Source organism: Pinus tabuliformis, chromosome 9 (assembly GCF_031772625.1).
Source record: "Pinus tabuliformis cultivar Carrire ecotype Pingquan chromosome 9, CPIR1, whole genome shotgun sequence".
Classification (NCBI taxonomy): domain Eukaryota; kingdom Viridiplantae; phylum Streptophyta; class Pinopsida; order Pinales; family Pinaceae; genus Pinus; species Pinus tabuliformis.
The window spans coordinates 279,818,376-279,890,464 of record NC_142307.1 but is presented as its reverse complement, the minus strand read 5'-3'; the positions used below and the strand labels follow the sequence as shown (position 1 = coordinate 279,890,464).

Below are 72,089 nucleotides of genomic sequence, written 5' to 3'. Positions count from 1 at the left end.
TGGTTTTCAACTGACAGATTGCTTGCCATGAGTGTTGCTCTGTCTCCAAGTATCACAAGTGGTCGTCCATCTCTCAGCAGTACAGGTACAATGGCTACCAAGAGAGCAGGGTCAAACAACACCGTTGAGAGTGCAAAGGACACCATTCATAGACAAGGAGATCAAGATGAAATGGTAGGACATCACTGACATTTTTTCAGGCACATTTGAGGAGAATATGGAGGACCGCAGGGTCTATGTCAACATACACAAGTATGGCTTCTATTGGATTGCATGCAGTTATCCCACGTTTTCATGCGCGGACATGATCCACTAGATTGTCTCGCATACTGATCCAGACACAATGGTATTGAGCAGTGTCAGTGGGGAAGAACATTCTACCTTCAAGGCAAAAGACTTTCAGGCAATGTATCACTTGTCACAGTCGGTGATCACGAGGGATACACCCTTCACCAGACCCAGCAGCAGTGCAAACTCAAGAGACATCTTGAAGAGTTGGGTCAAAGATTCGTCTAAGTTCTAGACAACACCCAACCAAGTGTACAAGACAAGGATATTGCAAAAGGATTATCACCTCTTGGTCATCTTCGCATGCCCCTTATACGGCTAGGAGAGTACAGAGACCTTCCCACAGAGTTGGGTGATTGTGTTGGCTCAGTTAGAGAACGAAGGAAGACCTTTCAACTGGTCCAACATGTTGGCTCTCCGATTGAAGGAACAAGTAACAGAAGCCCGGTATCCGCCCAAGGGTCATCAAGAAAAGATCTTCATTTCCTCTAACATACTTGATAAAGTTTATGCCCATTAGCAGTTCCTAGGCTTGGGTTGGGCATGGACACATTCAGAAACCTCTGTGCACCCTTATTACAGGTTGTTCTACGAATGCAGCTTCTGTGGAGTTATCATATAGCTAGCAGACCACTTGGTCACCCTAGTATACAAGATGATATTTGAGCAGGATCCACCTTGCATGTCATAGGAAGCAAGGAGGCATTGATTGACATAGAAGATTGGTATGCCTCAACCCTTGGAACCTTCATCCAGATGTATAGCAAAGAGAAGGCTCTGCATGTTTTGCCAAAGTTTTCCATGGATATGTTGGCCATGCAAGAAGTTTCATATCACATCTCGACAAGGTTGTCAATGAGACTACACGGGAAGAAGAAGGCACCTTGGGCTGCTCTTCCTTTGTGAATCGGGTTGTATGAGATCCAAAATCTCAAGAATGTTGAGGCCGAGATGGAGGAATTTAAGAGGTTCACCTTCGACACCAGAATCTTCAATCCATATGACCTACATTGCTTAGTAAAGGACCATTGAGAGTGTATCATCCTTGGATCCACAGAGCTTATCATTGGCCTGAGGAAGACCCATGGAGATATTGCTACAACTTCTACAGGCTCAACGAACTGGTCAGAATGGTTGTAAAATGGTTAGAAGTGCAGAAATCAGCAGCATCTCAAAGAGAAGCATCATCAGCAGCAGCAGAGGGAAGCAGATCTGCGCTTGACAAAGGCAAGAGGAAGGTTGTTGACAGCATAGAGGTGGAGCAAAGCTGTAAGTTAAAATCATATCCACTTGTGTTAAAAGCAGCTTTGGAGATTGAGGTGAAGAGGCGACAGCCCGAGAGAAGGATCGCGCAAAGGCAAAGAGAGAAGAAGAAACTGGAGGAAGCAGAAAAGGAGTTGCAATAGTTGAAGCAGAAACTCAAGGAAAAACAAGAGCTGCACAGAAGAGATAAGGAAGCGCAGTGGGAACAGGAACAACCAGAGGCGCAACATGCACACATTGATGAAACTTCACCCATGCAAGCTATTGATTCATCCGAACAGCTGGCACATACCAGACAAAGTGAGCAGTGGAAGGATCAAGACTTTGCTCAGGAGATTAAACAGATGTTGGAATAGATGGACACAGATATGGTTCAGCTCGGGTTAGATCACGACATTGACCTCATACCTCATAGCAAAGAGGTCACCCCACCGGCTTCACCAAATCTGGAAGCTGAGCAAGTCCCAAGCGATCAAGGAGACACTGAAATCCTTGAGGACAATCCCGAAGCGGATGTGCACAACATATTTTTTGACGCGTCACAACACAGAGTTGTGTAGTCGCGCAGAGTGCCCACTCTGGATGTCCATGTATCTCCTATGCAGTTTGAAGAGCAAGTGATCGTGTCTAATGTGCACAGACATCCAGTTGCATTGGCTAATGCTACAAGGGCCTATGTCGAAGCCACCAACTCGAGTGTTAGATTATTGATAGCTGAGAACGAGCGAATGGCTAAGTATCTACAAGCGGCCAAACAGAGAGAAGAGTAAGTTACAGAATCCGCCAAAGTAGAGTTAAGGAGATTGATACTTGTTGAAGTATCATCTCTCGAGAAATTCATGCAGGAGTTGTACTCCAGGTCCTTCACTGTGCATAATTCAGTTGTCCATCTCAACGGTTGGCAGCATTTTTGTGTTAGGAGAGCACGCATCTTGTCAGACCTACACACAGTTTTCGATCACATGTAAATATGGACAATGAGGTACAAAGGAACCCCATTGCACTTACCAAAGATGATGAATACAAAGTGAGTGGAGTTGAAGGTGTTAGCGCTCGAATTTGCCTCAGGCTGAGGAAGGCAAAATCCAAGGCAACATCAAACCACTTAGCCTCGTAGCTAGCCCTACGAGGATAGGAGAGGGCTCTCTCCGGTCTATCTCAGCAAAAAGTTTTCTAAAAGGGGCTGAGATGACTTTAAAAGAAACTGATTTTAGGCTAGTAAATTGATAAAAAAGGGGTTTTTAATAAAATGATGGGGTTTTTCTGGGCTACATGGGGCAAAGAAACAGCTTGAACAGAGAAATATAATCAAAAACACAGATTATCTCCTGAGGCAAGGTAGACAAGAAAGTTTACATCAAATTGAGATTAAATGGAATGGCAAGACTGCTGAGGAGTTGACAAGGGCATAGAGGATGAATCCTTGTCAAACAGAAGAAAACATTAAATATGAACAAACTTAAAGGCAGAGCATATAAATTATGAATTCTACCTTAACACTTCATTTGCTCAAATGGAAACGATCATGAAATGACATGAACACATAACAGGCTACATATGAAACAAAAGAGGACACAAATGTTAAATTTCATACCACAGGAATTTCAGGGGTCAGAGCTGCATTTTTTAATTAAAATCTCTGTCAAAATCTGTACAATGAAAGCTCTGTTCTCTCTTACACGCACACCTCTCCGAATTCTCTCCCACTCTTTACAAATGAATTTTTAATATAATAAATACATGCTGCTAAGGAAAAACAAATCGACCCCAAAACAGGGGTGTTGTTTCACCTGCAGTTACAAAAAAAGAAAAGAGCGTTTCCATCTATTCTAAAATAGAATAGCGTTCCTCTAAAAATCCTCTGATGGCCAATTAAGAGATAAATGCTGGAGCGCAGATCCCTTTGAATCGTTAACTGAAGTCTTGAAATAGGAATCGAATCCTATGTCTTTTTCTGTGATGTATATCTTCGTTCCAATCTAAAGTATTTTGGCTCCGTTTGAATAGCGCTCTTGGGCCATATTCATGAGCCAGCTGTTGCTACCCAAATCACTGCCGCTGCACACGGACTGTTCTACTAGAAATTGCTCTTTGGCCAGTTCGTCTGAACCTCTTGCTGTTATTCTGTAGTGGAGTGTGCTCGAGGCACCACGTAAGCAGTTCTTCACCACATATGTCTCCTCCAGAAAGATTAACTGAGCCATCTTTGCCAGTGCTTTCCAAGTTTCCTCGCACAATAAAGATCATTTTATCTATAGGATAGCCTATCCTTAGAATTTCACTTCCACCTATGTAAAGGCGCTGCCTTAACCGTTCACAAATAGCATCCAGTACTTGATCATCCATAACAGTAAAAATGTGCACCTTCTTGACAAGATCTAAACAAAGATGGCTTCGAATTTCCCTTTGTAAGTCCTCAGGTAAATCCTCCAGCAACTGTTCTTCATTAACGCCCCGATTTGCTGCCCACTTGAACCGTTCAGATTGCCTCACTCGCCTTCGCACAGATACTGGCAATCGACGACGATCCATCCACAGTTCCACATCACGCTGTCTCAACTGCATTTCTAATCTCCTGCGGCCAAGAGATTGGAGAAAATTTTGCATATTTCCAATAAGCAGAGCAAAGAGCAATAGGCCCAGTCCAATAATTCCCATTGAAAACAACACTTCCCACACAAAAAGACTTGGGACTTGATTGCCAGCCAGAGTGCTGATTTGCTGAAAACCCCAGAACAATGAATAAATGTACTTGGTGATGACACTATTTGTTATTATCAGCGGAACTGCTGTTGAGTATATGCCATATGTAAACACCGTTGAAAGAGCACCTTGTAGACAATCTGTGCTATTTGAATTATTTAACCATAGTTGCCAATTTTTATCATCTTCAAAAGTTTTAGTCCCATCTAGAGACTTAGAACATCATGACCACGCACTCAAGTAGTCCCATCGTCAAATCCCAAGTCTCAACACTGGATATGCAGTGGAAAGTTGAAGCTCCCAGCCTTGAGTAAAGTAGAGAAAGAAGGAATTTCCAGTGACTCCCACCCAGCAACTATAGAAATTTGCCGACATCTAGATAATGTCATGTTATCAAATAAGTCAACAAATTCACAGTTCTGCTCTAAAATGGAGTCATATTGTCCACAAATTGAGAGTGTTACTTGGAGTTACTAACATAAGAATCTTGAGGCTATATTGGAATTACAGTTAGAATAATCACAACAGGTTAAATGTCCCTTGCATATGTCCATCCACAATATGAAACTGCAAGATAGATGAAATTCTTGAAAGGTCTCTTAGTCCCATTCTCAGGCCTTTAGTTGGCCAACATTTTTTAGCTCGGACCTCCTATAAGTGTAGACTCTGTCAACGCTTCCCCTATATAAAGTGCTTCTTGACCAGTAACTGATTAATCAATAGTGCTGCCTTCGAAGCCAATGACTACTCTTACTCTACCAAACTGATTACATCCTGTTCACCAATGAATCATCAAGGAAAGAAGGATTTAAAGAGGCCTTGCTTGTTGATTATTCCCCATTGGCAGGTACATGGCATGTTTCTAGCTGTTTCAGACCATGGCAATGGTACAAAATTGTTGTAATGCAAATGTCTTGGTCTCTTGCTATATTGCCTGCAAGTGCAAGCTGCGTAGCATGCTTGTGGTTGGTTCATGTAAATCTTTCCTTGTGCCCACAGTTTTAAGTACCCACATGTATACATGCCACTGTCATGCATCTGTAAGCCCTTTATGTAAATGCCAATTTTTTGTTTCGTTTGAATGCAGAGATAGGAGCTGATGAAACTGCTGCCATTTGAAGAACTGTAGAGCTTTGGAACATTTTGACAAATTACATATTCTAAAAAAAAAACACATTTAATGATTTCTTCTTCAAAACAGGGTTTTGAAGAAGAATCAATCTCACATTTGACTTGACAAGACGGAGTCTAACATCGGCTCCACTAGGGATGGCAGTTGCCGCTTTTTGGAGGTGCCAAGAACCGCAGAACTTTGGGAGAGCAGACAGTGCCTCTATCCATTGGGAAATGGAGTCTATTATTTCAACAAATCGACACAACTGTAGACTCAACTTATTAACTGGAAACTGACTGAATTGATTGAAAGACTGACTCGGCAAACTTCAAACTAAACTGTAAATGAAACTCAGAATGAAATGCTGCCTTTCGGCTGCTTATTTATTCACAAAATCTACCCTACTTTGCTGTAAAAACACTAGATCAGGTAATACTGAAGTGCCAGATCAACCATTCAAGTAAATCTGAGAATGATGCCGGTTGAGAATGCTTCCACCAGGACACAGATGTAATTGCTGGCAGCCCTTCATGCACGTAATGAATCTGGCTATGTATAAGACAGCTTGATCTATCAGTCAAACTGAAAAATGTGTCCATGTATGTTGCCATTGGATCGCAGGAGCCGGACTCTGTTGGCTGCCCCAACTCTGCAATGCATACTTCCAGCTGCGCACTGTCAATGTAAACATCTGTAGGCAATTCTATGATTTCTTGTTTCAATGGAGGAAGGATTTCCAAGAACTTTTTAGGGTCTTGGAAATCATATGACTGAATCTGCTCATCTAAATATTGAATCTCCTTCTCAACTCTTTCAACAACTAACTCACAAAATCTAGTTTTAGTTTCAAAAGGGAACTTTGGAGATTTCAACCAATGAAGCACGGCACTGCAAAAATCTTCATCAAATTCAGAATCTGCTAACTCATTTCTAACCTCTTTTATAGCTTCACAATGTGTAGGGTTTGCCACATACCCTACCATTGCATGAACGGATCAGCATGCACTGGACTGTCTGGATCGAATTGGAGTCGTCAGGTGAATGGTTCAGCCTGCATATATGTCTGACTGTTGTCCACCATCAGCGTCAGATCTGCAATTTGATTTCATGTACTGGGACAAGACAATCAACAATTTGTTCTCCCCAGTATGGTTGCCAATATGTTAGCGCTCGAATTTGCCTCAGGCTGAGGAAGGCAAAATCCAAGGCAACATCAAACCACTTAGCCGACAGGAGAGGGCTCTCTCCAGTCTATCTCAGCAAAAAGTTTTCTAAAAGGGGCTGAGATGACTTTAAAAGAAACTGATTTTAGGCTAGTAAATTAATAAAAAAAGGGGTTTTAATAAAATGATGGGGTTTTTCTGGGTTTCATGGGGCAAAGAAACAGCTTGAACAAAGAAATATAATCAAAAACACAGATTATGTCCTGAGGCAAGGTATGCAAGAAAGTTTAACATCAAATTGAGATTAAATGGAATGGCAAGACTGTTGAGGAGCTGACAAGGGCATAGAGGATGAATCCTTGTCAAATAGAAGAAAACATTAAATATGAACAAACTTAAAGGCAGAGCATATAAATTATGAATTCTACCTTAACACTTCATTTGCTCAAATGGAAACGATCATGAAATGACATGAACACATAACAGGCTACATATGAAACAAAAGAGGACACAAATGTTAAATTTCATACCACAGGAATCTCAGGGGTCAGAGCTGCATTTTTTAATTAAAATCTTTGTCAAAATCTGTACAATGAAAGCTCTGTTCTCTCTTACACGCACACCTCTCCGAATTCTCTCCCACTCTTACAAATGAATTTTTGATATAATAAATACATGCTGCTAAGGAAAAACAAATTGACCCCAAAACAGGGGCGTTGTTTCACCTGCAGTTACAAAAAAAGAAAAGAGTGTTTCCATCTATTCTAAAATAGAACAACGTTCCTCTAAAAATCCTTTGATGGCCAATTAAGAGATAAATGCTGGAGCGCAGATCCCTTTGAATCGTTAACTGAAGTCTTGAAATAGGAATCGAATCCTATGTCTTTTGTTGTGATGTATATCTTCGTTCCAATCTAAAGTATTTTGGCTCCGTTTGAATAGCGCTCTTGGGCCATATTCATGAGCCAGCTGTTGCTACCGAAATCACTGCCGCTGCACACGGACTGTTCTACTAGAAATTTCTCTTTGGCCAGTTCATCTGAACCTCTTGCTGTTATTCTGTAGTGGAGTGTGCTCGAGGCACCACGTAAGCAGTTCTTCACCACATATGTCTCCTCCAGAAATATTAACTGAGCCATCTTTGCCAGTGCTTTCCAAGTTTCCTCGCACAATAAAGATCATTTTATCTATAGGATAGCCTATCCTTAGAATTTCACTTCCACCTCTGTAAAGGCACTACCTTAACCGTTCACAAATAGCATCTAGTACTTGATCATCCATAACAGTGAAAATGCGCACCTTCTTGACAAGATCTAAACAAAGATGGTTTTCGAATTTCCCTTTGTAAGTCCTCAGGTAAATTCTCCAGCAACTGTTCTTCATTAATGCCCCGATTTGCTGCCCACTTGAACCATTCAGATTGCCTCACTCGCCTTCGCACAGATACTGGCAATCGACGATGATCCATCCACAGTTCCACATCACGCTGTCTCAACTGCATTTCTAATCTCCTGCGGCCAAGAGATTGGAGAAAATTTTTCATATTTCCAATAAGCAGAGCAAAGACCAATAGGCCCAGTCCAATAATTCCTATTGAAAACAACACTTCCCACACAAAAAGACTTGGGACTTGAATGCCAGCCAAAGTGCTGATTTGCTGAAAACCCCAGAACAATGAATAAATGTACTTGGTGATGACGCTATTTTTTATTATCAGCGGAACTGTTGTTGAGTATATGCCATATGTAAACACCGTTGAAAGAGCACCTTGTAGACAATCTGTGCTATTTGAATTATTTAACCATAGTTGCCAATTTTTATCATCTTCAAAAGTTTTAGTCCCATCTAGAGACCTAGAACATCATGACCACGCACTCAAGTAGTCCCATCGTCAAATCCCAAGTCTCAACACTGGATATGCAGTGGAAAGTTGAAGCTCCCAGCCTTGAGTAAAGTAGAGAAAGAAGGAATTCCAGTGACTCCCACCGAGCAACTATAGAAATTTGCCGACATCTAGATAATGTCATGTTATCAAATAAGTCAACAAATTCACAGTTCTTCTCTAAAATGGAGTCATATTGTCCACAAATTGAGAGTGTTACTTGGAGTTACTGACATAAGAATCTTGAGGCTATATTGGAATTACAGTTAGAATAATCACAACGGGTTAAATGTCCCTTGCATATGTCCATCCACAATATGAAACTGCAAGATACATGAAATTCTTGAAAGGTCTCTTAGTCCCATTCTCAGGCCTTTAGTTGGCCAGCATTTTGTAGCTCGGACCTCCTATAAGTGTAGACTCTGTCAACGCTTCCCCTGTATAAAGTGCTTCTTGACCAGTAACTGATTAATCAATAGTGTTGCCTTCGAATCCAATGACTGCTCTTACTCTACCAAACTGATTACATCCAGTTCACCAATGAATCATCAAGGAAAGAAGGATTTAAAGAGGCCTTGCTTGTTGATTATTCCCCATTGGCAGGTACATGGCATGTTTCTAGTTGTTTTAGACCATGGCAATGGTACAAAATTGTTGTAACGCAAATGTCTTGGTCTCTTGCTGTATTGCCTGCAAGTGCAAGCTGCGTAGCATGCTTGTGGTTGGTTCATGTAAATCTTTCCTTGTGCCCACAGTTTTAAGTACCCACATGTATGCATGCCACTATCATGCATCTGTAAGCCCTTTATGTAAATGCCAATTTTTTGTTTCGTTTGAATGCAGAGATAGGAGTTGATGAAACTGCTGCCATTTGAAGAACTGTAGAGCTTTGGAACATTTTGACAAATTACATATTCTAAAAAAAAAAAACACATTTAATGATTTCTTCTTCAAAACAGGGTTTTGAAGAAGAATCAATCTCACATTTGACTTGACAAGACGAAGTCTAACAGAAGGCATGCATCCGAAGTCATATACAGAACTATGAGGAACTCCCGCAACTCATCACCAGTTTATAAGCTTCATTCGCACAAGTTTTCAGGAGCATGGATGTCATTGTGTGCATGCATGCGGTCCCATCCATTGGCACACTCACCGAGGCAAAGACAAATAACCAAGTCTGACTGGAGCTAGACATGCACTTTGATCCGTTGATGTGCATAGCCACCAGCACAGACTTGTTGATGAGCACAGACACTATGCACAAGTATGTTGTTGGTTCGTGTGCACTCAAAACTATAATGCGCATGTTATCCGACGAGTTGGAAAGAGGTTCCAAATTAGTGTACCCAGATGCAACGAAGGCAAGAGTTTGCTTTCAGAAGGATGTCACCACAGAGCACGCGGACACCATAACAGACTACCAAGCTCAGCATCAGTTAGCCGCCGTCGATCATCGAGAGGATGTCGAAGAGTTAGTCTTCCCATAGTTGTCTGAGTATTAGTTATGCCTTGCATGGCTTACTCAAGCCCATTTTTGTCTCACATTGGTACATGTGCAGATTCTAATGTAAACATGTTGTAAAATTGAAAGCCCATGTGTCAATAGTAGAATGTAACGGTCATGTGTAAGTTGAAGAGTCATGAGGGTAGTTGAAGAGTTACGAAGGGGAATGTCAAGGGTCACCCCACCCTTTTCTATTTATAGAACCTCATAACTCATTGTATAGTCTTTTGGGAGCCAAGCTTCCTATAGGATAACTTTGAGAAAGCTTGGAGTGTATTGAAACAAGCCTTGGCTTCTCCATAATGTAGAGCTAGTACATCTCTTTGGAGGAGCAGGCGGCAGTGACTGTAATGTTCCGCTATCGGGGCTAATGGTTGTCATGGTTTTATGTATGATTGAATCTTTCACTCCTTTAACATAACAAAGCCAACACGTTTCATGCATATATTGTTATTGTAGTTCGGCTATCCTGGCTACTTTAATGATGTATGTAGCTGCAATTTGTGCATGTATGTATTGACTATTCCGTATATGTTTGTATGAATCTTATTGAAGCATGTTGTTGGTATAATTCGTCACTTTGGATCGTCGGCTATCATGCTTTCCATCTCATGGTGTCTTTATGCTCGTGTGTTCCCTTTCAAGCTGTGTGCTATCATAGGTTTCTAAGGGGTGAACTCTATCCCCTTTCCGTGTGTTAGAGCCTTTCATGCACCTTCCTTGACTTGTTGCAAGGTCACACCCTTGCTTCCAATAAGGACATCTTACTTACCTCTGTGCACCACCGAAGTCAAAGTGATCCCATACTACCCACTGCCAAGACTCCTACTCCAAACAGTCTGAGGTCTAGTTGGGACTTCTTACCAGGGAGATCCCCTGACATGTTGGCAGGTCCAGCACCGTCAACATTTCTTGCACTAGAAGGAGGGTCAGATGACAAGTTGAGTCCTCACATCCTGATTTGAATCTTCGTACATCTATCATGGATATTGTTGTAGTGAACCCGCTGCAATGTTTGTCCAATGCATATTCCTTCGAAGTCACGAAGGAGTTCTTATATCACTTGTCGGAACTCACATATGATGGTAAAGGCGAAGTGGCCTAGCCTAAGAACTTACATGACTTCCTTTCATTCTTGGATGATGCTAAAGATTTTGATGAAGTAAAGGTCAGAGTGTTGCTTGCATACACACTTCGCGAATCCCCAGAGCAATGGTGCTGCAACCTGACTACCAATTGTGTGCACTCATTTAAGTAGTTCAGTGATTTAATCAAATTTGTTTTCCATCATTTTGATCTTGAAGTTCTTGACCAAAAAATGTTAAAATAGCAGCAGGCCCCCCATGAATCACCTATGAATTTTTGGAAGCACTTCTGTCTGCTCATGTTTGAAGCTCCGAAACTTCAGATGAAATTCCAATATCTCATGGACAAATTTGAATATTGTTGTCACAAATCAATCAGTCCCCAAGTGAAGAAAAATTTCAAACCCCGCTCAGCATACTTTGGTGATGGAGTTGCACAATCACAAGCAGACACAGTCACTGGCACAAGTGATTGTCTGTTAAGTTTAGGTATGTTCTATGCTAGAGAAATTTCTTTAATTTCTTTTTCCATATTAGCAATCACATCAGCATAAAGTAAACTGCAGATAGAACATGAACATAAATCGCAAAAGACAAGCCAAGACAAGAGGACACAAGATGTGGCGCTAGCCAGGGACAATCCCCACAATGTGTGGGGAAACCCTTGATCAATTATTCTTTTATGTTCTTTAAAGTTCAATAGAGAAAGAGAGAGAGAGAGAGAGAGAGAGATAGTACATTTACAATAGACGTCAACAGCATAGATCTTTTCGTATAACGATGAGATCAGTTGAAGACATTCTGCTTCAACTGATTCTCCAAGGTGACGGCTCCACCTATCATAGTACTGCATCTAGTTCCACTTGCTGCATCACTGCATATGACGCCATGTTGCAATAGTTGTGATTATCATCATGCTGCCCATGTCCATGATCTTATCATGTTGTTGCCCTTCATGTTCATGATCTTATAATGCTACCTATGCATCATCATCATGCTGTCCTATGCTTACATCATTATGTTGTCTGATGCTCATATCAGCATGATACCTTTACTATCCTTCTCTATGTCAGCCTTAGCTGCTTGCTATGGCTTGCAGCCTAGCAAAGCATGCAGTCCCATTATTTTCTTATCACTATTTATATGACCAGCGTTCTTCATAACCATGTTGTACTGCAGTTATGACTGAAGCAGATTATATATATTATATGACTGCTCTCATAATATATATGACGTTCCATACATCATGAAGCGTATATACATATGACTGTGTCTAGGTGACTGTGTTCCATATCGCGTATGATCCCATGACTGTGTATCACTGCGTGGTATATCCAGCGTATATATTCAGCGCATATATTTTCAACGTATATACACAATGCCCAACATATATATCCAACATATATACTTCCAGTGTATATACATATGACTATGTCTAGGTGACTGTGTTCCATACCGCGTATGATCCCATGACTATGTATGACTGTGTGGTATATCCAACGTATATATTCAGTGTATATATCCAATGTATATACTTCCAGCATATATACATAATGTCCAGCGTATATATCCATCATTTATATTTCCAGCGTATATACATAATGCCCAGCATATATACATAATGCGTTGTATGGTCTGCGTGGTAGTGTTGTGCATTGTATGGACTGCGTATAGCGTGGTTCCATATTGCGTATATATATGTGGTTTCATATAACGTGATTCCATATTCATATGACTGTGTATAAATGAACATGAACCGCTTATAACATGAACAGCGTTTGATATATAACATGAACAACGTTTAATATATGAATAGCGTTTGATATATAACATGAACACCTTTGGATATAAAACATGAACATCGTTTAATATATGAACAGCGTTTGCATACATATGATTCCATGCACAGCATATAGGCCTCACCATGAACAGGCCTACGCTATCTGCGACATTTTCATCACGTTGACTACTGCTTCAATTTAGACATTGCCAGGACTATGTTTCACCATAATGCCACAACGTTCACCATAACTGCATTTCACCATAATGCCATGGATGCCCATATTACACACTGCTAGATCTGTAAGGCAACGTAGGTTTCTTCTTGGACTGCGTTATGAGATCTTGAGCCTTCCTGTTGCTGCGTATTTAGAGAGAGATTCTAAGGTTTCTTCCATAGTAGTGTTTAGATCTAGATCATTATGCTATTGTGGCTTGGGCATCATAGCAAATACTCTTAGCGTTTTCTCCTTCTCCAAAAACCCAACCGTGGAGAAGAGATCACATGAGGAGTGTCCAAATGACTTCAAATCCTCTTCTATTTATACCAAAACGTATAGGTTGAATAGACATGATGTTTGGGCTTCTTAAGCCTACATAAGTTGCTGGTCGGCTAGATAATAAATCCATAATCAAAATTAAATTCATATCTCCATAAATACTTATGGAAATCAGATGATCTTTAGATCAATCCTACACCTCTCAACGAGAGGGATCCAATAAAAATATCAGCTTCCATAAATAAGCTAACCCACATGAAGTTTGGCCCTAGTTTCCAATTTAACACTCCCTCTCAACTAGGGAGAACTCCATCTGTTGATCCAAAAGTCCAATTGTACTATCTCTACCATCAGTGCTCTGCCCAGCTCTGTTGGCTCTGCTAGCTCTGCTCTACTCTGCTCTGGTCTGCTCAGCTCTGTTGACTCTACTCTGATCTATTGGATCTGCTCAGCTCTGTTGGCTCTGCTCTGCTCTGCTGAACTATGAAGAAGAAGAATTGATCGAGAATGTCTCATACCATTCTCCACTGACCCGAAGTCAGTCTCAAAGTGCGTACCACTGGTCCTAGACCAGTCTCAACAGACCCAAAGTCAGCGTCATAGTGGGTACCACTCCTACCACTCGTCCTAGACCAGTATCGCAGGCTTACAGAGGGTATCACTAGTCCCAGACCAGTCTCAACCGACTCGAAGTCAGTGTCATAGTATGTACCACTCTCACTGGTCCCAGACCAGTCCTGCACTGACACGAAGTCAGTCTCAGAGTATGTACCACCAGTCCCAGACCAGTCTCAACCGACCCGAAGTCAGCGTCATAATACGTACAACTCCTACCACTGGTCCCAGATCAATGGAGGTCATCCTAGCGTAGGGAGTACGGTAGATACAACGATGCGTCCATCGGTACTACTATGGTCCCTAACTTCATTTCCCTGCTCATTGATCAAATGAGAGGTACTTCCCATGAGTCCCAGACTGCATGGGTAGGATGCCTCGATAGGAGAACTCAATTAATCCTGTCCTCACAAGAGAAGACATCAATCCTACTACAATCGCCATGGAGAACACATTAATCCAGGCCTCACAGGAGAACACATCAATCCTACTACAATCACCATGGAGAACACATCAATCCAGGCCTCACAAGAGAACTCATCAATCCTACTACAATCGCCATGGAGAACACATCAATCCAAGCCTCACAGGAGAACACATCAATCCAGGCCTCACAGGAGAACTAATCATCCGGCTACACAGGAGAGAGAATCATCCTGTTCCACAAGAGAGCGAATCATCTTGTCCCACAAGAGAGCGAATTATCTTGTTCCAGTGTGCACCACCAGGGGAGGGTGAGTCACCCTGTGGTCATATGTTGCTCCAGTAAGAACCGCAAGCTCCCAGAGCTCAATGTATGCAACATGCAGGACCCTTGTACAAGGGTTTCTTGATGACTCCAAGTCGTTTGGGAAAATCACAGATTAGATCTTTCCCCGGGGCTTTGACAAGGTGTATCGACCTTTACATCATCTTAATGCGATGGAGCCTCCTTGCTCATCGACTTACCATATCCCAGATAAGGTAGTATATGATGTCTATCTGCTGGAGCAATTGATGAATATGGGATTCCTCAATAATCAAATCCCACCTCTGGTTGTTACAAAGAATCACAGTGGTATGTGTACAAACAACTCACTGAATAGCTTCCCCAACCAAGCAACTTCATACGAGATCATACTCGTAGATATCTATCTGGTCTCGGCGGTGCTTCTGACAACCGACTTCTGCTTCCTGCTCATCCATGATATCGAAGCAGAATCCAAAGAGAAACAACACTAAGAAGTGCTCCACTGATCCTCCACATTGCCTGCCCAATCAGCATTCGAATAATCATGTAGTTTCATATTTCCGACAGTGTATCTCAATCCATGAGAGATTATGTCGTGAAGACATCTCAGAAGATTATTGGCACCAATATAGTGAGGCTCAACCAAATATGAGCTCTCCGTCCTAACTGTAGTGCACATTCTTGGACGAAGGTTCTCTAAGAACATCAATGCGAATGAGTTTATGAAACTTAGAGGCATTTCCCAAATTTGGTCTGGCATTACTACCATATAATCTTCTTGAAAGTTAAGATCCTCGAGGTAGTCACAAGCTTGCAGTTTATCTTTCCACATTCGGAATCCAACTCCCTCTGTCTTCTACAAATGAGAGGGTCTGCACCTGTCAGACATAAGTGCCGGTATGAGAGGTCTATCATCCACAACCTTCGGATGGTTTGGTTCGATTTCACTCCTAATGAATCTCAGCTTCATCAGACAGTTGTTGATCCTCTCATGCTATGCCCAGGGTGTCTTGCTTCAAGCCATAGAGGGCTTTCTTCTACCTGTATACATGAGATTCCCGTTCAAGAATCTCAAACTCCACGGGTTGTTTCAAATCTGTGAACCTACTACATGAGGGGAATGGTCCCCTTGTAAGATTTTCCTTCGGTACATCTCAGACATGTACTTTCATGCTCTTTTTGAATTCAGGCTTCCTTGTCACCATCTGACTCACAGACCTCCAGTGCTATGTGTCAACGGACATGGTCCCTAGTGGACTTATTGTAACTTAATACAACCCTGAACTTAAAAACATATTTGAAAATTCTATTTCAAACACGTACCTTTCCATCGTTGAGTGCCACCCTAAAACCTTTGTCTTCCATTTCTGAAATGGATACCAGGTTCTTCTTGCGATCAGGTACATAAAAGTGATTCTGGGGTTCCTTGCTTTCTTTGAAGAGACGGTCGTATCCTTGATGACCTGCAACTCTGTCATTCGGACACTCCTTTGCATAAGGGCTGAACTTATCATCAAGGCATCTACCTTTCCTTCCACCCTTAGATCCGAACTTCCCAGATCTTTAGGTAGGCCATCAGAAACTTCCGCTGCGTCATTCTGATAACATTCTCTGCTTCGAATTCACTCTAGGTGAATTATGAGGAACCCATTGATCCTTCTATCTTGTCCCAACTGTCTTCGTGATTGCTCTTTCACTCTTGCTTGGACATTGTCTTCACCTCAGCTCTGATACCATGTTAAGTTTAGGTATGTTCTATGCTAGAGCAATTTATTTAATTTCTTTTTCCATATTAGCAATCACATCAACATAAAGTAAACTGCAGATAGAACATGAACATAAATCACAAAAGACAAGCCAAGAGAAGAGGACACAAGATGTGGCGCTAGCCAGGGACAAACCCCACAATGTGTGGGGAAACCCTTGATCAATTCTTCTTTTATGTTCTTCAAAGTTCAGCAGAGAAAGAGAGAGAGAGATAGTACATTTACAATAGACGTCAACACTTTGACTTATCTAGATCTAGCATAGATCATTTCGTATAACGATGAGATCAGTTGAAGACATTCTGCTTCAACTGATTCTCCAAGGTGACGGCTTCACCTATCATAGTACTGCATCTAGGTCCACTAGCTGCATCACTGCATATGACGCCATGCTGCAATAGTTGTGATTATCATCATGCTGCCCATGTCCATGATCTTATCATGTTGCTACCCTTCATGTTCATGATCTTATAATGCTGCCTATGCATCATCATCATGATGTCCTATGCTTACATCATTCTGTTGTCCGATGCTCATATCATCATGCTGCCTTTACTATCCTTCTGTATATCAGCCTTAGCTGCTTGCTATGGCTTGCAGCCTAGCAAAGCATGCAGTCCCATTATTTGCTTATCACTGTTTATATGACCAGCGTTCTTCATAATCATGTTGGACTGCAGTTATGACTGAAGTAGATTATATATATTATATGACTGCTCTCATAATATATATGACCGTTCCATACATCATGAAGCGTATATACATATGACTGTGTCTAGGTGACTGTGTTCCATACCGCGTATGATCCCATGACTGTGTATCATTGCGTGGTATATCCAGCGTATATACATAATTCCCAGCATATATATCCAACGTATATACTTCCAGCGTATATACATATGACTGTGTCTAGGTGATTGTGTTCCATACTGCGTATGATCCCATGACTGTGTATGACTACATGGTATATCCAACGTATATATTCAGTATATATACATAATGCCCAGCGTATATATCCAACGTATATATTCAGCGTATATACATAATGCCCAGCGTATATATCCAACGTATATACTTCCAGCATATATACATAATGTCCAGCGTTTATATTTCCAACGTATCTACATAATGCCCAGCGTATATACATAATGCGTTCTATGGTCTGCGTGGTAGTGTTGTGTGTTGTATGGACTGCGTATAGCATGGTTCCATATTGCGTATATATATGTGGTTTCATATAACATGGTTCCATATTCATATGAATATGTATAAATGAACGTGAACCGCTTATAACATGAACAACGTTTAATATATGAACAGCGTTTGATATATAACATGAAAAACTTTGGATATAAAACATGAACAACATTTAATATATGAACAGCGTTTGCATACATGTGATTCCGTGCATAGCGTATAGGTCTCACCATGAACAGGCCTACGCTATCTGCGGCATTTTCATCACGTTGACTACTACTTCAATTTAGACATTGCCAAGACTGTGTTTCACCATAATGCCACAGCGTTCACCATAACTACATTCCACCATAATGCCATGGCTGGCCAGATTACACACTGCTAGATCTGTAAAGCAACATAGGTTTCTTCTTGGACTGCGTTATGAGATCTTGAGCCTTCCTGTTGCTGCGTGTTTAGAGACATCTTCTAGGGTTTCTTCCATAGTAGTGTTTAGATCTATATCATTATGCTACTGCGGCTTGGGCATCATAGCAAATACTCTTAGCGTTTTCTCCTTCTCCAAAAACCCAACCGTGGAGAAGAGATCACATGAAGAGTGTCCAAATGACTTCAAATCCTCTTCTATTTATACCAAAACGTATAGGTTGAATAGACATGACGTTTGGGCTTCTCGAGCCTACGTGCTGGTCGGCAAGATAATAAATCCATAATCAAAAATAAATTCATATCTCCATAAATACTTATCGAAATCAGATGATCTTTAGATCAATCCTACACCTCTCGACGAGAGGGATCCAATAAAAATATCAGCTGCCATAAATAAGTTGACCCACATGGAGTTTGGCCCTAGTTGCCAATATAACATTGCCTGCCTTCCCCTCATCAAATAGCTCCAACCCCGCAGAGTGATGTGGGAAAGCGTGCACACACGACTATTCAACTGGTACATGCTTCCACCATCACCACTCTTAATTGTTTGCGGAGTTGGTTGGGAAGCCCATGGGTTGTCATATGCATTTGTTACCTCAACCTCTGTCTCCGCATTCTACTAATCCTCTGGATTGTACTGTCTTGTGTTCTTTCGTTCTAGACTCTACACCTTTTGTGAACGAGGATCAAGCCATCGACAAATTTGATGTTGCACAGCCAACCTACATTATCATTTACGATGAGTATGATTGGGAATCTAAACATCAACCCGCAGTGAAGGATGAGCTCCTTATTTCAGTGCCTCCTCTGCATTTTCTTGACATCTTTGGTGATTATATTATCTCTGATTTTCCTTGTGTAAATTCATCCATGGATGCATCTACTTCTGATCATACACAGAACACACCTGATATCAGTCCATCATCTGACAGTGGAGAGGACAAATTCTTCACTGAAAATCCACTTGATTTTTCATCTACTTTTTCCAGAAACGCAAAGGGTGAACATTCTTGCTTCTCATCTACCCCTTTGTTTGATTCATCAGATCATGAGGATGCCAATGAACTCATTGATTTTTATGATCGTAGTTGTTGTGATCTATTTACTATTTATTCGATCACGATGTTGGTGCAATCGTTGTTGATCTTTCAAAGCCACATGTTTATGATGATCTACCTATCGATGAAGTCAAAACCCTGCAGGTTGTCGAGGCACTTCAGCCCGAACTGATGGTTATGTCAGGCACTCGTTGTCCTGAGGTTGGTTTCACTTTCGATCAAGAAATTATTGAACTACCCAAGGCTCCTCATCACTCATCTGTATGCATTGAATATCAATCCAACACACAGATTTCGCTTCCTCCACTTGAACAACATGATCCCATCACTCATGCATTGGAGGAATTATACACAACAAGCACACTTGCAAGAAGTAAGTTATCTCTTTTTCTAATGTTTGCTTGCCTGTCACAGTTAAGAGAGTGCATATTATTAACATCTGCATGCAGTGTATCACAACACCATGGTAGTCCACTAAGTGCTTGTCCTGTGCTTTCACTCTTTTCTTTTCTGTGGACGCATTTAAACTCAGAGTGTGTGTCTTCATTGTTATATATTTCATGTTTATTGGTTCGCTTGAATGTGCTTTTCACGAACCATGCCTTCACCAACATGGGTTAGCCAATGCATCGGTGGCTGCATTGGAAATATCACTTCACATGATCAGAACCATGCACCATTAGTGTAAGAGTAGGAGTAGTGTTTGCTTTATGCATGTTTGCTTTCTTGCTTTGTTTATTTGTTTGCTTGCTTGCCTGCTTTGTTTACTTGCTTTTCTTTCGCATTTACATATGCTCTTTGCTTTGTTTTGTTTTGTTTGCTTGTTTACGTCTGTAGGTTAGTTTCGCATGAAACCGTGTTTGACTCTTAAGACAAGCAGGGTAAATTACAAGAGGACTTGTGAAGCTATCAATGCTTGGTTATCTGACGTCCTCTCTCTTTATGTAGAACTTGTTGTCTTCAGTCAATGATACACCAATGGAAAATATGTTATGTTCGAAGTGAATCTTGGTGAAAACACAACGCTTGCGCGCTAACTAGTACCACCTACTCTAGTCGATTGTTTTAGGTTAATCCTTGTCAGCTCAGTCAAGTAGAGTAAGGTGAGGGGAAAACCTTAACAAGTATGTTAGAGGTATACATAAAATAATTCTCTCAAGGAACAACCTCTTATGCTCTCAATAAGTCGGGATCCCTCTTCCACCTATGAAATAAATAAGTGCCTATGCACAGTTCTTCAAAAAATGAAAGATGAAAAAATGAAAATGTGAAAACTTTGAAAATGAATAAGGCAAAAGAAGAGAAAGGCTTCCTGCGCAGAGAGGTGATGCAAGTAACTCTGCCGGGGTACTGAGCAGGCTCGCTGGTAGCGAAGCGATGCTTGTGTTCCTACGTGACTCCGTCGGGCTAATGTCCAGTCCAGCTGGCAGCGGAGCAACACCAGAGATGAAACTTAAACTCTGACAGTGATATTACTTGTGCACCAATATACCCCTCATCCCCATTCGAAACAACTGAGTTGACTTGGCTTGGAATTTGTATTGAACGATCAAGAGCATGGAAGGTGCTACATCTTTCAATCAAGGTAGTGTGGAAACCATGATGATCTAAGAATCGAACAATACTTCCGGAGGAGTTAGACTTGCTTTTCACGAAACAAGGTCCATTAAGAGAGTTGGAGTTCTACCAGTGTGTCGCCAAGTGTTGTAGCGACTACAACCACCCTTTAAAAATTTTCCTTAGCTTCGTTTTGGAGTCTCGCTACCAACCATCCTTAGCAGCATGTCTTGCACTGATTGGTACTTATGCTTTAGTTGAGTTTTTTTGTCTTATCAGCTTGTGTTTGTTAGCATGTTTGCCTTCCACCCACAAACTAACATCATGTCACTTGGTCATGATCTCGTTGTTGTGCTCACTTGGAAAATTACGTAGAACTGGAGGGGAACCATCCTTCCTCTCTAGAATTGTGCAGAACATCAAGGCAGCTTGTTGCTCTCCAGAAATGCACAGAACAAGCAGGAAACCTTCCCTCTAAAAATTGCACAGAGCAGCCCATCATTTTGCTTGCTCTCAAAATTTGCACAGATATGGCTAATAGCCTTTCCTTCAATCCAAAAATTACACATAGCTTGAGGGACAGCCAGAGCCACTCAGCCCAGAAACTGTGCATAATTCACACAGAGGCTTGCAGTCCGTTGCATGTGCTCCCAAGTTTACCGATTCCCTCCAGGACTGAACAATCTTGCTTTGCATGCATGGGTTTCTCTTTCCCGAAAAGGAAAAAAGCATCCCTAGATTTTAGGGATCCATTTTTAGCAGTTTAGGGTTACATGAAAAAGTCGTTTTAGAAACCTCTCGCCAAATGTCGCTTTTTCCTAGATTTGTGGCATGTGCGTGTTGTGGGGAAAAATGCCTATGCAGGACGATCCTATCCACCTAAGGTGTGACAATGCCTTAGCAACAAACAGAAACAGTTATTCTAGTATTCTTCCTTTATGAATTAAGAATGAAGAGAGATGGATGGACTAACCGGTGTCTTCCGTTTGTCCCTCGATCCAGTTTCTCTTCTCTTTGAGAGCTCCCAACTACTTGCCTTCTCGCACGCCCAGCTTCACCAAGTTCCTGCAAGATCACAAGAAGGGAACACTACACAAAGACATAGATTCATATTCATAACTAGTTCAGGATTAGAAATAAACTAAACATACTAATGCAATCATACATCAAAGACACATCAGCATGTAGGAGAAACCAAAATAGCTTTATTGATGAAATAACAAGGTTCAGGAGGAGATACAACCAAGAGAGTTCCAATCCAGCATCTACCTCCCAGCGAATGAAATCCTTTCTTCACCTCCCTTCAAAGCATAAAGCACCCAATGATTCCAATCTCAAACCAACAGCAATTCTTTGCAATATCCAAATTCCAGCCTCTAGATCTCATGGAGGAGAGATCCATATATAGATGTTTGGAGAGAGGATGAGTCAGCTTGAGATCTGACTAGTGTCCTCTCTCTCTGTCAGTTCTTGCTTCCACTTGGAGACTAAGAGCCTCTTACTCATCACTTAGTCGAACTCAGCAAGGCAAGTGTCATGGAGGAAGATTCTAGAAGCTTCCACAGTCTTTACACCTCGCACAAAGGACCCTGCCATTTGTCATTTCCCGCTCAATGCACCCTGGTAGTGCATTTGGGTGCGTTGCAACGCACCTAGATAGTGTACTGGGGTGCTTTGCAACGCAGGTGGCCAGTGGATGGCCAGTGGAGCCACTGAAATTATCCTGATTTGACTTGTTTTTGAGCAGTTTCTGATGGAGAACTTTTGTGAATTGCTGTGGTTTGTTGGCCTTGTTCCTCTAGGGGTAGGAACAACATGTTTAGGGACTTTGGATCCCTTGGATTATGGACATTTCATGCTTAGAGCTGTAAGGCACAAAAATGTCTATAACAGTTGCCCCCTAAAGTATGAGGCCGTTTATCGGGTGAAATGCATTATCTAGGAGGATCCGAAGTTCTTTCAATGCTGGGAGGAGACCCGTAATACAATACAATACAATACATTATTTTCATACTGTTTTCATGATCTGGCTGAGGCGGGCATTCTCATGCTCAGCTTTATAAATTCATTTTCATGTACATAGGACAGACAATCGTCTGATGATAGACTGATGATTCTGATAGAGCCATCATCCTTTGGGTAGGATGATTATCTGTGCTGCAAAGCTGTACATTTCCATGTCTTTATTTTCTGAATATATATCGCAGCCCGGATGGATGAAACTAGATCCGGGGTCTTCAATCTCGTCCGATCTTCACTCTAAGTACAAGTCGATCCATGTGAGAATTGCTCTGAAGTCAAACATGGAAAGACATCGCTTGATTACCAGTCAATGATGTAAACTGTTAACAAGCGCGAGAGGAATCACCGATAATGATGATGACCCACAAGGTACTGCAGTACAATTCACGTGGTGTGAATAGAGGACTTGGCGTCGAACACCACGCAAAATATTTCGGTCGAAGGTCATTGACATATACCTGTCGCCGGAAGTGAGAAACTTGCCATTGAGGCATGCAAGCTTCAAAGTACTGAAGGGGGTGTTCCTAGATCAACTTCTTGGATAATGAGCTGATGTCGACAAGAAGCGATCCGTCAAAGGAGGGCCTTAATGAATCCCACATCAATGACACGAAACGGAGCAAATGACTTTGATGGAGGTGAAAACAATCTGATGATATATGATTCAGGGTGGCGGTCATGAAAGAGTATAATGTATGGTAGTGGATGGGACACCGGTGACTTCTATGAATGACTTCTCTTGAACATATGGCGACACTTATGCGATGGATCGGTAGAATTTACCCCAAATATGGATGGTATGGCGAGACCATGGTGATGTGACCGGTGAATGAAACAACCCAACCCGATTGTGGTACGGAGGAAAAGTGTCATGTTCAAGAGCAACTTGCTACCATCAAAGTTTCTTTGAGTTTCTCCCAATTTTTCCCCAGTCATTGCTGACCAGTACCTCTTTATTTTTGTCAAGCTTGAGGAGGATAACATATGCTTGTTCTATAATTTTCCCTTTGGGCAAACCCATCGCTATGTTTTAACGAGCCTAGCGATAGTGAAACTCGTTCTCGTCTAAAGACAAGTTTGTCGCTATTTAATGCATTTAACGAGTCTAACGACAAGGATAACTCGGTCCTTTTCATTTTTAGAGAGTCTGAAAAGGTACATAAAGTTAACTCCAAAAGTCATTTTTCGTCATTTAATCCCTTAAGTCCGAAAAAGTATAAAACAATACAGAAGGGATGGATTTTCGATAGTTTTAACGAGCCGAATAAAGCAAGCGCTCGATCTTTTTGTGCAATAATCCCTCATGTCCAAAAATATTAAAATCTAGAGGAGGGATAGCTCTTCCGGTCACTTTAACGAGCTGGAAGGCCAAAACTCGGCAATCTTTTCATATTTTACGAGTCAGATGAAAAGAGCTTAAAGAAGACTCGTCTTTTGAGGAACGAGTGATAAAATGGGTAGCAGTTGATTCCAGGGAAGGATTAGAATTTCCAAATCACGGCAGTGTCACAAGGATGGCTAGTGAAATCACTCTTCGCAGCTGTTCCTCAAAATGGGTAAACAATCATATGGAGGTGAATGATCGGCCAATGGAAAAGTGGAGGTGACGGGCAAACACGACCAAGGCTTTAATGGCTGATAATGCTACATTCACGGTGGTTATTTACCGGAATAGTTCATTTTTTAACGAGCTTAAACGCGGGTTGAAACATTTGCTCGGTCTTATGTTTATTTTTTAACGAGCATGAACTATGTGCTAAAACTGCTCGGATCTTGCGTTTATTTTTTAACGAGCATGAACTGTGTGCTAAAACTGCTCGATCTTGCGTTTATTTTTTAACGAGCATGAACTGTGTGCTAAAACTGCTCGATCTTGCGTTTATTTTTTAACGAGCATGAACTGTGTGCTAAAACTGCTCGATCTTGCGTTTATTTTTTAACGAGCATGAACTGTGTGCTAAAACTGCTCGATTAATCCAGTCATATGATAAGAATGTCTCATTGAAGATGCTATTTTTTATGGAGCTTCATCTTACAAAGCTTTGCCCCTGGATCCTTTCTTTATGCAAGCTCGGAAACGACTAATCCTACGAGTTTAAAGGGTTAGAGGTCCTAAAAATTTAAAAAATAAATAGCCGCCCTTGCTTGCACTCCGAAAGGTTTGCATGCCCCCAGATATAAAACAGAGTTTCAAGGTTACCTCTACTTCACTTCCGCCAAAACAATTGTTTTACCGCGAGAGGCCTACCTCTTTCAGGCTACCCAAAGATTGTTCTGTTAATCTTTCAAACAAAACACTTCTTCGGCGGTGTCTACCGAGATAGACAAAGGTGAATGACCTTAGTGCCAAACACGTAACTTTGACAAGAGAATCCTATTCTAGAATAACCCCTCTTCCAACCACGGACGGGGTACAGACTAGTCATATTCTCCCGCGGAAACCTACCCTATACCCAAAGTTTTCCTGCCGAAGCAGACTAGGATGCATGCCCCCAGGGTTCCAGTCATATCCTTTCGGATTACTCGCGCTCATCGGGAGGGCGGACCATGGGTTGAGACATTTCTTGAGTGGAGAGACCATTTAGGGATGGTATATGACTATTTGCGATGCGTGATCCGAGAAATGAAAGTTGGTCTACGAGCTTGACCATTCTTCCTTCATGCGGAAAACACATTACTCTAAAGAGTGAGGAGACGATGGCCTCCATGCAATAAATAGAGTCTCGTCCAAGGAGTAGGTTATAATCCAAGGGTCCTTGAATGACCATCACGTTCATTTGAACGGTCTTCCTTTTCAATGTTATGGGAACATTGGGAAGAATCCCTAAAGGTCGACTGGTTCCTTTATCAAAGCCTGTCAGATTTCTTATTTCAGGGAAAAGTGATGGTGAACCAAGCGCTTTCCAAGCAGTAGAGGAAAGGATACTCACAGAAGCCCCCTCATCAATGATGGTAGCAGCCATGACCATTCTATATGTTTGGACGATAATTCTGAATGGTATGCTTGCTGGTAAGCGGGGTCTGCCTAGTTGATTCCAGTCAAAGGATACAACTAGGTTGCTTGGAGGTGGGACCGAGTATACGGCCGGGTATGACTCTGACGAAGTTCCTTCCTGCGATAAAGGAATGGGCAAACTGCCCCCTTGTTCGTCGGAGTCTGTGTTGATGAAGAGAATTTGGACGGTGTCGTCTTTATTCTCTTCTGTGATGGTATCATTCGAAGATAGAACCTCTGAAGGCAAGACCGGGTCAACTGCTGCCTCGACCTTTTGACTTTCGTCAGGTATGGATTCAGACAGTTTATCCTCAATGATAGGTACTTCGGTTGACCACCTGGGCGGGCCAGCCGGGTTCTCAACTGGTGAAGGACTTGGAAGGAGTTTTTGATATCTAGGAGGAAGTCGCGCTGGTAAAACCGGGCGATCTTCCAAAACTATTTTAGCCTCGTCTAAGAAGGGACAACGGTGGATGGCATGGTCGCCTTCACACAGTTTGCAGGGAAATCTAGCTTTCCCTCTCTGTCCTGTGGCTTCACTTTCACTAGTTGACGGTGTGCTGTCAACATGGCTATCAGAGGTTGATGCCACCGAATTGTGCAAGCGGGGAGACGAGTCCCTTAGTATCCGAGGGATGCAAGGAAAATCTCTGTGAAAGTGGTCTCCCTTGCATATGACACATGGCGATTTAGGCCTGGTCAGTGCAATGTGTGGATTTTCGTTAGACGCCATTCGTTTGCCCCCAGTCGCCTTTGGCTCCTTCTTCTTCTTCTCTTTCTTCTTTTCCTTCTTCTCCTTAGGAGCTTGGATTTTGGCTTTACCAGCTCCATCAAGCGAAGAGGAAGGAGGAGAGGAAGAATTAGAGGAAGTGGAAGGTTGGTGGGCAACCCTGGACTGGTCTAATTGCTGATTCGATCGTTCAGGAATAGTGGTGTTTTGAACAACATTGGTTGAGAAGAGCCAGACAGGCAAGCCGATTGTCAGTCCTGGAAGCGACAATGTGGCCATATGGGGCGCTCCAACATATCCCCAAGAGGAGAAGGGACTAGGATTTCCACCAAGGGGAATTCCTTGGTTGGAGGGCTCCATTTTCTCAACCGAAAGATCAACGCGGGAATAAGGGTGATTAATATTCCGTTTAAAATAAATTTTAACGACGCTTTAGACACAACTTGTTTTTTCAATTTCAAAGAGTCGAGAAAAAACAAAAGATGACTCTAGTCGCCTTCGATGTTTTAACGAGCACGAAGTGACAAATGCTCGGATGGAATTTTTCTGTTATAGAGTCTGAAAAAGGCCAAAAGGAACTGCTCTGGAGATCTAGGTAGAGGGTGTGCCAAACCAATCACAAAACTGCAGAATATGTTTTACGGTACGGTAGTCAATCTTCCCGAATGCTGTGTTCGGTGCATTGCGATCAGTAGGGCGGTCGACACGGCTTCCTAAGGATAAAGGTTTTAAGCCTATAGGGGTCTCCCAATATATACGCGACGGTACGTGGGAGCACAATCTGTACTGGCACTTTTGGTCCCTCGGGAGGAATCACCCAACCATCAGTGAGGCCAACAGATACCAGGTTTTACGACGCCGGAACACGTCTCTAGCCTAGACCTCTATGTTGTGCGTTATGTTACAAAGCGTTATAAAGTTCATTCAGTTTATTTTATGTTGATCTTTCTTAGAAGTTTGCCTTTTGAGGTTCACCACGAGATGTAGATAACAACTCCTAAATGCAATCTAAAAGATGATAAGCAAATCTTTATCTCTTTTTCAACCATGAAAATCCTAGCTACAAAGGGAAAAGAAAGACACCATCTTTTCTCAAAGAGCAAGCAGCACACTATAAATGCACTTTTCCTAAATCAAGCATACAAACTATCAACATGCAAATGCACAATGCAAGTGTTTGTTTTCTGATTTCTTAATATTGATGCCTAAAAAGAAAGTTTTTGCACAACTTTGAATTTGCTTTTAAATGACAACTACAAACAAGTTTACTTTTTCGAAATCAAAAAGGGTAGAAGAGATTACAACACTTTACGATTTTCGAAATGAACACTTGTTTCGACACTTAAAAGAGACAAACTCAAACCAAAAGCAAAAGTAAATGTGTAACCAACTGTAAACAGCCAATGAACACTCTCCTAAGACCACAACAGATCTGAATCAAGGGCTACAGTATGACTATTTCACTCTTACAATGGAAAACTGTAAATGATGCCACAAACACATAAAAACACTCACAGTCTTTTTGTACAAAAGGAGGCGGAATTAAGGCAAAGAAAATGGGTTATCAGACAGGTACCTATGCTGGTTACAGGCTGCAAAAATCAAAGATCAAAACAAGGCAAAACAGAGAAAAGAACCCCAGCTGCACAAGGCATAAGCTGGATCAGCGCACCTGTATAACAGAGAAACTGAATTGCAGTGCAGGTATCCCTCTCGGGACCTGCATTGAAATGCAGAGTCTCTTCACAGAGCCTGCACTGGAGCAGAAACGAGAGTTCTCTCCGGGTTCTGGGTCACGGTTTGCAATTTAATCTACAGTTTCAGGCCAAATAAAAGCAACAAGCAAGGTACAATCAAAGGGATGATTTGAAGGAGGGCTAAGATCTATCACAAAGGATCATCAAATCATTTGTGAGTCCATTGTTCAGATCATAGACAAATCCAGTGATTGGATCAAAGCAGCAGTTGTCTACTTTGCATCTGAAAATAGCAGATGCAGTTCGATTACTGCTCTTGAGTCTATGAAACAAACAATGATAGAAACACAAATAAAATGATTAAACAGATCTCCCCAGCGGAGTCGCCAATTTGTTGTGGGGAAAAATGCCTATGCAGGACGATCCTATCCACCTAAGGTGTGATAGTGCCTTAGCAACAAACAGAAACAGCTATTCTAGTATTCTTCCTTTATGAATTAAGAATGAAGAGAGATGGATGGACTAACTGGTGTCTTCCGTTTGTCCCTCGATTCGGTTTCTCTTCTCTTTGAGAGCTCCCAGCTACTTGCCTTATCGCTCGCCCAGCTTCACCAAGTTCCTGCAAGATCACAAGAAGGGAACACTACACAAAGACATAGATCCATATTCATAACTAGTTCAGGATTAGAAATAAACTAAACATACTAATGCAATCATACATCAAAGACACATCAGCATGTAGGAGAAACCAAAATAGCTTTATTGATGAAATAACAAGGTTTAGGAGGAGATACAACCAAGAGAGTTCCAATCCAGCATCTACCTCCCAGCGAATGAAATCCTTTCTTCACCTCCCTTCAAAGCATAAAGCACCCAATGATTCCAATCTCAAACCAACAGCAATTCTTTGCAATATCCAAATTCCAGCCTCTAGATCTCATGAAGGAGAGATCCATATATAGATGTTTGGAGAGAGGATGAGTCAGCTTGAGATCTGACTAGTGTCCTCTCTCTCTGTCAGTTCTTGCTTCCACTTGGAGACTAAGAGCCTCTTACTCATCACTTAGTCGAACTCAGCAAGGCAAGTGTCATGGAGGAAGATTCTGGAAGCTTCCACAGTCTTTACACCTCGCACAAAGGACCCTGCCATTTGTCATTTCCCGCTCAACGCACCCTAGTAGTGCATTTGGGTGCGTTGCAACGCACCTAGCTAGTGTACTGGGGTGCTTTGCAACGCAGGTGGCCAGTGGAGCCACTGAAATGATCCTGATTTGACTTGTTTTTAGCAGTTTCTGGTGGGGAACTTCTGTGAATTGATGTGGTTTGCTGGCCTTGTTCCTCTAGGGGTAGGAACAACATGTTTAGGGACTTTGGATCCCTTGGATTATGAACATTTCATGCTTAGAGCTGTAAGGCACAAAAATGTCTATAACAGTGAGTCATAAACTTCGATCTTGTCAAAACTATTTCTTCGACACTTCAGATCTCATTCTTCACTTCAATCTTGGAGCTCTGTGATTCCCCATTGCATCTAGGAGCATTAGACACACTCAGATCAGTTTTTACGGGTAAGTCTGTTTTTCATGTCTTTTGTTGTTTTTCTGTCGCTTTTTGTATTTCGGTTTGTGTGAGTGTTTTTTGCTTGTTTTGTTGAATGCTTGTTCTCATTTTAATGCATGTTAGCTTGTAGAAGCATTGTTTCAAGTTTTTCATTACATCACCTTATTGTTGCATGCATGACATTGTTTTTGCACGGATGGTCGTCGTTGCAGCTACTCGCTTCACACACTTACTTGTCTTCCCGTTTACTAAATCATGCACTCATCGTTTGCCTGCATGATCATTCACTCTTGTCTGCACTCAGCTTCGCACATGCATTCAGCTTTTTCATGTTTTCAGTCGCCCTTCAGCAGGTCTGGGCCGCCTTGGCCCAGACCTTGCCTTTCTCGCCTTGCACTGCGCATTTCTAAGGGTGAAGGCCATGCCTTCCTCCCAGGAATTGCAGAGATATTGCCTCACACCGGCCTCCCAGGCTTGTTGTAAGCAAATCTAAGAGGAAGTGCCCCGTTGGCCCCTGCAATTGCGCAGATGTAGTTTGACTGGGTTACAGTCAAGCCGACTGAAACTACGCATTGCGCAGTTTCAGTCCTCAGTAGGCCAAGATGGGTTGTTCTCTACGCAGTTTCAACATTCAGTAATCCCACTGACAGTCCAAACTATGTTCTACGTAGTTATGGCAGTTAGTATCCTAGGCTCTGGTGAAAATTGTGCAAATATTCCAGTCAGTCACCCAGGTGTGTTGCATGTCAATCCTCAAGTTTCTTTTGGTTTTCAACTGACAGACAGATTTCCATGAGTGTTTCTCTGTCTCTAGGTAACACAGGTGTTCGTCTGTGTCTCAGCAGTACAGGTACAATGGCTTCCAAGAGAGCAGGTTCAAAGGACATCGTTGAAAGTGCAACTAGAGATGCATTCAAGCAAGTGTCTATGAGCTTGCCCATCTATGAAGACACTAAGTTTTTCATAGACAAGGAAATCAAGATGAAATGGTAGGACATCAAGGACATTTGTTCAAGCACATTTGAGGAGAATCTAGAGGACTACAGGGTCTATGTCAACATACACAAGTCTGGCTTGTACCGGATTGCATGTAGATATCTCGCATTTCCATGTGCAAACAAGATCCACTTGATTGTCTCGCATACTGATCCAGAGACAATGGAGTTGAGCAGTGTTAGTGGGACAGAACTTGCTACCTTCAGGGAAAAATACTTTTAGGTGTTGTATCACTTACTGCAGTCGGTGATCACGATGGATACACCCTTCACTAGACCTAGCAATAGCGCAAACTCAAGAGACATCTTGAAGAGCTAGGTGAAAGAGATTTCTAAGTTCCAGACAACACCCAACCAAGTGTACAAGACCTTTCAACTGGTCTGACATGTTGGCTCTTCAGTTGAAGGAACAAGTAACAGAAGCTTGGCATCCACCCAAGGGTCAGAAAGCAAAGCTCTTCATGTACGCTTACATACTTTATGCATTTTTTGCTCGTCAGTAGTTCCCAGGCTTGGGTTGGGCATAAACACCTTCAGAAACCTTTGTGCACAATTATTGCAAGTTGTTCTACAAATGCAACTTCCGTGGAGTTATCATGTAGCTATCAGACCACTTCGTCACCCCGGTATACAAGATGATCTTTGAGCAGGATCCACCTTGCATGTCGTAGGAAATGATGGAGATATTGATTGACATAGAAGATTGGTATGCCTCACCCTTGGCACCTTCATTCGGATGTACAACACAGAGAAGGCTCTGCATGTTTTGCCGAAGTTTTCCATGGATAGTTTGGTCACGCAAGAAGTTTTATATCACATCTCAATAGGGTTATCAGCGAGACTGCACGGGAAGAAGAAGGCACCTTGGCCCACTCTTCCTTTGCGGATCGGGTTGTATGAGATCTAAAATCTCAAGCATGTTGAGGTCGAGATGGAGGAATTCAAGAGGTTCACCTTCAGTACCATAAGCTTCAATCCATGTGACTCACATTGCCTAGTAAAGGACCATTGTGTGAGAGTGTATCATCCTTCGATCCACGAGGCGTGTCATTGGCCTGAGGAAGACCCATGGAGATATTGCTACAACTTCTCCAGGCTCAATGAAGCGGTCAGAATGGTTGTAGAGTGGTTAGTAGTGTAGAAGGCAGCAACATCTCAGAGAGCAACATCATCAGCAGCAACAGAGAGCAACAAACCTGCACTTGACAAAGGCAAGAGGAAGGTGCTGACAACACAAAGGTGGAGCAAAGCTACAAGTTCAAAACATACCCACTTGTGTTCAAAGCAACTTTGGAGATTGAGGCGAAGAGGCGACATCATGACAAAAGGATCACGCAAAGGAAAAGAAAGAAGAAGAAGTTGGAGGAAGCAGAAAAGGAGTTGAAGGAGTTGAAGCAACAACTCAGGGAAGAACAAGAGTTGCGCATAAGAGAGAAGGAAGCGCAGCGGGAACAGGAACAGCAGGAGGCGCAACATGCACACATTGATGAAACTGCATCCATATAGGCTATCGATTCATCCTAACAGTTGGCACATAGCAGAGAGGGTGAGCAGTCACAGGATTGGGACTTTGCTCAGGATATTGAATAGATGTTGGAATAGATGGACACAGATATGGTTCAGCTCGAGTTAGATCAGGACATTGACCTCATGCCTCAGAACCAAGAGGTCACCCCACTGGCTTCACCAGATTTGGAAGTCGATCAAGTCCCAAACGATCAAGGAGACACTAAAATCCTTGAGGACAATATAGAAGTGGATGTGCACAACATATCCTTCGATGCGTCACAACACAGAGTTGTGCAATCACGCAGAGTGCCCACTCTAGATTTCCATGTATCTCCTGCACAGTTTGAAGAGCGAGTGATCGTGTCCGATGTGCGCAGACATCCAACTGCATTGGTCGATGCTATAAGGGCTTATGTTGGGTCCCTATAATACTAGTGATTACCCCATTACTATTGTAGTTATACCCCTTATTTATATTGTTGTGCCCCTATTACCCCCCATATTGTTATTTCTGTGCCCCATAGAATCCCCCTATTGTTATTTGTGTGGCTTTATATTATTATTGTTAGGTCGACTGGATTATATTGTGACTCCTTAGACTCCTATATATAGAAAGGAGGTTTTGTCATTTGTATCATCCAAGAATTGTTCATTTATGTAATGTAAAGGAGGTTGCCCCCTCGAAGAGGCTGAATTCTAAGGCGTGGATCTCTCTTTTCTATCTTTTTGTGAGCTGGTTTCATAACATTTGGTATCAGAGCTTTGGATTCTAGGGTTTCGCTGCTCCAAACAGGTCATCGTGGAATTTTCGCTATAACTTTTTTTCTGTGACGTTTCAGAAGTCGAAAAAAAAACCCATTTGAGAAGAATTGGCGCTGAACCTTGGGTCCGAATTTCAGAGATTTTCGCGCGATATTTTCGGAGATATGATCTGAGGAAGTTGGTCTTTTTGCAGACTCCTGAATTACATTCAAAACAGGTGACCTGGGGAAAATCGTCATAACTCTCTCTCTGAGGATCGGATTGAAATTTCGTAAAACGGTACAGAAAGAGGACGGACTGTAGTTTCTTGTGTGTGGGTTTCAGATTCAAAGGTTGAAACAGTGACTCGTGGCACGTCGTACAAGTTCGCTCTACTGAACCAGTCTAAAAGCAAGTCACTGTGGGAGATTTCACATAACTCTTCCTTGGAGAATCCAATTTGGCTCAGACTTGTGGCATTGGAAAGAGGACACAGAAGGCTACTACAAGTAGAAATTTCAGAACTGGATGATCCGAAATTACAGAGATACATCAGATTCAATATCAGGCTTCTATAAAGTGAAAAAAGGTGTGTAGTTTTTTTTTAAATTTTTATGTAAGCTTGGTTTAACGGAATTCAAAGGGCATAGTAAAGCATTATTATCGGTAACTGATGCCCCGAGGAAAGAAAATGCAAACACCTAGTAAGGAACCTGAAAGCTCTAGCATGACTCATGAAGAAGAGGAAGAAATGCTACATGATATATCAAAATTACAAGAACAAGTGCAACAAATGTCACGCTCACAAAAGCTAACAGAAGCTAAGATAAATGGTGTGGAATCTAAGATAAATGGTGTGGAATCTAAGATAAATGGCGTGGAATCTAAGATAAAGGGCATGGAAGCTAAGATGGAGGATTCGATGGTAAATTTGAAGATAGATTTGAAGACAGACATGGAAGAATTGAAGAACTTGCTACAAGAAAGGGTCACTAATGGTGAAAAGGTAGTAAAGGAAACTCATGATGAGAACAAAAGAAATGTTAATCATGATTCCATAGACTCTAATGTTGGATCGAAGACTCACCATGTTCCAAAAATCGATATGAGGAAGTTTGATGGCAAGGATCCCGCCACATGGATATTACAGATGGAGCAATTCTTCGATCTCAATAATGTGCAAAACACACAAAAGGTACGTATGGCAACTTTATATTTGGAACCAAATCAGTTTGTATGGTATCAATGGCTTTGTTCTCGTAAACAATTTATCACTTGGGCAATTTTTACGGAAGAATTGATAGCACATTATGAGGATACAAAAAGCAACACTTTTTTTAGCCAATTGATAAGTCTCAAACAAAAGGGTTCAATAATGGAGCACATTGAGGAGTTCCAAAAATTGAACATAAGGGTAAAAGATATTCCAGAGGAGCATAGGATTGATGTGTTCATAGGGTCTTTAAAGGATAATATCCAACATGATGTGCGCCTTTGGGAACCTGATTCATTAGAGAAGGCATTCAGGTTAGCAAGAAAAATGGAAAGCAAAATTATGGCAACTAGGAAGCATACCATTCACAACTATAAAGATGGAAGTGTTGTTGCCCATAGTCTTCCACAACCTACAAGGTTGACACCACAACAATTGGAAGAAAAAAGAGCAAAAGGGCTTTGTTACAATTGTGATAGCAAATACACAAAAGGTCATAAGTGTGCTGAGAAGAAATTATTCTACATAGATTGTGAAGAGGAAGAAGAAAAGGAGCAAGAAAGGTCAAAAGAAGAGGATATATTCCAGGAACAAAGCCTAGATGAAGAACAAATAAATCCGACCATATCTTGTAATGCATTGGCGGGAATTACCACTCCTCAAACCATCAAGATAGAAGGACAAATCAAGAAGAAAAAGGTAATAGTGTTGATTGATTCAGGAAGCACCCACAATTTTATTCATTGTAGGGTAGCAAAAGAATTGAATTGCTTCCTATATCCAGCACCAGAGTGTCAAGTGATGATTGCAAATGGAGGAACAATAAATTGCTCTGGAAAGTGCCATAATATCAAGCTATCCATGGGAGAATATGTATTGACTAGCCCAATGCTTTCCATTCCAATGGGAGGTGCTGATGTTGTACTAGGAGTCCAATGGCTACAATCCTTGGGTACAATAGCTTTTAATTTTCAAGAACTTTTCATCAAATTTTCTTCGGAAGGAAAGGAAGTTGAATTAAGGGGTATTGCAGGGAAACCAGGAAAGATAATCAGCTCTAATGGTATGACAAAGCTTCTAAAAAAGGAGCAAAGAGGTGTAATTGCACAATTATGTTCGCTAGATGTTTCCACATTGGAATCATCTATTTCTCCAGATCTCCAAAAAGTCTTGGACAATCATTCCAAGGTATTTGAGACTCCCAAGGTCTCCCACCTATGCGTGATCATGATCATGCTATTCATCTGATTCCAGGAAGTGTTCCTCCAAACATCAGGCCGTACAGATATCCCTATGTCCAAAAAAGTGAAATTGAACGTATGGTTGCAGAAATGCTAGAGGCTGGTATAATTCAACCGAGTCAAAGTTCTTTCTCAGCTCCAGTAGTATTGGTGCACAAGAAGGATGGATCATGGCGCATGTGTCCAGATTATAGGGAGCTCAACAAGCTCACTATTAAAGATAAGTTCCCCATTCCTGTTATTGATGAATTACTGGATGAATTGCATGGATCAATTTACTTCACCAAGTTGGATCTTCGTTCGGGATATCATCAAATCAGAATGAAGATTGAAGACATTCCAAAAACGACATTTAGAACTCATGAGGGTCATTATGAATTTTTGGTCATGCCTTTTGGCCTTACCAATGCACCTTCAACATTTCAAGGTTTGATGAATTCAATTTTCAAACCATTCCTTAGAAAATTTGTGTTAGTATTTTTTGATGATATACTAATCTACAGCAAGTCTTGGAAGGATCATGTTGAACATGTTGACAGGGTGCTACAACTATTGGAGGAGAAACAATTATATGCAAAAAGATCCAAATGTTTCTTTGGAGTCCAGGAGGTGGAATATTTGGGTCATATTGTATCTCATGAAGGAGTTAAGGTAGACCCTAGCAAAATTAAAGCCATTAAGGAATGGAAAATCCCCACATCCATAAAGCATCTGCGAGGATTTCTTGGGTTGACAGGGTATTATCGCAAGTTTGTTAAGAATTATGGGAGAATAGCAGCACCTCTAACAACATTATTGAAGAAAGATTCATTTTCATGGACTCCGGAAGCAACAAAGGCCTTTGAACATCTTAAAGAGGCAATGTGCCAAGCACCGGTCTTAGCTACACCGGACTTCACAAAAACCTTTATTGTGGAATGTGATGCTTCAGGAAATGGAATTGGTGTTGTTCTAATGCAAGATGAAAGACCCATTGCTTTTGAAAGTCGTCCAATCAAGGGAAAGTTTTTAAGCAAAGCTATTTATGAGAAGGAAATGTTGGCAATACTCCATGCACTTAAGAAATGGCGACCCTACCTAATGGGAAGACACTTCAAGGTAAAAACGGATCATGATAGCCTTAAATACTTTTTAGAACAAAGATTATCCTCTGAAGAGCAACAAAAGTGGGTCACAAAGATGTTGGGTTATGACTTTGAAATCATCTACAAAAAAGGGAAGCAAAATGTGGTGGCAGATGCACTCTCAAGAAAGGATGAGGATGTGGAAGCATTGTTGTGTGCCATTTCTATTATCCAACCAGATTGGATAAACGAAGCAAGGGAGGAATGGAAGAATGACGAAGAAGTGTGGGCACTTATTCGAAAGCTACAACAAGATTCCAGTACTTCTGATACATTTAGCTGGCAAAATGATTCGTTATGGTACAAAGATCGCTTATACCTCTGTAAGAATTCCCAGCTAAAACAAAAGATTCTTATGGAATTGCACACTTCTCCCTTAGGAGGGCACTCAGGATTTTTAAAAACTTACCACAGGGTTAAGAAGGAATTTTTTTGGGATGGCCTTAAATCAGATATTCAAAAGTTTGTGGCAGAATGTTTGGTTTGCCAGCAAAATAAAGTTGAAACAATTAAGACACCGGGTCTATTACAACCTTTATCCATTCCAAGCCAACGTTGGGAGGAGGTTTCAATGGATTTTATCACAGGTTTACCCAAGTCTGAGGGAAAGAGTGTCATCATGGTGGTAGTTGACAGACTTACCAAGTATGCACACTTTTGTGCATTATCACATCCATTTAAAGCCAGTACAGTTTCTACTGCATTTATGGAAACAGTTCAAAAGCTACATGGAAACCAAAGATTATTGTAAGTGACAGAGATCCCATTTTCACTGGAAATTTTTGGACAGAATTATTTTCTTGTCTTGGTACTCAGTTAGCTCATAGCTCATCTTATCATCCTCAATCTGATGGGCAAACTGAGATAGTAAACAAATGTTTGGAAGGATATCTTCGTTGCTTTGTATCTGATAAACAGACACAATGGGTCAAATGGTTGCCTCTGGCTGAATGGTGGTATAACACTTCCTTCCATACAGCAACAAAAATGACCCCATTTATGGCACTTTATGGGTATCAACCACCATCCATCACATCATATTTAAGAGAAAATTCTAAGGTTCAGGCAGTGGAACATCACATCGAACATCAACAACAAGTCCTCCAACTCTTAAAGGATAACCTCGTGTTGGCACAAAATAGAATGAAACAACAGGCAGATCAACATCGCAGTGAAAGAAGTTTTGATGTAGGTGATTGGGTATTCCTACGGCTACAACCATATAAGCAAATGTCCCTAAAGCAAGCTAAGAAGGATAATAAATTATCACCAAAGTATTATGGTCCGTACAAGGTGTTGCAAAAGATTGGTACTATGGCATACAAATTGGAGCTTCCTGCAGCTTCTCGATTGCACCCAGTTTTCCATGTTTCATGTTTAAAGAAGGTTATAGGTGACAAGCTCCCAATTCAAACAATATTGCCAGAACTTGACGAGGAAGGAAAAATTATATTGGAACCGGAAGCAGTCACAGAAACAAGAACTCGACAGCTACGAAATCGATCAATTTCAGAGTATCTTATCAAGTGGAAGAACTTATCCACTGAAGATTCCACATGGGAGGATGAGAATTTTATGCAGAAGTATCCAGAACTACTCAAGCGTTGAGGACAACACTTTTTTGAAGGAGAGGGGCATGTTGGGTCCCTATAATACTAGTGATTACCCCATTACTATTGTAGTTATACCCCTTATTTATATTGTTGTGCCCCTATTACCCCCATATTGTTATTTCTGTGCCCCATAGAATCCCCTATTGTTATTTTTGTGGCTTTATATTATTATTGTTAGGTCGACTGGATTATATTGTGACTCCTTAGACTCCTATATATAGAAAGGAGGTTTTGTCATTTGTATCATCCAAGAATTGTTCATTTATGTAATGTAAAGGAGGTTGCCCCCTCGAAGAGGCTGAATTCTAAGGCGTGGATCTCTCTTTTCTATCTTTTTGTGAGCTGGTTTCATAACAGCTTATGCCGAAGCCACCAGCTCGAGTGTTAGATTCTTGATAGCTAAGAAAGAGTGCATGGCTAAAGAGCTACAAGCGGCCAAGCAGGGAGAAGAGCGAGTTACAACATCCATATGAGCAGAGTTGAGGAGAGCGATACTTGATGAAGTATCATCTCTCAAGACAGTCATGCGGAAGTTGTACTTCAGGTTCATCACTGTGCATAAGTCAGTTGTCCATCTCAATGGTTGGCAGTAGCGCTGTGCTAGGAGATCACGCATCTTTTCAGACCTACACACTATTTTCGATCACATGCAAATATGGACAACGAGGTACAAAGGAGACCCATTGCACTTGCCAAAGATGATGAAGACAAAGGTAGTGGAGTTGAAGGCATGCATCCGGAGTCATATCCGAAACTATGAGGAACTCCTGCAGCTCATCAGCGGTTTACAAGCTTCACATGCATGAGTGTTCAAGAGCATGGATGTCATTGTGCACACGCATGCGATCCCATCCATTGGCACACTCATCGAGGCGAAGACAAAGAACCAAGTCTGATTGGAGCTGGACATTTACTTTGATCAGTTGATGCACATAGCCACCAGCGCAAACACTATAAACCAGTATGTTTATGGTCTAGATGCACTCAAGACTATGATGCGCATGTTATCCGACGAGTTGGACAAAGGTGCCAAATCAGTGTACCCGAATGCAACAGAGGCAAGAGTTCGCTTTCAAAAGGATGTCACCACAGAGAAAGTGGACACTATAACAGACTACCAACCTTGGCATCAATTTGCCACCATCGATCATCCAGAGGATGTCGAAGAGTTAGTCTTCCTACAGTTGTCTGAGTCTTAGTGATGTCTTACGTGGCTTACTCAAGCCCATTTTTTTCTCACATGGGTACATGTGCAGATTGTAATGTAAACATGTTGTAAAATTGAAAGACCAAGTGTTAATAGTAGAATGTAACAGTCATGTGTAATTTGAAGAGTCATGAGGGTAGTTGAAGAGTCACAAAGGGGAATGTCAAGGGTCACCCCATCCTTTGTTATTTATACAACCTCATAACTCATTGTACAGGCTTTTGGGAGCCAAGCTTCCTAAAGGATAACTTTGAGAAAGCTTGGAATGTATTGTAACGAGCCTTGGCTTCTCCACAGTGCAGAGCTAGTACATCTCTTTGGAGGAGTAGGTGGCAGTGACTGTAATGTTCTGCTATCGGGGCTAGTGGTTGTCATGGTTATATGTATGATTAGATCTTTCACTCCTTTAATATAACAGATCCATCATGTTTCATGAATATATTGTTATTGTAGTTCGGCTATCCTGGTTACTTTAATGATGTATGTAGTTGTAATTTATGCATGTATGTATGGACTATTCTATATATGTTTGTATGAATCTTATCGAAGCGTGGCATTTGTATAATCCATCACTTTGGATCATTGGTTATCCTGCTTTCCATCTCGTGGTGTCTTTCTTCCCGTGTGTTCCCTTTCAAGTTGTGTGCTATCACAGTTTTCTAAGGGGTGCACTCTTCCCCCTTTCCGTGTGTTAGAGCCTTTCATGCACCTTCCTTGACTTGTTGTAAGGTCACACCCCTACTTCCAACAAGGACACCTTACTTACCTCTGCGCGCAACCGCAGTCAAGGCGATATCGAATTACCCACTGCTGAGAATCCTACTCCAAACAGTCTGAGGTCTAGTTGGGACTTCTTACCAGGAAGATCCCCTGACATGTTGGTAGGTCCAACAATGTGAACATAATCCTGGGAGATTCTATTATTTTATACAACACTTAATCAAGGATTCCTATCATAAGGAAAACCTCCTCAATCTCCTCCTTAAAAGAATAAATTGTGCTATAGGCCTCCTATCCTCAATTTCTCTCTACCACATCCTCAGAAGCCAAAATTCAAAATATGATATTCAAACCAACCTAGCCTGCCTCTTGGAAGTGGGACAAAAATAAGTCAATGGTATCAAGGAGTGGCACTTAATCCCTCAGTTCTCTAATGACTATTCCAAGCTCCATGCTCCCACCCTTGCACCGCTCCCATGTGAACAATCTAAGGATCAATGGAAACATTAATTTCCAAATCTTAAGGGCCACGCAAGCCGAAAATGTGGCACGCGATGAGAGTTTGATCCATGTGTGGCAGGTTATATTAAATCCCCACACTTCTCGTTGCACAATGCAAAAGATTGTGTCTCATTCTGCTCCACCACCTTAAAGAGTGATGAATCTGATGTGAATGAATATGCAGTGTGTTAATCGTGATATGATGGGCATCACGTGTGAGGGAAGGTTCATCGTTGATTAAATTCAGGCCTGGTATGACCGCCCTCAAATCTTTGTCTAGGCATTTTTTCCGCTAAGGATCTTCCAATCCGGTCTCTATTGGAATTTTAAGCTCTTCCCCTTTGATAGTGTCATGGTGTCCGCTAGTTTGTGATCCATGAGGATTTATAATGAGCCCCATTTGACTAGAAGCGCCATCAACTTCGATGGGACGAGGCCTTAGCTCCCTCACCCCTGTAGCCTGGTCAATTGGCAGAATACTCTTTCAGGGACCCTTTTTGAAAAGCTCACCAACAAATCTAGAGTGTGGGATAGCTTCTGCAACCTAGGGTTCGATAGTGTTGGGCGTCTCAAGGTCCGTTCTCAATGCTTGTGCTCAGTTTTTTTATAACCTTCTCATCCTAATGTGATAATTTGTTTCACCTCACTGATTTGGGCCACCCTTCCCATTTCCTCCCTCTTTGAGGTTGAAGGTAGCTTCTTCCCCTTTATATCTAACTCCTTTGGTGCCCTTTGCATTAACCTCGACCCTCAATATTTGACCTGATTGAGCTCTATTGACTCCTCTAGTGTTGCACCCTCATCCTTGGTCTCCCTCAAACCCCTTACTGTCCCGTGAGCCCCTTATGTTGTCACCTACATTTACAACTGGTATACAACGTTTGTTGCCTCTTGGACCCCCCATCCATGTCTTCAAGCCTCAACAGTTTGGCCACCTCTAGAAATTTTAATTGTAATGCATGCAACAGGCAATTGAAGGCCCTGTAAGTGGGGAATTCGGACTTAAAGTGGAAAATTCATTAGCAAAACAACCTCCTCATTTTCATCACAAAAGAACTCCATACTCTCAAAATCAAAACCTCTCCCCGAGATGATGAACTTGACGCCATTTGAAGACAGCTCGACGATCTTAAAATAATTGGTAGTGTTGCAGGGAATCTGGACTTTGCTAGCTTTGTTCCAAGCCTCGCCTCTTGCAACCTACAACTTGACTTGAACAAACCCACAGAGGAAGATGTATTCTTTCTTCTCTAATGGGAACCTTCTGCAAATTTGCACTTTTGTTGTCTCAATTTTGTCAGATATATGTATGTAGGTCCAATACTATAGTCTTATGCGTTAGTAGTTTTTTATTTTCTAATAGTCAAGTCCTCAGTGAAGGATCCTCTGAAACTAATTAATTGTAATGAATTCCCTGAGTATTTACTTGTAGCTAGGCACATAGTTAATATAATCCTTAGTCATTTGTGTTTTAAAAAATAGCTTTTATCCTAAAATAATTATTGAAAAATATATTAATTAATTAAATTAAATATAATTCATCATTATATTTCTCATAAAATTTATAAAAAAAAATACATTTACTAAATTTTCAATAGATTTTAAAAATATATTTTCATATTATCAACTTCCCAAATTATTTATTGCCACTAAAATAATAAAAAAATATCTTACTTAAATTCAATAATTAATTCAGGATCAAAATATACTAATTAATTAAAATTAAATATAATTCATCAACTATATTTCTCATAAAATTCATAATAAAAATTAAATACAATAAAATTACATTTACCAAATCTTCAATAAATTTTGAAGATGTACTTTCATATTATCATCTTCCCATATTATTTGTTGCCACCAAACTTCTTGACCGACTATTATACTCAAATTAAGTAACTTGTCCATTCCCCTAGGAAGTATTTTCAACTTTGGACATCCCCCTATCATCAAGATACGCAATGTAGGTAGCGTACTTCCATTCCACACAACATTCTTTGATGCAGCAGCAATACTTTCTAAATTCAGTAGCACCCCAAGAATCAATTTCTCTAACATTAAAAATCCACTTACCTGGCCAGAAGTCCCTATTCCCAACTCTTTCAAACCATTGCAATCTGCCAAGGTTAGATACCTAAGGTTTGGCAACCGTTCCAATGGAGAGAGTCCCCGCAGATGGTGACACCTGAAAAATGTTATGTTTTCAAGATGTTGGAACTTGCATGTGTAATCTGGCAGACTTGACTGGTGGTAGCCGCCCATTGCAAAACTCTGAAGCTTCCTCATGTTCTGCATATCATGAGGAAGATCCTCCATTACATCATCTCTGATGCCATAATCATCAAACACCAAGCTGAAGTGCCTCATCTCCAACCACGTTCCCATTATGCCCTCTTTAATTCCTGATGGTGTCATTCCTTCTTGCACGTCTACCTCTACCCTTATTCTCAGCATCCTCAGATTTCTCAAAACCTTCAATCTCCAAATGCTTACTTCTGATTCTGCTTGCAGGCTTAATGTAACTCCATATAAGTCAATTGTGCTTAATGAAGTAAGTTGGGAGATTTCAGGCGGAATCCCCTTTAACCCATTGCAACCGAATAAACTAAGATATTTGGGATTTTTAAGCTCATCAATCTCAGATGGCAATGATTGTAGGTTTTGACAATCGTGAAGATCTAAAAATTGAAGGGCAGAAAGATGGCATATTTCTTCAGGCAAACCCTGGATATTCCGGAGGTTCCTTAAACTGAGAAACTCAAGCTGTTTCAGTTGCCCCACTGATGATGGTATTGAATTTATTCCGCTGCTGTGCAGATGGAGAACCTTCAGAGACGTCAGACTGATTAGAAACCCTGATGGGACCTCTTCAATTGAATTATGCAAAGACAAAATTAGACTCACCAGTTTTGGACAGGGGAACTCAGTGGGAAGATTTTTAATATCATTATTGCCAACTGATATCCTTTTGCAATTCTCATCGTTAGTCATTGGAAAATTTTGCAGCCCCTGGCCTGCCTTGAAGAAAAAATTCTCCTCCTCCTCGCCAATATATATTGCCATCTCACGAATGACATGGTGAACTCTTATACATTGTTTCCGTTGAAATTCCCAAAAAATGATGATCTCCTCGTGATCAGTAGCATTTTGGAAGAAGCAACGATCCACAAGAAGGTTTAGGTAGCTGCGGCCAATGGCCATGTCCATTAAATGGTTCTCCTCCTTGCTCCTCACCAAACCCTCAGAAATCCACATTTGCACTAATTCCTGCACATTAATATTTTCATCTTTGGGATACATAGCACAATATAGAAAGCAATTCTTGACGTCTGAATTGGGCAATGCATCAAAACTCCATCTTAATAGTTGATAGAATTCCGGATGCAGAGTATCTGGAGAAGAAAAATCTGCATTTTTTATGGAAGATAAAGAAGTCTCCCATTCATCTACTCTACCTTTTCCCCTCATTGCTGCGGCCACTAAGGTTATGGCCAAACGAAAACCTTTACACTCGTCTGCAATATTCTTAGCACACTCCTCTAAATCCATAGGAACAGGGTTGTCTTTGAAAGCTATTTTTCTGAATAACATCCATGCTTCATCTTTAGAGAGCTGTTGTAGTGACTCTTCTGCGCTCATAGCTGGAATCGGATCTCTATTGACAATCTGTTGAGCACTGAGAAATATTGAAAAATCACTTTGAAGGCCTTGGAAGAGGGAATCAAAAAGTACCTTCCATTCTTTGATTTCTTTGAAGATTCTCCCCGGCTTGCACATGAGACAGTCGAGACACCGTTGTCGTTGTCCTAGATCGGGGCGCTGGAGTAGGGTTTTCGCTTGTGTAAAGGAATTATGGAGCAGCTGCATCCAAATCTTGATGGCCTCCTGGGCCTCTTTCCTCTGCTCTTGGAAGAGGGACGCAATATCGAGCAGAAGATTCTCCATAGGCCGCAAGTCTGTTTGCAGAATCTCGCGGTTTTCCTCCTCACGAATAACCTCAATCAACAATTGGCTGACTGAAGTGATGATATCCATGGCTTTCTTAATCTTCTTGCAGCAGAACGGAGAGAGAAATCCAGGGAGTACGAGAGGAGCCGAGCAGAAAAGTCGCTGCGATTGAGAGAGAGGGAGAATTGGGAGTAGGAAAAGTAAGGTGCAATCACCACTGTGACTGAGAGAGAGGGATAACTGGGAGTAGGAAAAGTAATGTGCAATCGCTCAAAGAGCAGTAGGCATTTATATTGCCGCACAGGACGGGCATCTGGTTCTCTTCACACGGTAAAAGTTCATGCGAATCATGGCCGTGCAGAGGGGCGTCCGGAATTTTCAAATGGTTCAAATTTATGCGAATTCTAAATTTAAAGTAATTTCTTTTTCATTTTATGAAAAAATAAAGAGTAAAGTTTATTTTATATGAATTTTATAAAAATGATTACAATATTGTATTAAATTTTAGTGGTTTTAGTTCGTGTAATAAATTTTAGTTTGCGTGAGGTTTACTTGATTAACCCTAAACTGATTAGGGTTAAAATTAAAGATATTATTTTTCATTAAAAAAATATTTTATTATAATTTAATATCAGGCATTTAATTTTTGTTATTTTTTTATTATTGTAATTTATTTATTTATAAGGTGATTAGTTTAAGTTTTGTTATGGCTTGTTTAGTAACTTCTATTTGTTATTTAAAATGTTTTTCAGATTAGATGGAACCACATGGCTGAAAATAAGTAGCTTGCTAGAGGGCATTAAATGAGCTCGGTTGTATATGCCCACCCTTCAATTTTGGCCTTGGCAAAATAGAACGGTGGGCATATACACTCATCGTTCATTTAATGCCCTATAGGATGATGTATATTTATTACCTGAACTACATTAGATGGATGCCCTATAGCATGATGTGTATTTATATTAGATGGTTCGAAACGTTGACTTAAAACTAATGATGTGATTAATCTGAAAGACATTTTGAATAACTTCCATTTGTATTAATTACTAATTTTTTGTTTTTTTATTACTTGAAGACATTTTCGGAAGAAATCACATTGGTAAAATTAGACAGACGTTCATCATCAGGACAAGATGAACAATAAGATCATAGCTTCAAGTTAAATAGGGAATCAGGACCATGTAACAGTTGTAGGGGAAACAAAGGGGAAATAGCTAAAAAATGGCTATTTTGACTACATCGTAAAATGGGACAAATTATTATTATTTGTTAATAATTAATAATAAAATAATAAATCAAATATAGTATATAATTATAAACAACCAACATGACCCTTACAAGTCAAAAAAAATATTCAAATAAAATAATAATTAAGTCAAATGAATTAAATGTAAAAGAAATAGTATTAAGATAATCCAGCGAAATAATATTAAATAGATATATTATTTAGTTACAAATTAATTATCTTGGTATAAATGAAATATGTTTATATTCTAAGCTTATTTATAATTATATGTTTATAACTGTTAAAATAACCAATATGACCTTTATAAGTCAAAAAAATATTATTCAAATGAAACAATAATTAAGTTAAATGAGTAATATTAAATTATTTAAGTCAAATAATATTAAATAGATATACTATTTATTTATAAATTAATTATCTCGTATAATTATCATGGTATAAATAGAATTTGCTAAAAAAATAATAATATTAATATTAATATTAATTTTTAATTTTTTGAATAATTATGAATTAAATTTGAATGTATTCTAATTATTTTTTGTTCATAGATTGTAGTTGTCTATTTTTTTTCATAGATAGTAGATATAAATGTAATTTTATTAATTAATTAAAAATAAATAAATAAAAAGATAGATAAATAAATGAATTAATGATTTTTATTTTTAATTATTTTTCATTTCCTTTGCTCTTGCAAAAAAAGGAGACAAATAAGCAAACCTCAGGGGGAGAGAAGCCGAAAAGAGGAAAAGAGACAAGAAAGGGAAGGAACTAAGAGGAAAGGGCTAGAATCCAGCAACTGCTGATTTTCCAACCGTCATCTCTATTAAGATTACTGGGCCTCCTCTCAATTTCAATGGCTTCCCTAAATTTACAGTGATGAAATTGAGAAATCTTAGCAATGACCTTAGCCTCTTCAATGCATATCTGATGCTTGGTTTTCTCAGCATGCTCTGCTAAGGCCGAAGAGCGGGTCCTTCCATGCTTAATATCGGCAGCGTGTTCCTTAATCCTTTGATTAATAGAACGACCTGTTTCAAAAATGTATGAAGTTCCACAGGAGCATGGGATGACATAAACACCCTTCATATCCTTGGGGTCCGCAGGGTCTTTTGCCGATTTCAAGGAACTTTTGATGGTGTTAAGGGGTCGAAAGGTAGAGGAAATGTTGTGCTTTATCAGGATTCTCTCAATCCTATCAGTCGCCCCTTGGATGAAAGGGAGGTTAACTCCAGAACTACAATCCTTAGGGTCTGTCTTAACCTTAAGACTTTTAATGGCTTTGAGGAAGGCTTTAGGGCCTCGTTTCTTATTGTAACCATTATTAGCAAAAACCTTCAAGAGATGGGAATTCTCTTTGGAAAAATGGTCAACATCAGAAACCCTCATAGCACGGGTAGCTAGAGTGCAGAGAACACCCAATTTCTGAGCAGGTAAATGATGGGACCTCGCATGACGATATTGCTTCGTATGAGTTTTCTTCCGAAATACCTGATGGGAAAACAAGTCATCCTCTTTCTTAGAAATGTGGACATCAAGGAAAGGGAGGCAACCATTGATTTCTTTCTCCATGGTAAACTTAATGGAGCTAGATTTATTATTAAGATGCTAAAAAAAGAGATCTAATTTATGCGGACCATGCTACCAAATAAATGGATTATTATTTTGTTTTTTGTTTTATTTCCATTTTTTTATTTAGTTTTTTATTTTTGTTACTATTTCCATTTTCATGAATAATAGTTTTTCTCGTATGTTCAAGATGAATTATTGTTATATTAAAAACCTAATTTAATAAATTTAATTATAAAAAATTATATATATTAATAAAAAAACTCTCACATATATATATATATATAATAAACATATATATTAAAATATATATATGTTAATATAAACAATATTAATTAATGATATTTTTAATTTTTGGTGATGGGATTCAACAATACAATATTTTATTAGTTGTTTTATTTTTGTGATGAATTTTTTTATTATTAATTTTTAATTTAATTAAGTTATATTTAAGCTAAACAATAAGTACTAATTACTATATAACCCTTATTTAATTATAAGTAAAATAATCGATTCAAATTTTATAGAAAAAAAAAAAAACAAAAAACAAAACAAAAACAAACAAACAAACAAACAAAACAAAACAAAAAAACAAAACCAAAAAACAAAAAACCAACAAAATATACAAGTTCCATAACCTTAATAAAATCTCTGCATCTTATAAGTGAATTAACCATTCTATCTAACCTTAAAAATAACAAAACCTAAAATCAAACTAACTTAAAATAAATAAATATTTAAAACTATTCTACAAATAAAATTTGAAATTTGAATATGTTCTTTTTCTCAAAGTTTTAAAATAATTCTATACTTGCCATGCACTCAAGGCATTCGGCTTCTTGACACAAAGTATGAGCACTCAGTGAAAGAAAGGTTTGAATATGTTCCTTTTCTCAAAGTTCTAAAATAATTCTATGTTTGCCATGCACTCAAGGCATCTTCTTCTTGGCCCATAGTGAAAGAACTTTATATGGCCGTGTAAGATTATCATCCATTTGGAATTAATTTTAAAATGTAAATGTATGAGATTATATTCTTGAGAAAAAATCATGATAAATGGATTTTTTAATTATTATAATAATAATAAATATAAATATAAAATTCAAGAGTTATAAAATGTAATGTATACATTGGCTGCTACGTAAACAAGAAGCGATAGAAAATGTAATGATAAGAAAAAGATAATGGTATTTTTATTGTGTTTAAATATTAAATATTTTTATTTTTATTATTAAAGTTTATATTTTAAAAATAAATTTATATTTGTATATTTGTTTAGTAATTTAAAAATGTAAAAAAAAAATATTTAAAATAAAAAATATATATATATATGTTTTTTTATAATCACGGTAAAAAATGAAATTTGGATAATGTAGCATTATTTTTGTTTGTAGTAAATAATAAATAAAAATAATAACAAAAATCAAGTATATTTGTATTTCAAATTTATATAAAAAAGGTTAGTTTAAAGGTAACATAGAAGTTTATAGTTTTATTTTTAGTAGTAGTTGCATTACTCTACTCCACTCCAAAATGAGTGACAAGAATTGTTATTGGGGAAGTATCAATAAAAAGATTTTGTAGCACTGAAAAGAAAAATAAGTTAAAAACTAGTTCTTACGTTACTAAACTTGTAAAAGCCCTCCGAAGTGGAGATGGATGCAAGTAGTATGCCATGGGAGTGGTTTTGATGTGAGGAAGACCTATATGCTATCATTCTAAATTATTCATGGGGAAATTCTCAACTATCTTTCCTATGATAAGGAGCTTTGTGACCTAGTATAAGCTAATTAAAAGTGGAAACACTATTTGATGAGAAATGAGACTATCATCCACATAGATCACTAGTCGCTATAGTTTTTCTAGGCCCAAAGTAAGCTACAACAAACCAGACATTACAAGTGGATGGGGTTCTTACAAAAGTTTCATTTAGTCATCAAGTAAAAGAGGGGTAATACAAACAAGTCGGTAGACTTACTTTCAAGGCCACCCACATTGAAAATTACAACTTTGGGAACTATGATGCACATGGAGCCTTTCACCCATGATTCATACAAGGAGGCATACATAGAAGATGAGGAATTCTAGGAGGTGTTTGAGTAACTACAAGGCTAGATTCATGTAGAAGATGGTGTAAGGAAAGTTGACTATCATCACTAGAATAGGTTACTCTACTGACTGGACAAAATTTATTTTCCTAAAGGTGAGCGCTTGTAGCTAACCTGAGAGGCTCACGCATCTAATATTGCAAGGCATTTTTGTGTTGGGAAAATAGTTTCCAACTTACAAAGGTATGTAAATTATCCTAGAATGCATGAAGATGTAGCATGGTACATTAGAGGTGTTGGAACTTATGTCAAAACCTTAAGTTATGTTGGTTCATCACACCTCTAATATAGACATTCAATCGAGTTTCCTAGCAAAGCAATCGACGAGACAATCGACTAGACAACCAATTAGTTGGTTAGCAGAGTAGTTGATGACACAATCTATTAGTCAACATGTAGAGCAGTCGATAAAGTGATCAAATGGACAATCATTGCAATAAATCATGGAGCAGTCAACTAAACAATCATCTAGATGGTTGATGGGTTGATTCATGGTAGGATTGACTGAATGGTCAATGATAGTTTAATTAAATGATTGGATGGACTGGGATAATTGACTATGCTAATGAAACATTACAAATTTGTTAGAATCAGTTATAACCATGGACCATTATTTTTGGACCAAATCTTCTCTAATTTAATGAAGTTTGCTAGATTATATGAGTATAAATAAAGACTCTATGGGTCAATTGTCATGTGTGTAATGTGTTTTGCTTATCATGCATTGTCCTATTTTGATCATATTGTTTTGTTCTTAAGTGACATAACAGTGTCTCTAGACACCACCAATCATTTTGTAATACCTTTGTTCTTCTTTTTTGGTTCTTATAAGCTTTGTCAATCTCTAGGCTACACCCTTTTCCTAACATGGGAGCAAAGATCATGGTTATAATCTAGCCCTATTATCCTCAAATCTTGATGACTCTTATCTATATTGATTTGACTCTAAGCTACTAACTTGACAATGCTAACCCACTTAAGACCATATCTATAAAACATTTGAAGATGGATTCCAAGATCGATCCTCTTATTTTGAATGGGCTTAATTATGCTATTTAGGCATGAGATGCGGAGACTTTGCTAAAAAGTAAAAGGCTTTAGCAGTATACAAAGATTGTGATTCTAGATCCAAAGGAAAAAAAATGAGATCGTTGAAGTCATTATGACCTACATTTCTTGAGAGATTTGTTTTCATACAAGTGGGGTCGATTAATGTCCTCATGAAGTCTAGAAGAACTTGAAGATATTGTTTGATAAAGTTGATGAAAGCCTAGATATATAAATAGAGAAAGAGTTGACCTTTCTTGATCCCCATCCCTGTGAAATCATTGAGGACTATTTGGCTCATGTTAAAGAGTTACAAGTGAGATTAGGGGAATGTGGGAAGATTTATTTAAAGAAAGATGGTCATCTCATTGAACTAATCTTGATTAACTGAGAACACCCTATGATGTGTTATGTTCCAACTTTCATACCAATTTAAGATCATGTTGGACCAAGGGGAGTGAATTAGTGTGAGAGAAATTTAACCATTTCATAACTTTCATAAATGAACAATTATGTACAAATGCATCATAACCATTTGCAACATATCAATAAACAAAGCAATGCATCATGAAACTATCATCACATCAGTAAGAAGTCATCACAAACACAAGGAGACACGAGCTTTTACATGGAAACCCATATGAGAGAGAACCACAAATTATTATTCTTCATATGCTTCAATTCATTACATAAATTTGCAGGCTCTGACTTGTTGTAGCCACCGACCCCCAAGATATGCAAGCTACTACTTGCAGTAGGATACAACCTGATTGAGGCACCAGCCTCGAAAGTATGTAAGTAATTTCTGATTGTAGGCTACAACCTGATTGAGGCACTAGCCTCGAAAGTATGTAAGTAATTTCTCATTGTAGGCTACAACTTGATTGAGGCACTAGACTCGAAAGTATGTAAGTAATTTCTCATTGTAGGCTACAACCTGATTGAGGCACTAACCTCAATGATGAGCAAGCTCCTACCTACTCTAGGCTCCAACCTTGTTGAGGCACTAACCTCGATGATGATCAAGTGCTAACTTGCTCTAGGCTCTAACTTGATTGAGGCTCCTAACCTTAGTGGAGGCACCTGCCTCCTTCTTCAACTCCTTATGGACCTCTTTTCAAAATATTTCAACTGGATCCACCATCATCTACTATAGTTGTTTATTAAAAAGAAAAATAGTCACAACCTACAATCATTGTTACCACCATCACTGTCACAACCAACAACCACTATCATTATCATCACAACCTACGCATATTTTCATTGCCATCACTGCCATTGTAACCAGCAAACATTGTTACTGCAAACACTACCACTCATTGTCATATCAATCACTATCACTAGTTATCATACTACTTTCCAACTAGTTCATTGATCTAGTTATGCAAACTCCTTCTTGGAACCTGTTCTCACCATATATCAAAAACCTCTACAACCAACTCGTATAACCTCAAAATATGAAAAAATATATTTCGGTCATCAAATATACATCAATGAGGATTTTCATGCCTTCAAAAGCATCCACCTCTGAGCTCTGAATCTTCTGAAATCCAATTTGGATCAACAATGAGCTTAGAAACCCATAAAAACATACAAAACTATATATTAAAACAAAGGTTCTACAATTTTCATTTTTCCGTGCATGTTTTTATAAATTTCCACTTTCCAACATTGCTGCTACAAAATGTACACCACCAATTGGTCAAGCATTTGACATAATGGTTTTCAATAATATAAAAATAATCTGACCTAATTAATGTCGAGACTCGAACTAGAGTCTCGGCCAATCCATACTTGGCGTCGGACCAAACGAACTACATGATGATCCTTATAAACCAATTCATCTAACGTTGTATTGAATGTGACTCAGAACCAAAGGGAGGGTATGGACCCACTTTACTTTCCAACACCATCACGTCATGCTAGTCATTAGTCTGACATGTTGGGGGGTCGTGTGTTAATATCTACACAAGCCAATAGGAGGATGAAAACTTGGTAATATATATTATATCCACGTAGTCTAACGAGGCGGAGGAGTTTCTCGGAAAGTTATGGAAATTCCGGTCATATTTAGAGAAAATCCGACAAGAATTTTTGTAAATCCAAGTTATACTTGTTAAACTTCAAAATTTTAGGTGTCGTAGACGTTTTTGATGGTGTTGAATCCATTTCCACCATCAAAAACACGATTCAAACACTGCCTCTACAAGATTTTTGAAACTTTTTTGCCTGGATTTCAGCCACTTTTGGCCGTCCGGGCAATTCCTCCGCCTCGTTAGACAACTCCTATTATATCTCTGCCAGAGTCAGACATATGACATGAGAACATATTCAAACCACTCATAACCATGAAACCGAATCAATTGTAGTCTGCAACCATACAATGTTCCAAAACAAGATTTACCAAAGGATCATCACCATGTTTATGAACAGAAGAGCTTGTGTAAGAGGAAAACTGGTTTGCACAGCCGATATTATGACTTCACTCAGCTACAAATGTTTTGTGTGTTCGCTTGCTATCGAATTGAGTAGTTTGGGAATGCACTTATAATGTTCTACAGTCTCGGGCTTATAGAGGGTCGACTAAAGGCCCATGAATTTTTATTGTGCAATAGAGTCGACATACATTAATATATGAGCCATATAACCAAGGGCTAGGACCTACCATATGACTTTAATTTTATTTAACCATTTTTTTCTACCATATAATTGGGGTTGGCACTTACCATGTGAATAGGCTCTTTCTAATGTTCAAACTTGCTCCTTAAACTCGACACCTTGGTTCCATGTGATCAAGCTTTATGATTGTGTCCCTAGGGGTCCCTAATCATCCACATGATGATGTCAGCATGATTTCATCATGCCATGTGGCAACACGTGTCACCCATTTTTTACCTTTCTGTTAACCAAAATGTGTCATTTGTCCCTACCACATGGTAGCTCTTGGTGAGGCTACGTCAGTTTGTTGATGTCATCAAATGACATGTCGTGCCACATGTACAAGTAGCCTGTAATCTGTTTCCATGTGTTTGGGCTGCCAAATCATCACGTCAGGCTAATCTGCATGTGTCTCCTGTCAATCTGCTAATTCATCGCAATGAGCCATTCTGAGTTCACCATGTGTCTACCCAGCCATAAAGATAAGCCACTTCAAGCTTACCATGTGTTTTCCCAATCACCAAAATAAGCCACTCTGATCTCACCATGTGTCTACCCATTCGCCGAAATAAGCCACTCTGGGCTCACTATGTGTCTGCCCAATCATCAACATGAGCCACTTTGGGCTTGCCATCTGTCTGCTCAGTCACTAAAATGAGTTATTCTAGGCTCACCATGTGTCAATTTGTGGGGCCACTTTGGCAAGTTTGAAACTTTTAACTATCATACAAGTTGTTGTGTATTACATCAATCAGGTCTTCATCGAGTTGTGGCATTTGTTTGATCAGTACAAAATTTCATGTTGTTTAATGCCATTAATAGTCGTGCATGTATGCCTACTCTCCATCGTTGATATGAGCCACTGAACCATAGATATATTAGGAAGCTATGCATTGGTTAATGTATTCATGTTTTGGGTTTTGTTCAATAGTCTTTAGGTCTGTAATCACTGTTGAACTTCAAATGGCCATAACTTCTCATCTGAGACAAGTTTTTCAAAGTGGGATATACCATTGGAAAGGTATCGAAAATCCCTATGAAACCATGTCATTTGTAAAATCATTAGCACATCATAATATGTTTAAAAAAAACAAAAAACAAAAAAAAAAAAAAAAAAACAAAAAAAAAAACAAAAACAAAACAAAACAAAACAAAAAAAAACAAAAAAAAAAAAACAAAAAAACAAAACAAAACAAAACAAAAAACAAAAAAGCAAAAAACAAAAAAAAAAACAAAACAAAACAAAAACAAAAACAAAAAACAAAAAACAAAACAAAAAAAACAAAAACAAAAACAAAACAAAACAAAACAAAAACAAACAAACTCATTTTAGTCATTTGATGAGGGTACATGAAATATCCATTTGTTATATTGCTTCCTTTGCCTTAAGAGAAATGCAGTTGTTGTCTCAGACATCCCCTTTGAGATCAATGACATATTTCTACCAACAGTGAAAACTCTATGTGCGACAGACCATGTCAAGAAAATGGTAATTATTATACCTTTTATATTCTCCATGATCTATTGATCAAGGATCAACAAAGGTTGTTGATGAAGGAAATCTTGGTGGTAAGAATCAGGCTCACATGCTTAAGGGGAAAAGTTAAACAAAATTGCAGGGAAAGGCATCCTGTTGATACCCCTGGAAACCGACAAGAATGTCTCAACCAAAAATCTAAAGGGAAGACTAGTGATTTGATGTCCACCAAGAAGAATCAAAAGAACAAGACATGTCACTACTATGGAAAGTCTAGGAATGTTGAGAAAACATGTTAGAAGAAAAACTCCTAACTCATAAGAGAATATAAAATAACTTGAATGAGGCACATCAGCTATATATTCATCTTGTTAGTCAACCAAAATATTTACCTTCAAATTTGGAATTTCTCGATCATTGCATGCTCACACATCACATAATGATTAGGTAGTCGATTCTGATTACACTCACCATACGACAAAAGATGCTTATATGTTCTCCTCCCTGGATACTTTTGTTAAATGAAAGATTTATGTGCCATGGATAATTTCTCTCAATGTTGTTGTTAATTGTGGGATTTTAATCACATACACAAAATATCTATGTGAATATATATATATATATTTACTAGAAAAATCACTAAATAAGCATAGATAAAATTTGAATTTCTCAAGACACATGAGATGAATAACTAATGATGTATTATTATTTTACATAACCTCATTATATAACCTATCAATAAGTCCAAACAATTTGAACTAGGTTGGCATTCCCAGGGCATGCACTCAATTTAATTCAAAAGCACTTTCCCTAGTTGGTAAGTCAAAATCAGGGAGACCCAAAATTAGAAAAAAAATATAAAATGGATTGAATCAGAAGTAAGTGGAGATAGAAATTATTTATAACTAATTAATAAATCTCGCATGCAAAAAAACATCCAGTTAAACTTCAAAAATAGGAATGAAAGTGAACTAACAAGGAGAGGAGAGAGAAAATTGGTGGCTAACTACTAAAAATTACGGATGAATTGCACATTCACAACAAGGAGACCTATGCACAAGGGAATGTGAATTAATGGAGTAGAATTATCCATGTCATCCAGTTAGTGCCACACGTCATCCTAGATGTCGCCCCTTTGCTAAAAATAATCTTTCTAAAAATAGAAAACGTGCCAAATGTAGGGAATGTCTAGTAATTAATTATAAGTGGTCATATGCGCATCTAATAATGTATGGAATAGGGTATAATTATGGCCAAATTGTAGGTCATGATGAACTACTAAGTGCAATGTACCCCAACACCCCGCCCCCTTGAAGCACAACCATGAAGTATAGTAGTCAATGAGTCCTGATAATTTTTAGTCATATTAGGTAATCATGTAAAAAATAAATAAAGGGAAAGTGAGGAAATAAGGAAAAACCAATGGGAATAACCCCCCACCCTCAAAATAATACGTGTGATATCAGTTGTTAAGCAATTGTGTCCTTCACTCTTGAGAGCTCCCACAAAGTTATGAACCTTTGCTAAGTGAAAATATTGGTGAAGATATCTATAGTTTATTTATAAGAAGGATAATATTGCATTTCTATGACTCATGTATGGATTATCTCTCTAACGTAGTGCATGTGAACCCAATTGTGTTTGGTTCATTGTCTCTGTTGGGTCTTAACAAAACTTGAGTGTATATCACATCACATCAATTTAGGATGCTAAATTTTTACACCAAGCTCTGTTAAATAGTTCTACAACCAAATGGTCTAAGTGAAAATGTTCACTACATCCTTGTATTCTACCTCTACTAACGAAAGATAATTAGTTGCTTACTTCTTTCTTGACCACATATGGGACTAGAGCCAAGGGAGGGAAAAAGTCCTAATGTGGGCTTGTGATATATGTTGTCACCAACCCAATCTAATTCTATATAACCAACAATATCTAAGGAATATCCTACGACAAATTTTAAGCCATAGCTTATAGTGCCCTAGAATATCTAAGAATCCTCTTAGTTACTTTCCACTGTAGCTCATGTGGCTCCTACATGTACATAGAAATTTCTCGGTGTATATAGAGATGTCTAGTCTATATTGTATAAGGTCTAAGAGATTCCCTATCAATTATATGAATTTAGTATAGTCCACTAATGACGTAGACCCACCATCCTCTAACATTACTCTTGAAAGGAATGGAGTGTGAGTTATCTTGCAACTAGTCATCTGAAATATGTCAAGAATGTCATTGGCATATCTACACTGAGTCAATTTGATCCCATTATCATCTTGGAGGATCTCAAGACCAATGAAAAATGACAAAAATCAAATAACAATCATGGAGAACTCTAGCATGTAGAGTGATTTCACTGTTGAAATAGGAGCCATTGAACTCCCTGTAATGAGAAAAGCATCCACGTATAGAACTATAAGCATAATAGAGTTGGGTTCTTTCAAAATGTGCATATTAGGATCGGATTTACATATTTGAAAACCTTTAAAGAGAATATATGAATCTATCTTTGCATACCATGCCCTAAATGCCTACTTAAGACCATATACTGATTTCTTCAATACCCAAACTAAAGAAGGATCTTGCACATACCCCTATGGTTGCTCCATTTATGTATCCTCTTCAAGCTTTCCATGTAAGAATGCATTCTTTACATCCATGTGATATGCCTCTCATTTACCAATAGTTTCCTTAGCTAGAGATAACTTAATAGTGTCCATCTTGGCTACCATTGCAAAGGTATTAATATAGTCAATCCCATTAACCTGAGACAATCCCTTAGCTACCAAGAAATCCTTTTAATTTGAAATAGTCCCATCAGCTACACTTTTAGTCTTATAATACCACTTACATCTGACAAGTTTCATGTTGGGAGAAAGAGGTACCAATCCCCAAGTATTGTTCTCCATTGAGGAATTGTACTCCTCTCTTGTAATTTTTCCCAAGAAGGAATCCCTTCAGCCTCTGCATAGTTTTAAGGATCTGATCCAAGCATCAAATAGAAATAAATAGGTTAAGAATACTCCATGTCATTAAAACCTGCGGAGGATCCAAAAATTGTGACTTGGTTCTCCATGGATTAGCAAGATCACTAGCTACTTGAAGTGTTTGATATACCCATCAAGGTTTGTGCTCTAGATCTAAAAAATCTTACTAATATTCTAAAATATCATAATCTAAAATTTGATTAGAAATCTAATTTGGAGAATAATCACTAAGACCTAGCACAAAAATAGGTGTACATGATGAAGTAGGGTGCTCTAGAAGTGTTTGTAAGAAACCTTCTTCAAATATGGCACTCCTCTAAATGAAAAGTATTTGAAGAGGTACCTGATAACCTATATCCTTCAACCCCTTCTATATATACCACAAATATACACTCTCTCTTTGGTATTCCATAGCCTTCCTCCAATCATAGAGAATCTCGTCCCATGCCCAAAAACCAAAACCTCTGAAGTCAATAACATCTAGTTTATTCCCTATCAAGGCTTCAAAAGAATTGATTTCATTTACTATTTTATGTGGAATCATATCATTAATATAACTATCATAGTTAATTGTTTCTTCGCGTAGCTTAGGAGATAAGGATCTAGCATAAAGCATATAATTCACCATCTCTATAATGTTCTATTTTTCCTCTCTACAACTCCACTTTGTTGTGGAGTATATGTAATTGTATTTTGTAGCTATATGTCTGAATATAAACAAATATTTTGAACATTTTTTTAACATATTAACCCCCATCATCATTCCAAAGGCATTGAATCCTCTTACATATCTTATTTTCTACACGCTGCTTGGAACATTTGACATGCTCAAAGACTTCTTATTTCAACTTAAGAAAATAAACCCATTAGGGAGGAATTGTGTATTCACAAGGGAGGCCTATGCATGAGGAAATCTACATTAATCAAGTGGAATTATCCATGTCATCCTCCAGATAGTTTCTAGTAAGTTCCACATGTCATCCTTGGTGGCACCCCCAACTAAAACTAGAAAACCCTAAAAATAGAAATGTGCCAAATGATAGGCAATGTCTAGTAGTGAATGAAAAGTGGTCATATGTGCCCTAATAATTTATGGAAGAGGGTTCAATGATGGCGAGAGTGTAGTTCCTAATGCGGTCCTAATGAATTACTGAGTGCAATATACCCCAACAAACATGATGATGTTCCTTGTCAACATGCTAAGATTTTTAATTCCTATCATTTACCTAATCTAAGTGCAAATGTGTTGTAAATGTATCCACTGACATGGACTTATACGATTGTTCAGTTCTATCTAGATCAGTTATTTTTTAAGGATTTAAAACATGATGGATTGACTACCACCTACGAATTTCTAAACTCAAAGGACATACTATACAAATTTCATGATCTATTTCAACCAAGTCCTAAACTAACTACTCTCATTGCCCAAACCATGAAAGGAGCCAACTTTTCAAGGTTTGGAATTAATGGTAACACAAAAAAAATGGTTGTTAGTTTTACCAAATTCATTCCACCTAATGGAATTTGGATAGGTTATGTACTAGGAAAGCAATAACAGACTCCATTTGACTCGAGAACAATGTGGCATGCACAAGCACCACTGGAACTTATCCACAGTGATCGTTGTTGCATCAATAAGCCCCAATTGGTTGGAGAAAGATGTATTTATATCCCTTTACCAATTATTTTCTCTGGATTTACCTAGGCATATTTCTTAAAGAAAAAAAATCATGTCATTGAAAAAATCAAGGAATTTAGGGCATTGGTTGAATAGTATGTGAATCAATCGTGTGAAGAATATCTTGTCTTGTTAGGTATTCCTTGGCATTCGTATGTTCCTCATACTTTGATCCAGGTGGATATTGGTGGCCACCCACATATTCCACCTAAACGCCCCCGTCAATTTCATATGTTTCCTTGTTCATTTCAACATTACTATTTTTAGCAGTTTTTTAGGTCCTGAACTTCCGGAGCAGTTTTGACCCCCTAAATGGCGTTTTTTTGGGGTTTGCGAAAGGCTTATTGCCATAAATGAGGGCTTGCAATGAAACCTGTAGTACTCAGAGAGACCTTTCCAACAAGGTATTGTACGCACCAAATGGAGATAATATGACCAAGTTATGACCCCTGGAAGTTGGCTACTTAACTAACCCCAACGAGGCCCACAAACTCTTAGTGTTACAACTCCTGGGTTAGGGTTTTTGTTGTTTAGGGTTTTCTCATGTTTTCCAATAATAAATAGGCCCTTGAGCCTCATTGTAACACAATTCAGAGGCATGTAGCCGCCACATTTCTTCTCAAAGATAATCTACCATCGCCCTAGCTATCTTATTTCCATTCTGTTTGTAAGCATAGTTCAGTATTTTTCTATTAATTAAATGAATTGTTTTTCTATTGCATCTCTGTGTTTATGATTATATCTGTAAGTTGTTGTGTTCATGTTTAAGTTTGGATCAGTGGTATCAGAGCAGTCTTATCTTTCTCTATTTTCCTTTGCATGTCCCCAATGAGGTTAGCGTATAAGCAGTTAAGGCTTGATTTGGTTGAACCACTGCAATATCAACCTTGCAAAACCTGACGACCTCCCATGGCGGAAGAAAAGAAAGACGAGGGGGCAAGAGATCCTTTCAAAATATTGCTCTAGGAAGCCCTCAAGCGACAGAGGGACGCAATATTGGATAACTTTGCCTAGATCCTTCGACAGCTACCCATAGGTGATGCATCTTCATCCAGCAGCCACTCTAGAGGAGCTACTCCTTTCAAGGTACAAGTTAACTTCGATGTTCCCATATTCGAAGTCCTGATAGATGCAGACGTCATAGATAAATGGTTAAATCTATTGGAAGGATATTTTTCAGTTCATGACTTTTCCAATCGAGAAAATATTACTTTTGCACTTCTTAAAGTTGCCCCACACATCAAGGATTGGTAGGAAACCTTCTGTGAACAAAAGGACGAGAGTGAACCCTCATTGTTTTCCAACACACCCACTTGGAATTCTTTCGGAGATGACATCAAGGAACAATATTACCCTGTCATGAGCTATGAAGTTAAATACATAAAGTGGACCACGCTATGGTAGGGAAGGGACCAAGATGTGTCACAGTGCATAAATACTTTCCATACCCTTCACATGAAAATGGGGTATCAAGGATCTCGAGTGGAATTTGGTGCTCAAGTATCACGACTGTCTACACAAGTACATCCAAGACGAGATGGAGTTCCTGTACATTTCCTCGCTCAGCACGGCGTATCGATACGCTATCAAGATTGAGCGGAAGTTTAAACAGAAGAAGTGGGACTTTGGATTTGAGAATCCAAAGAAAGGAAAAGGCGCCCCCAAACCACAGAATAAAGGACCAATCCAAGGCGGTGCTATCTAGGACAACCCATCAAAGCCTCAGGCAAAGAACAACACCCCGAAGACCAAGAAGGACACGGGAAAATGGTGTGAGTTCCATAAGAGCTCCACTCACAATACAAATGAGTGTTGGGTCAAGCAGTCACTAGTGGCCGAGCTGAAGGCTTTTGAATCAGATGCAGGTTTTGACTCTAAATCAGAACCCGATAAGGGAACTGACTAAGGGAAGCAAATCATTGATGCGGATCCCAGTGCCACCATGGCCACCAATAAGATCCATAAGATTGAGCCTGAAGATCCAAAGGAGGGGGAACGCCTCTTCCACTCATATTTGTGGGTGAAGGGTTCTCCGCTGCATTTCATTGTCGACAACGAGAGCCAAAAGAATCTCATTTCAACAGAGATCGTGAAGAAGTTGGGCCTAAAGACTATATCACATCCACAATCGTACACCATCATGTGGCTTCACCAAGGACAAGAGCTTTGTGTCAGCTAGCAATGTCACCTTCCCTATAGCATCAAGCCCTTCATGGATGAGGTATTGTGTGACATTGCTCCTCTTGAATTTTGTGATGTATTGTTAGGACAACCATACTTGTGGAAGCAACATGGTGTATATGAGCTAGATCTCGCTCTATGATTATCACTTTGGCTAATAAGTTGTACAGGATACTGGAGGTAGCCTCGCCTACTACCATCTCCTTGATCACTGCAAAGAAATGTAGTAAGATCATTCCCCAGACTAGGAAATTTGTTTTCCTTATGATTCGCCCCCAAGGAAAGAAGAATTTTGTGGACACGACTTCCAAGAAGGGCTCCTCTACACAGCAGTAGCAGATGGATAAGGTCGTGGAGGAGTACAGAGATATTTTCGCCTCACCCACAGGGGTACCTCTGCACTGTTAGGTCAAGCACTCCATCGATTTGACCCCGGGCACGTTGCTACCTAATGGATCGATCTATCGACATTGTGTTATAGATAATGATTAGATCAAGAGGCAGATTCAGGACCTATTGCATAAAGGGCACACCAGGCCAAGCTCATCATCTTGTGGGAGCCTGATCGTATTAGTACAAAAGAAGGATGGGACTCGAAGGCTCGGTATTGACTATCGGGCACTGAACAAGATCATTGTCTTGAACAGGTACCCAATCCTGCAGATTGATGACCTTCTGGACCAGCTCAAGGGGGGGAATATTTCAGCAAGATTGACTTGAATTCAGGTTATCACCAGGTGCGTATTGAACCCTTTGATGTGTGGAAGACTGCCTTCAAATCCAAGGAGGGCCTTTTCGAATGGTTGGTCATGTCGTTTGGATTGACGAACACCCCTACAACCTTCATGATATTGATGGACAACATCTTGCGACCCTTCACCAACACATTCGTGGTGGTGTATTTAGATGACATCTTAATCTTCAGCCATAGTTGGGAAGATAACCTCCACCATATTCAACAGGTCCTTCAAACCTTGCGCCAACACAAGCTATGTGCTAACTTGGAGAAATACACCTTTGGCCTGACCAAGGTTCAATATATGGGGTACATCATTGATGATCAAGGTGTACATGTGGACCCATCCAAGATACAAGTCATTCGGGATTAGCCAGCCCCAACCACTCTAACAGAGCTCCGCAGCTTTTTGGGTCTTTCCAATTTCTACGGTAGGTTCATGTTGGGGTTCTCTCATATCACTTGGCCTTTAAGTCAAGTCATCAAGGGCGGAGTGAAAGCAAAGTTTTTTTGGTCAAAAAACTAACAATAAGAGTTTTCTGAGTTGAAGAACCTCCTATGTTCTGCACCAGTGCTCATATTACCAGACCTACAACAACCATTTGAGATTGAGATAGATGCCTTTGACTATGCTATTGGTGCGGTTCTTACTCGGCTTGGACATCAAGTGGCTTACCAAAGTGAGACACTTTTAGATACAGTCTGAAAGTACCCCACTAACGACAAAGAAATGTATTCCATTATGCAGTCCTGCCGTCAATGGAAGCATTACATTCTGGGAAAGGAAATGGTCATCCACACAGACCACCGACCTCTATAGTTCATACAGACACAAGGGAAGTTGCAGAATGATTGCCATCAGAAATGGTCCACCTTGATATTGTGTAAAATACATGGCATAATTTACAACCTTTGTGATCCGAGATCATTGACTGAAAATGTGATCAATAAAATGTTATAACAAAAAATTAGAGAAGACAATAAAATAAACGAAAGGATATAATAATAAAGGATCCTCCAAGGGATTAGTTGAACATGTAAAGGCAATGGTGGGAGGTAGGAATGTTACCAATCATAATATGGATTGTATCAATCACAATGAATCAACATTGAAAATTCTATAAGAGCCCACGCAAAATCTAGTAAGGATTGAAACCACGAGGACTAATGACATTAATATTATGTTTTTTAATTTTTTTAATAGTCAAAAAAACTATACTATAAAAAAAAAAAAAACAAAAACAAAAACAAAAACAAAAACAAAACAAAATAAACAAACAAAATAAACAAAAAAACAAAAAACAAAAAACAAAAACAATAAACAAAAAACAAAAAACAAAAAATTATCATTTCAATATCATTGTTTTAATAACATATAATTGGTTAAAATTATAACTTAATTTTATCTAAACTATTATAATTTTTCTGATAAGAATACATTTTGAGATAGTGTAAGATATATGACATAATTCATAACCCACTGGTACTCAAAATTATTAATCAAAATGATCAAGAAAGCGATATAATAAAGACATGGTTTATTTATTATATTTTTGGAATTTTTGGCTGGAATTTGATGATTTTATTGGTTAATTTTTATTTTTATTTTTATTTTTTTTTAACAGGTTTTTAAGTACATGTATCATTTTAGCACTCTAAAAAACTACAAGATACTATATTTTGGAGAGTTCACAATTCAAACTTGTTGTTCCAACAAATCCCTACCGGATTTTGAGAAACTTAAATGAAAGAATATGATGAAAAGCCCTCCAAAACCTATAACAAATAAACTATGACTATAATAAAAAGTGATAAAAAGTAACGAAATAGAAGATAAAGACAAATAATGCAATTTTGAAAAGGGAGCATGCCACCAATAATAACATAAAAGCACATTTTAACAATTACAAAACATTAACATAGAAAACTATACAATAACCAAAGTGAAATCGATAATAAATTAAAATTTTACTGTGGTCATAGGAACTAATAACTTAATTTAAGTGGGAAAACCTATCATAAACCAATTGTGAAACAAACAGTGGGGAAAACCATCACTGGATGCTATCTGCAAATGCTAGCTTACTCATCATTGTTATTCAAAAATCATGCCACTTGGAATTACCTGGTGGTGGTATGTAAGGGGGTAAACTTTCACTCCTACCAAATGCCTCAAGGTCTTGGGTTGTTAACCTGTTTCCTTACGTCCGAGGAAAATGATCTCTTAGCGAATTAGAAGCCATTTTAGGGCGTACTACAGGCCCATACTCTAACACTTACTCTATATTTTAATTTTTTATATATATTTTTTTTTAATAGTCGTAAAACCCCACACCAACAAGTGTAACATGTAACGTTGTTGCTTAGTACCTACCTCTTATGCAAAAAGTAATTGATACAAAAGTTGTTTGTTCCACTGAAGATGTCTATAACTTGTGCTTGACCCCATTGTTATAACACTAATTGAAGTATAACTAGCATAACATGATTATAATTTTTGTAATGAAAACAATATAACCTGCCTATCTACATATAAAAAAATACTAAGAAAGAGAAAGAAAGGAAGAAAAGAAAAGAAAGAAGCACGCCCACTTAATATTTGATTATATGAAATACACTTTCATATTATAATTATAATAAATTGATTAGGTGTCAGACATAAATGAGAAGTTAAGCAAGAAGTGTAAGCCAAATATACATAATCTCTAATTTGAAAAGCAAGAAAACTTTCGATAAAAATCACATCATCAGAGTTTTGTTGACGCGTTTTGAACCATCCAGTGTGGTTCATCGTCAGGACAAGATGAAGAACCAGATCTTGGCATCAAGTTAAATAGATGAAGATAAATATTTTTAGCCATTATAATATAAAATTTTGGTTTGACAAAATAAATATTATTTATTGATAAATAATATTTTAATATAAGGAAATACTTGTTAGAATATAGTTGTTAATATTGAATTAAGGAAAATAGTTAATCATCACGAAATTTTTATTGAAATGAATATCTAAAAAGAACTCAAACGAAAATGAGCTAACCATAAAGAAAGGACATTATTATTGATGTTGACGCTACTTGAACTAAAGATAAGATTTTTCAGATAATCCCATGGTGGCTTTAGTCCTCCTTACAAAAAAAAGATTTGATCTCAACACATGAAATAATGGAAATAAAAATCCCATAACTAGTATATAATGATCAATGAATGAAATGTTTCAAGGTGACCTAAAGTTCCTTTGGATTAGTGGTACAACAAAAATACAAAAAGATTTGATTATATTATATCATTAAATAAAGATGTTATGTTTTGGTTTTTCGGTGGCTTTACTCTTCGTTAAAAAGAAGATTTGATCTCAACATATGAGATAATGGAAACAAAAATCCTATAACTACTATATAATAATCAATAAATGAAATGTTTCAAATAAACCTCAAGTTCCTTTGGATTGGTGGTACCCAGAGAATAGAAAGATTTTAATAATGTTATATCATTTAATAAAAATGTTTTATTTATTTATTTATTAATTCTTAACATAATTTTAATTGTGGATTAATTCAAAAATGTTTTTCTTAAATTACAATATTTTTAATATATATTTTTATTATTATTATTATATATATATATATAAACAGTATGTATTAAATAGTTTTATTTTCCATAATATATATTTAATAATTATTTTAAATAATACATGTATTTTTTTAATTTGTTTATTTAAATTTTTTAAATGATTACTAATTTTTCCAAATAACACTCATGAATAAATATTATATTAATATACAATTTTAGAATATCAATTTATTAATTTTTATATAGATATTTTTATTATATTTCTAGAGCCTATAAATTATTGTTGATGAATACTTCTGGAGAACTATGTTGCTATCAAGGATTTTCCAAATGTTTCGGGTGAGCCCTTCGCCCATCTTAAGGACTTGAAGTTTAAATGAAGATGGGTGAAGGGTTCATCCGAAATGTTGAGCAAATCTTTAATAGCAAGACACAATGCTCCAAAAGTATTGATCAACAATATTTAATTTAAATAAAAATATTTTATTATATAATTTATTTTTTTTTAAAGGTGGTTAGAATAATTAATAACTAGGTTAGTTTTATATTTAGGTGACATGTCGTTTATTTTAACCTATAAAATACTTTGTTATTAGCTAATATATGAAAAAAAAAACTTAAAACATTTTCCATTTCTTTATAATAAAATTTCCTATATTTATTCATAAAGCAAATGAGTTCTGAAATTGAAAAAAGGTCACATGAAACGTCAAAATTTGGGACTCATACTTTAGTTGACGAAGATTTCATATTGTGAATGTGAAGACCTGGTACATCCATAATTAATGCTCTAAGCACCATCGCAACTATGCTACATGCTTTTTATAAAAACTTACAAAAATAAGGGGCTAGATAGCAAGGATCCATATGCAGCTTTAAAGCAAGATATTGTTGCGTACTCTCAACAGAGAGAAGTTCTTTTAGTGGGAGATTTCAATGCTAGAACAACAAATCATCAAGCAAGCATTCTTTGTTGCAAAGAGGATCACAATCCTCTTTGGCTCACTAAAGAGGAGAATCCCCAATGGGTGAGGTGTTCAAAAGATGACAAAGTTAGCAATCAGTTTGGAGAGGAGTTTCTTACACTGTGTGGTGCTTTCAACTTAATTATTTGCAATGGTCTAGATAGATGGAAAAGGTCTAGGAACTTCACTTGCAACACAGATAATGGGGCAAGTGTCATTCATTGTGTGATGTGTTCACAAAGCTTGATAGAAAAGATAGACGAACTTAAGATTAGAGAGCATATTTGGGACTTAAAACCAAACCATAACCCATTTTATATAAAGTTATCATGGTTAGAAGAAAGGCAACATAGGAGGAAAACCCAATGCTCTCGGAAATCACTATTAAGGGGCAAAATTCTTTTAACACAAGAAAATTGTACTATCTTCAAGACAATGTTAGAGAGATTAATTCAAAAGGATAAAGTTGGTTTCAAAAGCTTCAATAATCACGAGTTAACAAATATAATTCAAAGTGCACTTGAGAAGTGAAAAAGAGCAAAAAATAGGAAATCAAAATCAAATTGTTTTCATATAAATGCTTGGTTTGATGAGGAATGAAAAATGGCAAGGAGAACCTTGAAAAAGGCAAGCAAGGAGAAGATGAATGTAAAGTTATATAAGCATATACTAAAAAGGAAAAAAGATGAGTTCATGCAAATAAGGCGAGGAGAGTTAATATATCTAAGCAAGAATAGCCCAAAGTTTTTCCTGGCAGGAACTTCAACCAAGGAAGAAGCAAATTGAAAATAATATTACAACCAATGAATGGTTTGAATATGCAAGACAACTCTATGAGAAAGAATCAGAGGCAAAGCCTCCCCCCAGGATCAACACAACTACAAAGCTCTTCACGTTACAGGAGGTGGAGATTGGAATTAAGAAGCTAAAAACAAGAAAGGCAAAGGACTTGGTTGAACTTCAAGCAAAGTATCTAAAATGGGGAATGAACATTCTTGCACTGCACATCATGGAAATATTCAACAACATCATTCAGCACAGATTCCCAAGAGACTCGACAATTAGCCTAGAAATACCCCTTTTAAAAATGGAGACATTAATAATCATTCCAACTATAGAACCATTATGATCAATCCTTTGTTTGCAAAGCTTTTTGGCAGCATGGTAGAAAATAGAATCAGTAAGTGGGCAGAAGTAAAAGAAAAGAGGGCAAGAGGACAAGTGGTTTTTAGGCCAAAGCATTCTAAAGCAAAATACAATATCACCTAATAATGCAATATACTAAAGCAAAATACTTGATCCACTTCTACAACCAAACTTGCAGAAGATTAATCGATTTTGAGCAAGATCAAATAGAACACATATAATAGAGAATGAGAAATAAATCACACATGAACACAGAAGAATACTCTGGGGAAAGCCTCAGCTAAAAAACCCCGATCTCTGTATTATCATACAAGTGGAAATATGTCTGGATTACACAAAGCTTTAGCTCACAAGCTATCCAGCTCTCAGTACAATCCCTCAATGTTGCTCATAGACTGAATAGACACAACATATGCCTTCCTCCAATCCTCCAAGCCTCCTATTTCCTTGCGCAGTTTCTCCTGGGGTCCAATGTTGCCACCTATGTGAATTCCCACATCACACACTCATCAAAACTCAGAAATAACTGCGCAATCCTCAAGGAATGAATTCCTTCTGCATGCAAGAGATATCCTCAATGGAATATTCTTGCAACTGATAGTACATTGTCCTATCATCTGATTTCAACTGGGTCTCCGACTGAACTGACATGCATGAGTTATTTATGAGAGAATATTCAGTTATCTGAAGTGCAATAGTTACATGCATGCATGCATTAACTAACTGAACTCACAATCAGTTCCACAAATTGTTGGAACTAATCTAACTAGACTTAACTCAACTAATTGAGCTAACTAATTACAACTCAAAATACAACTCATCTTGATCACTTTAATCAAGGGATAACTTCCTCAATCAAAAGGAAAATTGTTGCATGTCTTCACATAGACTTCATGTTTGATTTTCTCCAACTAATTAACTCAAGATGAATTAATTAATTATTTTACAAACAGCTGCTAAGATCAAATTCGAATTTTAATTCTCAATTTTAGTTCAGGGACTAACTAAAATTGGAATGTATCCCGAAATGCTATTTATAGCAGTGCTATATTTAGCACTTCTATTTTTAGCATTTCTTGTTGCTATTTTCAACACTCCCTCTCAACAAGAAAGGGATTATTAGTCACCCTAATCCTGTCTCTATGGAACTCGAATTTGCATTTTGACAATGCCTTAGTCAAAATATTTGCATCCTGATCCTCGATCGAAACATACAACAACAACATGATCCTCTTCACCACACAGTCTCGAAGATGATGATATCAGATATCTATGTGCTTGGACATGTCATGAAATACTAGATTCTCAGAGAGTTTGATACAACTCTGATTATCGCAATAGATCACAATTGGATCCATCCTCTAACCAAACAATCCCACTAGAATCTTCCGCATCCAAATGGCCCCGCATGTTGCCTGACTGGCAGCCATGTATTCAACCTCTATTGAGCTAAGTGCAACTGACCTCTGTTTCCTGCTGTACCAGGAAACTGCAGTTGAACCAAGGTTGAAGATTCCTCCAGAAGTTCTCTTCCGGTCTGATGGACTCCCTGCCCAATCTGCATCTGTGAAGCCCTGAAGCTTCACTCCCTCTGTCCATCTATACCACAATCCATACTGAGATGTGCCTCTGAGGTATCTCAGCACATGCTTTGCTGCCTTCCAAAATAGCTTGGTAGGTTGAACCATAGCTTGACTCAGTCGGTTCACCGCAAAGCACAAATCTGGTCGTGTGTTGACTAGATACATCAATGAACCTACAAGCTGCCGAGAAACAGTAGCACCTACTACCTCATCTGAAGTAGCATCCTCCTTCCTCCAGTTACCAGCTAGAGGAGTCTGCATGGGATTGCACTTCTCCATGTGGAATCACCTGAGTATCTCATTGGCATACTTGCCTTGAGACACAAACACTTCCCCATCCTTCTGCCACACTATCATGCCTAGAAAGTAGTGCATAAGACCCATGTCTTTCATCTCGAACTCTCTTGCAAGGTCCTCCTTGCAAGACTTGATCAGCTGATCATCACCTGTCAAGATCATATCATCAACATAAAGAACAATGATCAATGGCTTACCTTCTACCATGATGTGGTAAAGGTTTGCATCTACTTCACTCTTGGTGAAGCCCAACCCAGTGAAATAGATGTCGATCCTAGTGTACCAAGCACGAGGTGCTTGCTTCAGTCAGCACACATGCAACTCACGATCGAAGGTCTCAAAACCTTCCAGCTTCTCAATGTACACCTCTTCCTCAATCTTCCCATTGACGAACGTAGTCTTCACATCCATCTGATGGATCTTCCAACCCATCTTAGCTAATAGTGCCAACATCGATCTGATAGATGAGTACCTTGCTATAGGAGCAAAAGTCTCATCATAGTCGATCCCCTCGACTTGTGAGAGACCACGGGCAACAAACCTTGCCTTATGTTTCTCAACACTGCCATCAGCTTCCTGCTTTACCTTGTAAAGCCATCGGGAACTCACCACTGACTTGTCCTCAGGTCTTGGGACAACATCCCAAACACAGTTTCGAACGATGGAGTCATACTCCTCCACCATTTCATCAACCCAGACTGGTTGTTGCACTGCTTCCACAAAAGAAGAAGGTTCGGTCTGTACACACTCCCCAACCAGGGCCATGTAACCAGTTTACCGCTCGGGTGACCTCCTCTGTCTGTGCCGAGAAGATGGATGTCCCACATTCTCTCGCACATCCATCATCAACCTGACAGCTTCCCATGAGCGTTTCCGCCCGTCTCTGGAAGACTCAACATGAGTGGATGTCTCCACTCTCGGATCCTCTGCATGTGGCTGCTCCGCATCAGTCTGAGGCTCCTCCTGCTTTGGAACCAAAAGTTCCTCCTCTGCATGCAACTTGAGCTCCCTCTCAAGTGATACTCGCATGGCTTTCTGCTCGTCAAACATCAAATCTCTACATACCACTGTCCTCTAACTGGTAGGCAAGAACACCTGATAGTTGTGGGGTGTATCAGTGTACCCCACAAGTATCCCCAACTCAACTATTGGATCTAGCTTCTTCCAGGCATCTTTGGTCACATGGCAATAAACCGATGATCCAAAGATCCTGAAGTGACTCACATCTGGTCTCTTCCCGGAAAAGGCTTCCATTAGTGTCTTCATTTCCAGTATACGATGCAGGCTTCTATTCTGCAAGTATGTTGTTGTATTGCATGCCTCAACCCACAAATGAAGTGGTAGGTTTTGGTCATGCAACATTGCTCGAGTTTCTCCCATAATAGATCTGTTCTTCCTTTTGGCCACCCCATTCTGCTTTGGGTTATGGGGTGCCGTCAACTCTCGTTTAATTCCTTCTGCTGCACAGAATTCCTTAAACTGTTGGGAGACATACTCTCCACCATTGTCACTACACAAGACCCTTATTTTCTTTCCAAATTCTTTCTCTGCCAAGGCTTTAAACTCACAAAACCTTGAGAAGGTCTCATCCTTCTTCTGCATAAAGTAGATCCAACATCTACGAGAAAAATCATCAATAAAAATAACACAGTACCTTTGTTTAGCGGTGGAGGCTGTAAAGAATGGTCCACACACATCTGTATGAACTTGCTCCAGGATTGCTCCATCTCTACTGTCTCGAGCCTGAAAGGAATATTTCGCATACTTACCCAAGGTACAACCTTTACATGTATCTGTCTGCTCCAGTTTTCCCTTGGGAAGTCCGGTAGAAATCTGTCGCATGATCTTCAAGGCCCCATGGTGCAAGTGTGCCAATCTTCTATGCCATAGCTCGCCAACATCTTGGCTCTGCATCAACTCTGCTTTGGAACTCAATGCAGCACAGTCGTCTACCTCCAGCTTGTAGAGATTCTTAACTCGAATCCCAATCCTCTTGGTCTGTCCAGTGCCGATATGCCTCAGGAATACCTTTCCTTTACTAAAGACTACATCATAGCCTTTGTCTTCCAGCGTAGCGACAAACACAAGATTCTTCTTCAGACCCAGTACATACTTTACATCGGTTAGGGTGAGAGGAGCTCCATGCTCCCTCTAAAACACAACTATACCTTCACCTGAAACAAGGTACTTTCCATCATCGCCCATCTTGATCCACATCTGGAGATCCTTCTCCTCCAAGGTAATGAAAAGATTCTTGTCGCCGGTCATGTGGAATGAAGCTCCACTGTCGAGGTACCAAACACATCCCACCATCAATGAAACCATGCATGCGAGGAGGAAGAAATCCAATTCGAACTGTGAGGCCAGTGCCTTACCATCTGAT

The 72,089-nt window shown here is 39.0% G+C and overlaps 1 protein-coding gene and 1 pseudogene across 1 annotated transcript; both read right to left on the bottom strand.

Annotated features, from left to right (window-relative positions):
* Nucleotides 1–3,600: 3,600 nt before the first annotated feature.
* LOC149148249 (putative cyclic nucleotide-gated ion channel 20, chloroplastic pseudogene) lies at nucleotides 3,601–7,670 on the bottom strand (annotated as a pseudogene).
* A 38,799-nt stretch (nucleotides 7,671–46,469) lies between these two features.
* LOC149148248 (uncharacterized) lies at nucleotides 46,470–47,270 on the bottom strand. Its single transcript, XM_089442115.1, has one exon. The coding sequence runs from the start codon at nucleotides 47,268–47,270 to the stop codon at nucleotides 46,470–46,472; it is 801 nt and encodes a 266-aa protein (XP_089298241.1).
* Nucleotides 47,271–72,089: the final 24,819 nt, after the last annotated feature.

Coding starts and splice junctions, on each gene's coding strand:
- LOC149148248 (XM_089442115.1), bottom strand. CDS start 47,270: ATGGAGAAAGAAATCAATGGTTGCCTCCCTTTCCTTGATGTCCACATT.